The sequence below is a fragment of the Enhydra lutris genome, unplaced genomic scaffold, assembly GCF_002288905.1.
Source record: "Enhydra lutris kenyoni isolate GAN:26980312 unplaced genomic scaffold, ASM228890v2 scaffoldscaffold3, whole genome shotgun sequence".
NCBI lineage: Eukaryota > Metazoa > Chordata > Mammalia > Carnivora > Mustelidae > Enhydra > Enhydra lutris.
Window position 1 is genome coordinate 82,503,482 of NW_019154087.1, and position 72,089 is coordinate 82,575,570.

Below are 72,089 nucleotides of genomic sequence, written 5' to 3' on the forward strand. Positions count from 1 at the left end.
GGCCCCGGCCGCCGCGCCGCGCTCCCGCGCGCCCCGGGCTCCTCCGCCATGTTCCGGCAAACTTCGCCGACCCCGCGAGCAGTCTCCCCGTCGCGCCGCCCGCACGGGATTTGCTCCGGCTCGGCCCCGGCCCGCGGTCACCTGCTGGGCCGGGCGGCCGCGCCGCCGTGCGCGCCCCTCCCGGCGCCGCCCCGGCCCCTCCCGCCGGCCGCGCCCTCCGCCCGCCGGGGCCGCCTCCGCGCCCCGACCCGCGGGCGCCCGGCCTCTCCCGCCCGCCCCGGGGCTCTGCGCTCTGCCGGATCCGCCTCGCGCACTTCCCGGGAGCCGCTTCGGCTCAGGTTTTTTCCATTTAGTGTTTGGCGTTCCTCTCCCCCGCCGCCCCGCACCGTCTTCCTCACCCGGATTAAACCCTCGAGGTTGGATCCCCGGGGGCGTCGGGAGGGCCGCGCTGGAGGCGCGGGGCACACCCAGGCGGGCTGCGGGCCGCGGGTGGGCGAGGAGTGCGGGGTCGCGCCCACTGCGCGCCGCGCCTCTGGGGGAACGAGTATAAATTCTTAAGTTGCTTCTCGGCCCTGGACACCCCCAGTGTCTGGCACTCAGCGGGCGCTCAATAAATATTTGTTGAATGAATGAGCAGTTGACTACTGCGTTTACCCCCTAGAGCTTTAACTGACACGGAGAGAGCCGGAAGCCGGACTCCGGGGCAGACATGATCTCCCCGGGCCACCCTTTATAGCTTTCAAAGCGGGCTCTTCTGTATTCGGGTAAATAGAGACCCGATGCGAGGGAGACGTGCTCTTCAGAAGTGTCAGTTTCCTAGGGGAGCTCAGTTGGGAAAAATTCTTTAGAGAGCCTTAACTTGGAAATTCTGTACCCCCCAAACACCGGCACTCCTCCCCAGCTGGAGAAATGCAGACCCTTATGCTCGGGGGGGGGAAAAGTCCCCCCCCCCCCAGGACCCCGCATTTCCAAAAGACCTGCAGCCTGAAGACCATCCCTGCGGAGTCGGGGACGGGGCACACCCGAGTCCTCGCTCCTTCGCTGCCTGTGTAGTTTTGACCAACAGCCAACCGCAGGGACTGCTTTTTTGAACTGAAGAAGGCTTCTGCTGGAGCCCTCTGAAAACCGTCCCGGATCTCACTTCCTCCTGGAGAGACCTCGGGAATGACGGTGGGATTAGAGACACCTGAGCTGGGGGGCGGGAAAGGGGGAGGGACGTTTTGCTACCTAATTACCCACAGAAGTAAAATCTCAGAGTAAATGACCAGCCCATTTATGTTGAGGGTTTGAGAAAACACCTTTTGAAACAACTTTTCTCCTTGCGGCCTATGACATTTTCCTTGCCTATTTGGAACATGAAAGAAAGATAAAATATACACGTAGTAAAAGAGAATGAAACTTGATTGGAGAATCAGTGCATTGTAAGTTTGGTAACTTTTGCAAAACCAGATCTGAAATTTAAATCAAACAAAACAAAACAAAACAAAAAAGTCCTGCTCTAGGTGGGTAACTCCTAGCGCTTACTTTCTTCTCCATCAAAAATAGGCATTTATTCACAGAGTGTAGTGATAATTTAAGAATCTGTCACTTTAGACTTAACATCAGGAAGGCATGAAGGCATTCCACCATCTCCCTGAAAATAATTTTTCTTTCTCTGCCAATGATATCATGATTAACCTAGTTTCCAGGCTAGATAATCTCTTCTTCTTCCCACAAACATTAGCTATGTGCCTATTAGGTTTCAGGCACTGTCCTAAGAATGGTTCACAGCAATGAATACAGTAAAACCCCTACCCTCATAGAGCCTACAGTCCGGAAGAGGAGAGTAAAACAAAACAAGGATACTGCCACATGAGGCTAAGCATGTAGAGAAAAATCCCAAGCAAGGAGGATAGAATTGGGGGTTGGGGGGTAGATTCTGCTGCTTTATATTGAATGAAGGTGACATTGAAGTATAGACTAGAAGGAAGTTTGGATTCCAGGGGAAAGTATTCTGGACATCAGGAACGACAAATGCAGAGGCCTGGAGGCATGTTTAACATGTTCTTAAAACAACAAGAAATCCTGATTGGTAAGAGGTCAGTAAGGACCAAGTTTGGTCCAAGAGGCACAGGGTGGCCAGATAGAGCAGGACCCTGAAAGGAGTAATAAGGACTTATATGTTACAATAAAAGGTTGAAGGGTTTTGAGCCAACCTAGGACACAATCTAATTTGCTTGCCTGTGGGAAGAACAGATTATAAAGGCCCAAGGGAAGACACAGGAATATTTTAGTAGTTCAAGCAAGAAATGAAAATAGTTGGGTCCAGGATGGTAGGGGAGAGATTGAAAAGAGGTTGGATTCTTAGCATACACTGAAGGCAGAGCCAACAGGAGTGCTGTGTGCACAGAGGGGAATTTACTGTGAGGCTTCGGGACATTTTCATTAGCTTATGTTTCCGGAAAATTTGCAAAGAAAAAAAATGTGTTGTGTTAGTGTATGTGTTTTCTTAAGATCTTTACCCTATATGCTTCAGGCCCCAGAGAACTTGGATCTTGTCCCTGGGTGTGATAGATGGGTCAAAGATGACTCTAAGGCTGAGGGCTTGAGCAACTGGTAAATACATACAAATTGTTCCGTATTGAAGTTTTGCCGTCTTCCTTTATGGCTTACCTTGTCATACCTTCCTCAGTCAGTGATGCCTCCAGGTGGACCATTAGGAGCTGAAGCATTTGCATTATAGAATGGGACCTTCACAAAGTTATTTTAATCACCTCTGTTCAAGGAAATTGTTTCACCAATGTTCTCTAACCACTGTTATATTCTGAATTTAATACATCAGAGTGTTTGTGCTCATTAAGTGGATATGGATTTCTACCAAAATCATTTCAGCTGCCTTTTCTGGAATGTTTTCAGCTGCCACCCCCTACCACATTTTGCAACACTTGAGGTTTGAATTTGGGCATTGGATATCTCAGGTTTGACAATGGTTGCATTAAGAGGGCTGGAGGCAAACGGAAAATTTTAATTACAGCTTTCAGTATGTTTATTCTTTTTCCTCTGAAGCCTGAAGCCCACCCACTTTGTTATATCAGATGGTTAAATCCAAATTTGAAAGTTCATTTAAATCATAAAAGCAGAGCTATTCAATGTCTTTTATTAAAATTAGGCTTTAAAATTAGAGAGTCAGCCAGATGGGTAGGTGAAATAAGAGCGTGATTCCCAGAAATATCATTTCACTTTCGTCTGATTTCTTTTCAGAAGAAACAGTAAGCATATTCCACAACCAGAGATATTCAGACTTCAAAACCTACACCAATACAAACACATTTATGCACCCGCCGGCATTAGCATACTCTGCTTGAGAGTATGCCTTGGAAAAAGTGTGCTTCGGAGAAAGAAATGAGGATAAATTAATTTGGAGGCCAGTTTGACATGAAAATTGTGGCTATCCCTTACAATGCCTAAGAGAAAGACAAATGTGGGGATAACTGGCAAGAGCCTTCACTTCCTCCTTTGATTACCAGGTTTATTTTGCCAAATCTGGCTGACTTGATTGCTTCTCTGAAAGAAGCTATGGGTTCTGCTTAAAAAGTGTCTCTTTTTTTGTCTTCCCTAGATAGAAGAGGCTCATTCTTTGAGCCTATGTATGAATGAGTGTATTTGCTAGAATTCCCACCCCGCCGAAAAAAAGGAAAAGCATAATCGGCTCTAACCACCACCACTTTACAGTCTTCCAAAGGCAAATGCTTTAGGACAAGGTGGTTGTATGTAGGTGGAGCACAGGGCGATGCATTGTCATTTGGGACCCGTGAGCTAAAGGGAACAAAGAAATTGACCTCCACACCCCTAGAAGCACTTTTTTTTTAACGTACCCTACAAACTCACATCACTATCCACTCTCTGCCCCACCCCCCAAATGATTTGTCTGGTGAGCATTTTTGGGTCTGTTTGTGCTTCTGCCATGTGATATTGTAGGTCCTGCTTCTCTGATGAGTGGGGGATGATGGTCAGTGCTCTAATGCAAGTCATAGCCTCATCCCCATTGCTGCGTGATTTATGCTTGGGTAGCACTTTCATCCCATTCATGAACACAGCAGAAAGCTTTTAGTTTTGTTTCTAGAATGATCATTGCTGCAAAGACCGAAATGTGCCTTCAAGATCACCTTTGGGAGAAGCTGATGACGTGAGCAATTCAAAGTCATTAGTTTGATGAAAATTGGATATTCATGTGAGAAACAATGAAAACCACTGGAGTTTTCAAAACTTTGCTCATACATGTATCTTGAAAAGTTCCTATATGTGTTGAAAATTTGTCTTCCTTAAATCCTTTTTTTTTAATGATTTTATTTATTTATTTGACAGACAGAGGTCACAAGCAGGCAGAGAGGCGGGCAGAAAGAGAAGGGGAACAGGTTCCCTGCTGAGCAGAGAGCCCGATGTGGGGTTCGATCCCAGGACTCTGGGATCATGACCTGAGCCAAAGGCAGAGGCTTTAACCCAATGAGCCACCCAGGTGCCCCTTCCTTAAATTCTTTAAAACAAGAGGAGATAGGAACTAAGAAGCAATGTGGAAAAATTATGGTTGTAAGCATAAGTCAAAATAATTAATTTGTATATGCCAAAATAATTAATTTGTACATGCCAATATATAAAATTATATTTTACATGGAAAAATGACATCAAACATTAAAAAAGGGAAAGTTTTGGGATACCTGGGTGACTCAGACGGTTAAGCATATGCCTTTGGCTCAGGTCTTGATCCCAGGGTCCTGGGTTGGAATCCCACACTAGGCGCCTTGTGCCTGCCACTCCCCCTGCTTGTGCTGTCTCTGTGTCTCTCTCTGACAAATTAAAAAAAAAAAAAAAATTTTTTAATGAAAAATTTTATTCAACCTTCTTCAAAATAAAATAAACAAAAGAAAACTTCTTGGTCGCTGAGATTCCTGGATGATAGAGGAAAACAAGAAGTTAAATGCACAAATTTAACCTTTACTTGTGACAAGAGTGAAGCTTCATTCTGCAATCTTTGGTAACAGTGACACTGTGACTATATTGTTTAGGTGACGGTCATAGTCAGCACATTTGTCTTCCCATTACTTCATGGTCAGTTAAGAAACACATATTGGATCCAGAATTTTTATTTAACACCAGATAGATTTTCCGTGGTCGCCAGCTGTAGTGTAGCAATAATAATATTCATGGCCTGTGCCTGGCACTATTCTAAATCAACTTGTTTAATCCCCACACAACCTAATGAGGTAAATCAAACTATTGCCCCCCACCCTTACAAATGTGGAAAGCATGGCCCAGAACAATCTAAGATATTGCCCGCATGATGAGTTAGAGGCAGAACTAAATTCAAATCCTGAGCAGACCGGCTCCAGGGCCCATGTTCTAAACCATGAGTCAATGAACTGTTGCTGTAGCGGCCCATACATATATTTTAGATTTTGCAGGCCATCTGGTCTCTCTTGCATCCCCTCCACTCTGTAACTGTAGCAGGAAAATAGCCATAGACAATATGTGAACAAATAAGTGTGACTATGTTCCAATAAAACTTTATTTGTAGATGCAAAATTTGAATCTCATATAATTTTCATATATTACGAAATATTCTATTTTTGACTTTTTCAATCATTTAAAAATGTAGAAAACATTCTCAACGTGAAGCCTGTACAAAAACAGGTTGTGTGTTGTTGTTGGCCCAAGGGCCATAGTTGGCCAATCCCTACTCAAAACTATGACCACCACCTTTTGAAGTGAGTGGAAAGGCTGGGGGTGCCGCCAGGAGAAGGGTCAGGGTAACAAGGGAGACATCAGTGTAGACCTTTCCACCAGAAGTCTGCTACATTAAGAGTTTGAGAGAAGCTCCTGGAAAACAAGTCATTGGAAGAGAACGACTCCAGGTAATAAAAATTGCTTTAGAGATTTGGGCACTCCTGAAAACAGTATCTGTTTGGGGGAATTATCTCTTGGCCTACCTCCTCTGAACTCTATTCTGAATGATAGGAGCTATAAATAAAAAACATAACTAAGCCTTTGTAAGACAGCAGACGAGCAACTGCTCTGGTATCCATGGAACAAGTAGACTTCCTCAGGTGGACGGGGGAGGCACATTTCTCACACTGTTATTCATAACAGCCAAGATATGGAAACATTGAAGTGTCCATCCAAGATGAATGGATAAAGAAGATGTGGTGTGTCCATACAATAGATCATTGTTCCACCATGAGAAAGACAGACATTTGTGATAGCATGTGGATGGACCTTGAGGGCATTATGCTATGTGAAATAAGTCCGAGAAAAATACTGTATAATCTCACTTGAAGGTGGAATCTTAAAAAAGGCCAGATTCATAGAAAGTATCATGGTGGTTGGCAGGGTCTGGGGGTTGGGAGAAGTGAGGAGATGTTGGTCAAAGGATGCAAACTCCCCCAGTTAGAAGGCGAATAAGTTGTGAGGATCTTTTTTTTTTTTTTAATTTTATTTATTTATTTGACAGAGAGAGATCACAAGTAGGCAGAGAGGCACGCAGAGAGAGAGGAAGGGAAGCCGACCCCATGCCGAGCAGAGAGCCCGATGTGGGGCTCGATCCCAGGACCCTGAGATCATGACCCGAGCCGAAGGCAGCGGCTCAACCCACTGAGCCACCCAGGTGCCCCGGTTGTGAGGATCTTGCATGGTGATTATAGCTGACAATACTGTATTATATCCTTGAAAGCTGCTAAGGGAGTAGATCTTCAATTTTCTCACCTGAACTATATAGGACAGCATATGGTAATTACGTGATGTGATCAAGGTGTTAGCTATAGCTGTGGGATTAATTATTTTGCAATAGATGAATGTATCAAATCAACATGTTGTACACCTTAGACTTACAAGGTGTTATATGTTAATTATATCTCAGTAAAGCTGAGCGGGAAAAGAGTGGAGGGAGGCACTCTCATGAGTATCCTAGTGGAAATGACAATGGGTTTTCTCAGATCATGGTGCTAGGAGAGGTGACAACCTCCATGAAAAAGTTTGCACAGACAGGTAGATACTGATGAGACCATCTGGCAAAGGTCAGAGCAGAAGAAAAGAAAAAGTGGGCAGATTGCTGTGAATTCTGAGTTACACCCTCTGGGCTTTTCCAGAAATACTGGAAGGGAGACTTGGCAGGTAAATAAATGAGGGTGTTGAAGCTGTAAAACCAGTGATTGATAGGAACTTTTTAAAAATTTTGCTAAAATATAATGACATATCAAATTGCATGCATTTTTTTAAAAAGATTTTATTTATTTATTTGACAGACAGAGATCACAAGTAGGCAGAGAGGCAGGCAGAGAGAGAGAGGAGGAAGCAGTCTCCCCACGGAGCAGAGAGCCCAATGTGGGGCCCGATCCCAGGATCCTGGGATCATGACCTGAGCCGAAGGCAGAGGTTTTACCCACTGGGCCACCCAGGCACCCCAAATTGCATGCATTTAAAGTGTGTAGTGTGATGATGATTTGATACACTTCTATATTGTGAGGTAAGGACAACAATAAGGACCGCCTCTGTCACTTATACCACCTTGTGTGTGTGGTAAAAACATTTAAGATTTACTACTCTTAGGAAGTTTTCAAATACATAATATAGTATTGTTAACTATAATCACATGTGCGTTAGACTTCCAGAACCTATGCACCTTATAACTGGAAGTTTGTGCCCTTTGACCAACATATTCCCCTCCCCTTAGGCCCTGGTAACCACCAATCTCCTCTCTATTTTGATAAGTTTGACTTTTTTTTTAGATTCCACATATACATGAGACCATATAGTATTGGTCTTTCTCTGACTTACTGCACTTAGCATAATGCCCTCAAGATCATCCATGTTCTTGCAAATGGCAGGATCCCCTTCTATTTCCATGATGAATAATATTCCACTGTGCATAAATAAATCCAGCACATTTTCTTTTCCCATTCATCCATTGATAGGTTATTTCCATATCTTGGCTATTGTGAATAATGCTGCAGTGAACGTGGGGGTGCAGATACCTTTTCAATATCCTGTTCTCATCACCTTTGGATATATAGATGAGTAATATTCTGAAATGCTTTCACATTCATTAGCGCACTAAGATTGAGACCACCATTTGCTGTCTTTAACTGTTCTTGGCCTCAGAACTTCCATGTTTTTGAATATCAGTCTTGGGCATGGCATTCTAAAGTCTACAGGGTCCGGCTTCATCCCAAGATTGTTTCGCCTCCTATTTGGGCAATATTCCCGAGCTCACTTCTTTCAAGATAACAAGGTATGTCTACATACTTTTCCGAGATCACCTGGCTCAGCCACCTCAGGGGAGGGTGCCTGGGGCTTTCTACTTACCTAGTTTCTTAGTCACGTTACCGTGGCATAATGTTCTTATTTAAACAAGCCCTTCCCTTCCATAAAATCATGCCTCAGGCTTCATTTCTCAGAACCACTCATACCACAGAGGCAAAAGGTCTTTTAGGAGAAGTAAACTCACTTATGTTCTTTGTGGAGGCAAACTCCACTTAGAAATGATCAGACTGCTAATGTCCGTCCTTGTTAACCGGGCTTGGCCCACGCTTCAAGTGCTAAGCCGGCCCTGGCTCTGGGACTTCTGTTTTGATTTCTCCTGTAATTTGCCAAAAGGGCCTCTCTTGACTTCAGTCTTCCTATTTGAAAACCTGTTGTTGTAATTCATTGCCTGGGTTCGAATGTTAGAATTCTTCAGATTAAGTAGTTCTTTGAAGACAGGAAACTACTATTCATCTAAAATGTGAACAACAGGAAAATTCCAGCGGCCATGTATTTTACTTAATGTTCTGTGAGCCATTTTAAGTAGAAGCATACCAATAAAATAAATAGACCTGTAGTGAATCCAGCCAAGTATAAGAGAAAAACAGGAGTGCCTGGGTGGCTCAGTCCGGTTAAGTGTGTGATTCTTGATTTCAAGATCAGGTTTTGATCTCAGGGTCCTGAGATCAAGCCCTGTGTTGGGCTCCACGCTTGGCCTGGAGCCTACTTAAACAAAACAAAACAAAAAACAAAACAAAACAAAACATAAATATGCAAACTAGGAATACAAAAGAACATAGGACTACAGAGTTAGAGGAGCAAATTTATGTAAGATTATACATATAGTTCTTAATAAATTGTAAAAAATCACAAACAGAATTCACTGGGAAAATGTAAATGACCAAAATTGAGCCAAGAAATACACAACCTCAGGCAGCCAAACAGCATAGAAGACACAGAAAATGTGGTCAAAATATTACATCTAAAAAATGTGGCAGGCCTAGCCACAAAGACAAATACTTTTGTGTATTCCAAGAAAAGATCAGTTGAGGATGTAGTATGAACTCTTCCATAGGAAAAGCCGGAATGAATGCGTCCTGGTTTACCATATGAAACAACATCACCCTGGCAGAAAAACCTGTCAAAATGTGGGAGGAAAAAAAAAAATACAGATTGATATTTATGCAAATATAATACAAATACAGCGATTAATAGAGATTCAGGATGAAATATTAGTGCATCGCATCAAGCATTCAGTGTGGATAGCAATCACGTGGGTAGATATATAAAAGGCATTTGATTAAAACTAACATTTGCTTGCAATCCAAACTCTTAGTAAACTAAGAATAAGACATGCATCCTCAACTTGATGAAGAACGTATGTTGGAAACAAGTACTTAAGAAACAACACTTAAGTGCTGACTGTCATGCATTCCCATTCACCAGAAATCAGAAGTGAGGTCCTGCAACACAGTGGTTAGAGCACTATTCAGGATTGCTCTCTGTATCCAATGCAAGGAAATGCGAAACATGGAGACCAAATTGTTATTGTTTGACAATTATATAACTGGATAACAGAATCAGCAATGAATATTTTCAAATAAATCAGAATATTATCATATATTTAACTCTTTTCTCCTGTTTTGTTGTACATGTAAGGGGACTTCAACAGACCAAAAAACCCAAAAACAAAAACAAAAGCAAAAAACAAACAAACAAAAAACCCCCCCAAACAAAAACCAAAGCAAAAAAAAAAAAAAAAACAAAAAACCAAACAATGGGATTCTTTCCCCAAATTTACTACTGTATGGTAATGTGTGATATTTCAGTTTCTACAAGGTTCAGATTCACCTTTAAACTTAACCCATCTTTAAACACAGAAGAGAATTTAGCTTCAAAATTGTTTCGCTTGTCACAGAGAAGTTTAACTGGGTCAGCCCGATTGCTATTATTTTGTCAGTAGTGTGCTCTCTTAGGTAGAATGGGCCTTTCAGTGGGTGGTAGGATGTCATTCTGAATTCTGCAAGGCTGGTGCTCCTGCACCCCTAAGAAGCATTGGCAGGACCCTCAGAGTTCACCTCCCACCCCAGGGTGAGCTGACAGCCCTGCCCCTGTTGTCGATCTCTGCTAACACCACCCTTTGTGCTCAGACCACAGAACTACAGCAGCAAACAAGACTTTGGGGTGTGGTTGCACAAATACATTTTGCGCTGAGCCTGTGTTTGCCTACAGTTGGCTCAGAGGGAGCCTCCTACCCTTAGGGACTGAGTTAACTCTAAAATCTCTAAACTCTGTGATGCAAAGGAGCCCTGAAGCATCCAAATAAGGCCCAACCTGTAGCTACAGGCTGAGCCGAACTTGGTTGCAGTGGCAACAGCATAGGAAATAAAATTCACGAAAGTGTTTGTGAGAGCAACACAAACTGAACTGGAAAATATAATTGTAGGGGAGCCTGGGTGGCTCAGTCAGTTAAGTGTCCCACTCTTGGTATGGGCTCAGATCATGATCTTGTGGGATGGAACCCTGAGTCAGCTCATGCTCAGTGGGGAGTCTGTTCGCGATTCTTTTCCTCTGCACCACCCCACCACTAAAATAAGTAAATAAATCTTTACAAAAATTTAAAAAATTTAAAAATTAAACAAAAAAACACACAATTATAATCACTGCTGAATTAACCAACAAACAATTGAGGTATGATTTCAGAACCATTGGTAGTTTTCTTGCCATGCTCAAAATCGTCTCTTCCAACACTCCTTCTAAATAAACACACCCTATGGTATCCTAGGAAAAGGGGCTTGAAATTTTCTTGGGATTAACGATGTCCACAGAGGTGACATGTTTGTTTCAATGCCCGTAGTAGAACAATACAGTCAAGTTTAGGGAATGAATTAGAAAGAGCTCAAGACTTCAAAATAAATTTTAAAATTTCATGAAATCAGCCCATGGTAATTTTTGTCTGCGTTTTAAAATAGAAATAATTTACTATGCTACTGCAAATAGCCTATGAAACTCTAAGGGGATAACAAAAATTAAAAGATCACGGTGGGGTGGTGATGGTGGTGGTGGTGTGTGTGTGTGTGTGTGTGTGTGGTGGGGGAATGCTGCTATTCCTGGAAAAGAAAGCTAAGAAGGAATGCAGTTTAAAAAAAAAAAAAGAAAAGAAAAAAAAAAAAAATCCGGGACAATGTCATGCTCCATAGATATGATACTACTGCCACCCACTGTTGTAAGTGTAAATTGCAGCTATGCAATAGCTCGTTCTGATTTTTCAAAATTCTTTTAAAACCGCCCTCTCAAAACAACAACAACAACAACAACAATCCCCTGCCCTCTCAAGGCAGGAGCAGGTGTTTTGTGTTGCTTTCACTATTTCCACTTCCTTAAATCTTATGAAGAATTACTGTGCTAAGAGCTTTACATAGATCGGAGCTTGCGAGTCACTAAACTGCTTAGCCCAGGTCCCATAGGCGGGGACGGATAGAGCCAGGGGTAGAACTTTCTAATCAAAAATCGACCTCCAGGCTGCTCTTCTGCCTTTGTCTGGTTTTTGGCTATGTCTTGGGATACCCCTTGGGGGAGATCTTCCAGAATATATGTTTCCATCCCTTCAGCCTCAGCTTATCACCTTCAGAAGAACTCGCGCAGGGGAGTGAATTATTATAAAACACTATTAGGGCAAAAAAAGAGGTTCTGCAGGTTATTTTGGGTGGTCCTTCCTATTTTAATAAAAAAATAAAAATTTAAAAAAAAGTTTCAAGCCTTCATATGCCTTTGTGCTAATTTGCGTGTCTGACAGTGATAACTTGTTTTTGGATATTTTCAGATTACCGTTAGTGATAGGAAGATGGGCCAGATTTTCCCTGAAAGGCTCCCCCTCTGAGACTAAGGCTTCCACCACCATTGTTTTTCTATCGGGGGGTAAGAATGACTTATTGGTCCTTATTTTGTATAGAAGCCTAGTTATCAAAACTTTTTTTGGGGGGGCGCCTGGGTGGCTCTCTGCCTGCCTCTGCCTACTTGTGATCTCTCTCTCTCTGTCAAATAAATAAATAAAATATTAAAAGAAAAAACAAACTTTTTTTTTTTTAATTTGACAGAGATCACACGCAGACAGAGAGAGAGGAGGAAGCAGACTCCCCACTGAGCAGAGAGCCCGATGGAGGGCTCGATCCCAGGACCCTGGGATCATGACCTGAGCCGAAGGCAGAGGCTTTAACTCACTGAGCCACCCAGGCGCCCCTAGTTATCCAAACTTTTTATTGGCCATTGTATGGAGATGCTAAAAACTGGTAGTACTATGTTCCCGTGAATCCCTGGATTTGTGCTAAATAAAATGGGTTTTTGTGTCCAAGGTTTGAAAACACCAAACAAAGAGGGGATGAAGCAGATGGAAAAGTATAGAATAGACGGAGTTTAGGAGGGCAGAGGGGAAAGGGAGAGGGAGACACCGGCAGGGTAGCAAATCCAATTGGAGGAGAGAAGCAAAATCAGAAATATGTACCCAGGATGCACTTCCTAGGAAAAGCAGAAGTTGGAGATGTAGTCTCAGCATGCATCCATGGGGAGTGATGTGGAGTTGAGACCAGTGGGAAGCCCATGGCTGGGAACTCCATGCCAGTGTGTGTTGTTTCTTAAGAGGACACCTTTCAAATAAAGAGAGTCAACACCAGATACTATTAAAGTCCAATCAATTCAACTATATAAATATTTATCCAGTGCCTTTGGTATAAAGAGCACTGTGGTAGTTGTACACTGTGAGTAGTCAAAAATCTGTCTCAACAGACCTCCTTTCCCTGTCCTTGCTGCACATTTGAACTGGCAGTATTTAATGCCATCTAGCTGTAAAGGCTGGAAAAGCTCAGTGGCTGAGTTCCAATCTGATTAAGCATGGTGTGCCCAAAAGATACGGCTTAGTTACCCAGTTACAGACTCGATTGGCATCTCCAGGCGGTGTAATGATTGCCAGGTCAGGATCCTGCTTCTGGCCTGCGGAACCCTACCTCTTACAAGCGTGTGTACTAGTTGTAAATTGTTTTCTCTTTTTTAAAAATTGTGGTTAAAAAAAAATAAAAACCCACATGACATTAAATGTATTATCTGAATCATTTTTAAGTGTACAGCTCAGTTGCGTTAAGTATATTTTACCTTGTTGCACAACAGATCTCTAGAACTTTCTCATCTTGCAAAACTGAAACTCTATACCCATTAAAACTAATTCCTCCTCCCTCCTCTCTCCAGCGCTTGGTCACTGCCTTTCTATTTCCTGTTTCTATGATTTTGATTACTTGAGATACTTCCTATGAGTTGAATCACACAGTATTATCTCCCTTTGTGACTGGCTTAGCATAGGGTTCTTGAGGTTCCGCCATGTCTTAGCATGTGACAGATTTTTTTTTTAAAGATTTATTTATTTATTTATTTGACAGAGATCACCAGTAGGCAGAGAGGCAGGCAGAGAGAGAGAGAGAGAGAAGAGGAAGCAGGCTCCCTACTAAGCAGAGAGCCCTATTCGGGGCTCCATCCCAGGGTCCTGAGATCATGACCTAAGCCGAAGGCAGAGGCTTTAACCCACTGAGTCACCCAGGCTCCCCTTTTATTTTCTTTTTTAAAGCCTGTGTAATATGTTATTGTATGTATATGCCACATTTTCTTTATCCATTCATACATCAATCACACCTCTTGGCTGTTGTGAATGCTCCAGTGAACATGGGTGTGGTGTTTGTTTGTTTTTTTTTAATTTGGGTTTTTTAAAAACCCAATCTACCCAACCTACAAGTCTAGCAGTCTAGGGAGTGTTGATGGAAACTGAGGCAGAATGATGAACAGTAGCGGCTAAGTGTTTCAGGAAGCCGAGCATGTGGACAGAATTCTTGGCCGCCATGCTTCACTGCATGTACATTTCACTTAGAACAAAATGTAGCTCTTGGCATGACCCCCTTGGGTTTACAGAAAGACAAATTTGCAACAAAGGGCTGGAACTTTTCTTCAGTGACTCATGCAGGTCACATAGCTCAGATCTCTAGTGTCCTTGTATGTCATCCAGAGATTTTATGGGAGTCATCGTCATCTGCTTCCAAGATGGATATGTGTGCTCTGTCAAATTCCACAAAAGGAGGCATGCTGGAGGGAAGAAAGAAGACAGATCCTGAACTCTGGACTGGGAAGACATTAATTGTAGTCCATTGTTTTTAAACCTAGGAAAATCATTTAAGTTCTTTAAATTTCAACCTTCTCATTTATCAAATGAGGATGATAAAGCAGACTACAAATTTTGGGTGAGGATTTAATGAGAGTAATTGTAAATTCTAAAAAAAAAGTGTGATATAAACATTGACTACATGAGTTTTAGTGAATATCAGTATAATAGCATTTGTAGCAAATTTCTGTTTCAACTTGTCATTTAGCTGCTTTCTTTCTTTTTATAACTCGGAGGATAGCAAGCTTTCTTAATCACATATCTTTCAGGGTTCTGAAAAGTAAGTTCTTTCCTCTCAAATTCAAATGGAAGAATAGCTATCTTCCCTGGGGTTTATGGCTTCTATGAATACAGAAATAGTTACTCAAAATTTACCAATTCATGAAAATGTTTGTGGGGAGTGCCAGAAATTGCTGGTTTTTCCTGGATGTCTAGTCCCTCTACTCCTTCTTTAATAACAGAACTACTGTCTTGTTTTTTGTTGGTTTTTGTTTGTTTGTTTGTTTTAGCTGGACACATAGCTGCCTAGAATAAAGATTAGTGTTTCTTTGCTTCTTTTGTGGCTAGCTGTGGTTAGGTATGGAGTTTTGGCCAATTGAAATTGGGTCTGTCTACATGTTTTTTAAGCCAAAAAGAAAAAATAAAGTTAATATAGGCAGTTAGCCCCTTTCAAAATAATTGGAAGATGAGGTGGCAGGAGGCTGCCATCTGAACTACTAAGTTCCAGAACATTCCATCATTGCTTCATTCTATCTTGGAGCATGAAGTGGGATCATCCTGGGTCCCCAATAAATCCAGAGTTACCAAATCAGACACTTGGGTCACTTATTTCTAGGCATGGTTTATGTGCAAGAAAAAGTTCTTTCTTGTTCACGCACACCACTGTTGGCTGGGATCTTCTGTCACTCAGAATGGAACCAAACTATAACTGATACGAGTTTGATCACAATTGTGATTATTACTCACATGGTATTTTTAGATATACTACTTTAAAAAAAATCCCCACCACACATTGTTACCTGTGCCCAGGATATCCTCAAATGCAGAAAGCTTTCAAATGTGGATGTGGCAGACACTGTTGGCCTAACTAAGAAGCGGGAAACTTCTTGAATATTTACACAGAGAGGTGCCAGTGGAGGGGATTGGGGACCCAAGGGGTGGAAGAGCCCAGTGTAGGGCAGTAAAGGTAATTTAGGGATTAGCAACAGCTGCTACCACTGCTGGTCTGAAAGGACAGAAGGAAATAGTATCGATTGTATCATCCTTCCCGTTTATTCACTACGCTTCCAGGTTTATACATCCTGCCTCATGGATATGTGGCTTGCTTGGCTAAGAAAGTATGAGCAGAAGTGATAGAGGCTTACAAACAGCTAGCGTCACAAAGTCTTTCTGACAGCCGCATAGCTTGTTAAGTAGGCAGCCCTGGGCTTGGAGTCAGGACATCTGCTTTCAATTCCTGGCTCGGCCACTTACCACCTAATAGATCTTGGGCCAATCACGGAGCTTCACCTGAAGGCAATTTCTTCACTGGGGGAATGTGCTCCGTAATGGATTTACACTGATCTGTCAGTATCCTTTTATCCTGCTACCATGTATGTTGGTTCAACCATACAATAGCCGTCCCTGAAAGGAGAAATTCTTGTCCCTAGATTGGGTACTTTATTTTCCCTGTTCTTTGACTAAACATTGTCTTTGTCCTCGTACTTATTCACCAAGTGGGTTTCTTTTCTTTTCTTTTCTTTTCTGCCAAGAATGACTATTTCTTCCATGAACCAGAGCACTGCAAAGTCGACTCATTCCTATTTTTTTTTTTTTTAAGATTTATTTATTTATTTATTTATTTGATAGACAGAGATCACAAGCAGGCAGAGAGGGAGGAGGAAGCAGGCTTCCCGCTAAGCAGAGAGCCCGATGCGGGGCTCGATCCCAGGACCCCGGGATCATGACCTGAGCTGAAGGAAGAGGCTTTAACCCACCGAGCCACCCAGGCGCCCCCTCATTCCCATTTTTAATAGAATGATTCCATTGGCTGGGAAAAAGAGTGTAAGTTTCAGGAATGACTTGGCAGGTGCAGGAGAAACATTAACACTCTAGAGCCTCAGATAAATGAAGACCCTTTCAAGTGGCGTTGAGTGCTGTGATAAAGAAATTTTCAAAAAGGAGCTGTAATGCAATCTTTTAGTCCCCCTCCTCCCCCCAACTACACTTCCAAACTCCCAACTGCGCTTGTCACCTGCGCTGTCACCACCTTCTTTTCCTCCTTTTCAGTGGGAGAAAGATTATATTTCACTTGATTTATACCAACCAGACTTCCTGGACTGACTACCAAGGACTCTCTGGTGGTTTTAAATCCTGCACACAGTTGTGCTAAAAATGAGGGGATAGGGGTGAAGTGTGTCTTCTTAGCTTGTCACCAGTTAGTCTGAGAGTTGTGGTCCGTCATCCTGCTAGGTGCTTCTGAAGTGTACGGTCCCAGCACTGGGGATAAAAGTCACCCTGCGGAATGGTCGAGGGGAGATGGGATGAAGAAGGGAGGTCTCTTGCCTACCTGGCTGAAACTGAGCTATGCCCATCTCTCATAGGCACTAGTCCTGGGATCTCTCACCAATCCTTCTAACTGATGGCCGCACTGATTTCTAAATAAAAGGGCATGAGTGGGGCCATCCCACTTTCATAGGGCCAAGATTCCTCAGAGATATGCCTAGGCATAGACATCAGCTTGGTCCCTGGGCCACCCTCCCTGGGCAGCCATGGTGGGTAGGGCGGCAGAAAGTTCTTCGGGTTGGAAGCCATTCAAAACAGAACCGTGTCTGATAATCCAGTGTTTGTGTTTTCATGACGTGGATCTTCCTGCAGTTTTTCCAGCCCGATTGAAACTCTTAAGACGAATACATGAAAAATCAGACCATGGCCTTCCCTGCCTTCACCAAGGAAAGAGGGTGGGATTTCATCCCATTTCCCACCTTTCCTCCACCAACAGGCTTACATCTGTTTATTTCTTTTACTTTTTTTTAACAAGTAGCATAAGTAATACACACAGAGTGTGTTAGTTTCCTGTTACTGCTGTACAAATGACTACAAACTGAGCGGCTTAAGACAACACAAACTTACTATCTTCCAGTTCTACAGGTCAGAAGTGCAAAATGAATCTTAGGGGCTAAATCAAGGTGTCAGCAAACCTGTATTTCTTTTGGGAGAATCTTTTTTGCTATGTTTTCCAGCTTCTAGAAGCCTCCTTGGCTCCCGGCCCCTTCCGCCACCTGCAGAGTGCGTCACTCCAGTGTCTGCTGCCTCTGTCACATCTCCTCTCTGAGTCTTGCCCTCGGCCTCCCTCTTATAAGGACCTTTGAGGTTGCATGGAGCTCACCCAAATTATCAAGTATGATCTCCCCATCTCAAGATCTGTCGCTTAATCACATCTTCAAAGTCCCTTTGCCATGTATGGTATCATAGCCCCAGGTTCCAAGGATGAGGAAATAGACATCCTTGGGGATCACTGTTCTGTCTGCCACACTTAATAAAAGGATAATAAGTAGCATAGAGGGCATAAAATAAAAAATCAAATCACCCCCCAAATAATTTTTGATTGTGTCTATCATAAGTTCTGCTAGTTTGCTACCAAACTCTAAATAGCTTGCTTATATATTTCTAGTTGTTGATTGATAAACTTCAAAAGTATCTGTTGATATTTTTACTTGTTGATAAATGATGAATTTAACACACACACCCTCCCTTCTCTTGCCCCTCAACATTCCCTTACTCCTCTAATTAACTGACTTGACATTGACTTTTGACACTGTTTATTGATGGCCTATAAGTAGGATGCAAGAGTTGCTGTATTTATACTTTTTCCCCAGGTTTCCTCCTACTCCTCTGTGCTTGACTTGTCAGTGATACCATTAGTTTCTTATTGTCAAGGATTAATTTTCTATAATTAAGCCTTCCATGTGCTTTGTCTATACGTCTATAGATTAGTTCTCAAATTAAACATAGTGATTCTGATATGATGATTCTGAAGGTATTAATCACTGAAGGAAAAACAGGGTGAGCAGACCTATAGAAAAGAAAATGCAATCCTACATCCCTAAAACTGTGCCTCTTGGAAGAAAAAAATTCCAAGTATCAAGGTCAATGGAATTTCCCTGCCCAGCAACTACTAAAAATTGGTTCACATTTTAATTTGCCCTCTGCAGACCTGTGATCTCCTTGGACAGCTTTTGTTTTACTGGGGACTGTATTGTTTTTATTATTTTCATGTTCACAGGAAAGAAGAGCGAAATTTTACTTTCATATTCAGCATATATATTGAATGAACTCAAAGGTTTTTTTGTTTGTTTCAAAGAGCCTTCTAACTTCCTGGTTTAATTTGAACGACTTTTTTTGTTTTAAAGATATTTATTTATTTGGCAGACAGAGATCAGAAGTAGGCAGAGAGGTGGGCAGAGAGAGAGGAGGAAGCAGGCTCCCGGCTTCCTGAGCAGAGAGCCTGATGCGGGAGGTGATCCCAGGACTCTGGGATCATGACCTGAGCCGAAGGCAGAGGCTTTAACCCCCTGAGCCACCCAGGCACCCCTGAACTACTTTCTTTCAAGGCAAGCTGCATACAATTATTCCAAGAATCTCTTCTTTGCACTTTTGAATGCATCACACTATTTTTTAGATTATATATGTTCTTGCTTGGAATCCTTTTTCATTTTGCTAAAATAACACCTCAAATTAATTTTTCCAAGAAATGGTGCAATGGAGGTTACCTTTCTGGGTCCTTACCTGTTTGAAAGTGTTGATAATCATTTCTTATGTTCAGTTGTGAGTTTGGCCAGAGATAGAACACTCAGTGCCAAACTTTCTCTCAAAATCTTGAAGTTACCATTTCACTTTTCTGTAGCATTCATTGCTGCTGATCAGTAATCTGACACCAATAGGATGTTTTTTCTTCATAGGAGCCTTTTCATTTTCTTTATTTTTTAGTTTTCTTTTGAATTTTTTTTTTTTTTTAATTTTTGGGGTAGAGAGGGGCATAGAGTGAGGGACAAAGAAAATCTTTTCTTTTTTTAAATTTTATTTTTAGGGGCGCCTGGGTGGCTCAGTGGGTTAAGCCGCTGCCTTCGGCTCAGGTCATGGTCTCAGGGTCCTGGGATCGAGTCCCACATCGGGCTCTCTGCTCAGCATGAAGCCTGCTTCCCTCTCTCTCTCTCTGCCTGCCTCTCCGTCTACTTGTGATCTCTCTCTGTCAAATAAATAAATAAAATCTTTAAAAAAAATTTTATTTTTATTTATTTATTTATTTATTTGACAGACAGAGATCTCAAGTAGGCAGAGACGCAGGCAGAGAGGGAGAGGAGGAAGCAGGCTCCCCGCTTCCTGAGCAGAGAGCCCAATGAGGGAGGTGATCCCAGGACCCTGCGATCATGACCTGAGCCGAAGGCAGAGGCTTTAACCCACTGAACCACCCAGGTGCCCCAGGACAGAGAGAATCTTAAGCGGGTTCCATTCTGAGGCAGGGCTCCATCTCATGACCTGAGATCATGCTGATGCTCCTTTTAAACTGGAAGACCCACATCTCTTCAGTTTTCCCCAACTCAGGGCATTTTTCTTCTCTTATTTCTTTGATGATGTCCTCCATTCATTTTCTGTTCTCTGTTCTGGAATATCTACCATGTGGTAATAGGACCATCTGGATTCATCTTATATGTCTCGTATTTTTCTTAGAACTTTTGCTTTAATTGCTGTAATTTTGTTTTTAAGATTTTATTTATTTATTTGACAGAGAGAGTGAGAGAACACAAGCAGGGGGAGTAGCAGAGGGAGAGGGAGAAGTAGGCAAATACAATCTTAAAAACAAAACAAAACAAAACAAAACAAAACAACGGTCACAAGCATTAAGTAGTGATAACTGCCAGCAATGGTTATAAATGTTCCATACATTCACTCATTTAATTCTCACGACAATCCTAGGAGGGAGAAAGTGCTCTCTATCAAACAGTATTGGCTAGGTAGGGTTGTGGTAGCAAGCAAACCCAAATTTCAGCGGTTTCAACAACAAAGTTTCATTTCTTACTTGTATTTCAGGTTGGCTGTGGGTCAGCGGTAGCTCGGCAGCTCTTCCTCACTTTGGTGTCAAGGTCAAGGTCAGCCCCTGTTTTGGTCTCATGGCAGGGGAAAAGAGTTGGCTGAACTTGGCAACAGTTCTGAAAACTTCTGCTCAGACTCGTTGCCCATCACTTCCTCTTTCATTCTATTGGCCAGCTGGCATGGCCGCACCTGATGTGAAGTGAGCAGGTGTACTCACCTATAGGAAGAGGACAAAAAAGGAGATTGGAGGGGATCTTTGCTTTGTAGTTGAGGAAACTGAGATGCAGAGATGGCAAGCAACTTGCCCAAGGTGACACAGCTTGTAAGTGGTACGACTGAACCCCAGGGGTCTCATAAACAGTACGAACGAACATTTCTCTCTTGTAGGCCCTGTTCCCCCTTCAAAATCCTGTCACACTATTTCCAGAAGTTTTTAGGGAGTATCTTGTGTATGTTCACAAACAGATCCTCCCAGCCTGACCAGCTGGTGAGATCTCTGCCATTTAAAGAGCCACATAAACGTACCTCCCAGGGGTCGTCTCTTCTTGATATTGAATCGCTACCTACTTCAGACTCTCCTGTTACAGATTCACTGGTACCAAAGCTGCTGGGGCCCATCAGAACTAGGGGGCTTTCAGCGTGGGGTTCAGGGTGTGGCTGCTGGTGTCTATTCCATGGGCCTGCTTTGGCCCCGTGCCTCTGAGGTGTGTGCTTGGGCATGACAATTGACATCCCTGAAGTCATGCTCTGCCATCCTCCTTGACCCTGGACCCAAAGTACCATTGGCTTTAGCTCTCAGTATATCATAGAGATTTTTTATTTTTTAAGATTTATTGGTTTATTTTAGAGAGAGAGGGAGAGAGCATGTCTTCAGGGGGATGTGGATGGGGGGGAGCAGAGGGAGAGAGAATCTCAAGCGGAATCCCTGCTGTGAGCAGAACCCAATTCAGGGCTCGATCTCATGATCCCAAGCTTACGACCCGAACTGAAATCAAGAGCTGGACACTCAACCAACTAAGACACCCAGGCGCCCCCACAGTGATTTTTTTGAATTATGGTTTTATTTTTTGGAGAGGTAAAATGTTCATGTTGTAACAAATAACATATAATAACAATATAAGAAAACATACAATCTGGCTTCCATTCTCGCTGTGTGTGCCCTATTCTCCCTTTAGAGGATACAGATTTATATTAGTTTCTGATATTATTATTATTGTATTATATATAATTTAAATTCTTCTAGAATTTCTGAAAAATACTAGCAATGTATTTTTATCTCCTTTTCTTATGCAAAAGGCAGCATACTGTGTATAATTCTGGACAATTATAGGTAAAAGTGGGTCCCTCCAAAACGTGTTTTTAAAATCCTAAGCTCCAGTGCCCATGAATATAGTCTTATTTGGAAATAAGGTGTCTGTGGATGTGATCAAGTTAAGATGAGGTCTTTAGGGTGGACCCTAATCTAATATGATTGGTGACCTTCTATGAAGGGGGAAATTGGGCCACAGAGAGGGAGAATTCTGCTGGTGACAGAAGCAGAGACTGGGGTAGTGCACCTGCCAGCCAAGGAAGGCCAGGGACGGCCAGCCAAGAATAGAAGCTGAAAGAGGCAAGAAAGGACCCTTCTTTTGAGGCTTTAGAGAGAGGGTAGCCCTGCCAACCCCTTGATTTTGGACTTCCAGCCTTCAGAAACATAAGACAATACATTTCTGTTGTTCTAAACCATCTAGTTTGTGGCAACTTGAAAGCATAGACCTAGTGAACTAGAACTTGCACTTTGCTTTTCTTTCACTTAACATAGCAGAAATTTTCTGAAGCAGTACAAGAAAGCTTTCCTGTGCTGAAAAATGCAATGCAATATTCTGTTTGGATTACCATAATTTATTTACCTTGCTCTACTGATGAATACTTGAATTATTTTTGGGTTTTTACTGCTACAGACCATCTTGCAATGAATACTTTTTTTTTTTTAAGAGAGAGAGAAAGAGAGTGTGTGCTCATATGTGAGTGGGGCGGGGGTGGCGGGGTGGGGTGAGAGTGTGGATGGGGAAGGGCAGAGGGAGAATAAATTCCCACATATATTTTGATTAATGCCTGGACATCTTTTTTTAAAGATTTTATTTATTTATTTGACAAAGAGAGAGAGAGAGAAATCACAAATAGGCAGAGAGGCAAGCAGAGAGAGAGAGGGGGTAGCAGGCTCCCCTCTGAGCAGAGATCCCGATGTGGGGCTTGATTGCAGAACCCTGGGATCATGACCTGAGCCAAAGGCAGAGGCTTATCCCACTGAGCCACCCAGGCACCCCTAATGTCTGGACTTTTTATTCTGTTCTATTTATCTGTTTATTCATGTCTTAATACCAAAATATTTAAAATTTTGTGTTTTAAAACATATAATATTTAGCAGGGCAATTCTTCATTCACTGCTTTGTTGGTTTTTTTCCCCCCAAAAGTGTTCTGGCTCTTGCTTTCTTATTTACGTATATAAGCTGTAGAATCAGCTTCTCCCAGTAGTCTATATAAACAGAGTTTCCATTTTCACTCACAACATTCTCTTTCTTTAGGTTTTACGCAGTTTCATGTGCTCTTTCCCTCTGATGTTTGGGTTTGTATCATCACAAACCCCAACTTTACAGGCTTCTCATTCATCCCTACAATGAGTACATCCTGACAGCCTCTTGGACTATAATGTGCCCTACGTCTGCCACGACCCTGCATCCAACATTCTGAATCCTACCACGGTCAGTGTTTGGGCTGGAGCAGGACCTTGATAAAGACATACTCATTCATGCTGCTGGTATCTATTAGCACCTTCTTAAATATCCAGGAATAATACAAATCTAATAAGAAATGAATAGCCCTATGAGAAGAAAATTCTGAAATTTTTCTTTTTCTTTTTTTTTTTTTTAAAGGTTTATTTGAGAGAGAAAGAGGGTGTAAGTAGCGGGAGGGGCCAAGGGAAAGGGAGAGAGTCTTCAAACAGGTTTCTTACTGAGTGGGGCGCCCCCTGGTGGGGCTGTATCCCAGGACCCCGAGATCAAGACCTGAACCAAAACTGTAAGTTGGATGCTTAATTGACAGAGCCATCCAGGCGCCCCATGAGCCACCCAGACACTCTGAAAATTATGAAACTTTTCTGAAGGAAATATACAAATATACAAAGACATATAAATAAAAAGACACATTCTCTTCCTGGAAGGGACCATTTAATGATATTCTTCTCTAAATCAATTAATTATTTGATGCATTCTAATAAATATACAAGTGTGATTCTTTTTTTTTTTTTTTTTAAAGATTTTACTTATTTATTTGACAGAGAGAGATCACAAGTAGGCAGAGAGGCAGGCAGAGAGAGAGGGAGAAGCAGGCTCCCCGCCAAGCAGAGCCTGATACGGGGCTTGATCCCAGGACCTCTAGACCATGACCTGAACCGAAGGCAGAGGCCTTAACCCACTGAGCCACCCAGGCGCCCCTACAAGTATGATTCTTTCCTAACTTGAAATGGTACTTTAAAGTTCTCTCCATTATTCTTTGAGAAAATAATGGGAGAGAAAGCTTTATAAAAATTTGTAATGAAGAGTACTGAGTAAAATATCTTTTAAAGTTATAGTAATTTTAAAAAAGTGGTAGTAGTGAAGATTGCTGGATAAAATATAGGACCTAGAAAAGGGCTAATTGTATGAGAACTTGGTTTATGATGAAATGACACTTCAAATTGGATGAGGAAATACAGTGTGTTCAAAAAATGGTAATAATGGGATATAGCTAAGCCACTTCAACAAAAACACCAGAAATACAACTCAGGGTGTTGCTGCTCCATGTGCAGTCCACATACTATGTGTTTATGGTCTATGAAGATGTAGGTCCTAAAACTGAGTGTGAACGTTTAGAAACTCTTATGGCCATTTGACCTTGCTGTGACCTTCAAGTGCATGATCTTCTGTCCGGAAATGGTATATTGCATTCTGGAGGCTGAGAATGCATGGTGGGTGGTGGAGGTCATGGGCGGTAGGAATTTATTATAACATGTGATATTTAAAGTTCAGTATGAGAAAATGTAATGATTTAAAACATTTTTGAAATTTTAGTAATTAATAATTAATACTTATTACACTATTAAGTATTAATTACTGTTTTGTTTCCTAACCAAGCCTTCTTAAATTCATTGTTGAACATGATTAGCTTAATGGAATATATTTTTATTATTTATTTTCTAGTTTTAAAACAACAGTAACTTCAGAAAAGGTACAAGACTAATACAAAGTACTCCTGTATTCACCTAGATTTCCCAGTGGTTAACATTCTACCACATTTGTCTTACCATTCTCTCTTTCCCTCTCTCACTATAGAGACATGGCAGGTAATACTTTCTGAAATAGCCAGAGCAATATGTCACTGTTCCATACGCTCTTCTAGAACCTTGCCACTCCTCAGCAAGAAGTGTGGTCTGTGCCCTCTGTTCTTGCCCTGCATGGGAGTGTGACTGCTGTAGAGAATGGAGTTCAGCATAAGTGATGTTATGTGACTTCTCAGATTACGTCATAGAAAAGATACACCTTCGGCCTGGTTATCTCTACCTTTGGCCTGGTTATGTCTACCCTAGGACCCAACTGTCATTTTTGAGAAAGCCCAGAACATATAGTTAGGCCACATAGAGATTTTCCAGTCAATAGCATCAGCATCAGCTTGGCTGTCAGCCAACATCAACCACCAGACAAGGGAGTGATGATTTAGCCCCCAGCCCTCAAATCTTCCAGCTGAGGTCACAGACATCATGGGGCAGAGACAAGCCTCCTAATGCTCTGTGCTGTCTGAATTCCTGACTCACAGAATCCATGAGCATAATAATTGGTTGTTCTATGCCATTAAGTTTTGGGATAATTACTCAGCTATCATAAGTAGAACAATACATTAACAATCTTTTTTTTTCTGAGTCATTAGGGAACAAATTACAGGTATGAAGCCATTACTTGTTAATGTTTCCTAAAAGCAAGGACAGCCTTCTGCATAACCACAGAGCAGCCATCAAAGTCAGGAAATTAATGCTGAGACACTAGGCCCTTCTAACCCCCAGATCCCATTCGTATTTCACTGGCTGTCCCCAAAATGTCTCATACAGATTTAGGATCTACTCCACAATCACATGTTGCATTTGGTTGTTTTACTTAATCTGGAACTATTCCTCAATCTTCGTTTGGCTTTTCTGACCTTGGCAATTTTGGAAAAGTGCAGGCAACTTACTTTGTAGAATGTTCCTCAGTTTGGGTTTGTCTGATATTTCCTCATGATTACATTCAGGCTGTATAATATTTTCAGGAATGTCACAGAAGTGATTCTGTGTTCTTAGTGCATTGTATTAGGAGACACACAACTTTTAACATTTTTCACTTGGTTAAAATTTTGTCTGCCATGATCCTCTATTGTAGAGTAAATAAATATTTTGTACTCAGTATTTTGTGTAAATTTCCTGTTCTTCAGCAAAATTTACTCCCCTAGTTTTGATGTCTGTTGCTGATTCTTTGCTTTAATCAGTTACTACTATCATGGCTGCTAAATGTTGATTTCCTAATTCCATTATTTCTTCTACATGTATTAACTAACTTTCTATTAAAATGAGAGTTTTCCTTTCTTGTGGATCTACATATGACACATGATTCTTGCTTTATTCAAAGCGCTAATCTGTTAATCATTATTTTATGCTCAGATTATCCCAGGTTGGGTCATCGAGATATGCTTTCTTCATTCTATAGGCACTTCCTTTCTCTCTGGCACAAGAAGATGTTCTAAACCAGAAAACCAGAGTCCATGGGCCAACTCCAGCTTACCAGCTGCTTTTGTAAACACAGCTTTTTTTTTTTTTTTTTAAGGATTTTATGTATTTATTTGACGGACAGAGATCACAAGTAGGCAGAGAGGCAGGCAGAGAGAGAGAGGGAAGCAGGCTCCCCGCTGAGCAGAGACCCCCCCCCTCCCGCCCCCGACTCCGGGCTCGATCCCCAGACCCTGAGATCATGACCTGAGCCGAAGGCAGAGGCTTTAACCCACTGAGCCACCCAGGCGCCCCTGTAAACACAGTTTGAGCATTGTCTACAGCTACCTTCACACTTCTGCAACTGAGTTGTATGGGAGGTGTGTATTTGCCAAAGTTGTACCATTTCACATTCTCACCAGCAGTGTGCTGGAGTTCCAGTTGCTGCACATCATTGCCATCACTTGGCGTTGTTAATCTTTCTACTTTTTAACCATTCTAATGAGCCTATAGATGTATTTCATTGTGGTTTCAGTTTTCATTTCTCTGATGACTGGTTATGTTGAGTGTGTTTCATGTATTTATCAGCCGTTTGGAGATCTATTCCAGCCTTTTTTTGAAAAATAAGTTTCTTTGTCTTTTTTTAATTAAAGATTATATTTATTTATTTGAGAGAGAGAGAGAGAAAGCACAAGCAGGGGGAGTGGAAGAGGGAGAAGAACACTTCTCACTGAGCAGGGAGCCCGATGCGGGGCTCCATCCCAGGACCCTGAGATCATGACCTGAGCTGAGGGCAGAGGCTTAACTCACTGAGCCACCCAGGCGCCCCTCATCTTTCTATTACTGCGTTGTAGGAGTTCTTTCTTTTTATTGTACTTGACATTGAATGTTATATTAGTATTAGTTTTAGGTGTACAACAGTGATTTGACAATTCTATATATTGTGCAATGCTTATTAAAATAAGTGTAATTACCATCTATCACCATATAAAATTATTACAACATTATTGACTCTCCTATGCAATATTTTTCATCCCCATGATTTATTTATTTTATAACTGGAAGCTTGCACATTTGAGAGTCCTTTATGTATTCTGATACAAGTTTTTTGTCAGGTATGTATTGTAAATGTTTTCTCCCATTCTGCAGCTTGTTTTCCTATTGTCTTAATGATGCCTGTTGTAAAGAAAACCATTTTTTATTTAATTTTTTTGGTCTATGTTTTTATGTCCTATCTAAGATTTTCACCTCTGCCCCTCTTCTACAAGCATGGTAATTTTTGCTTTTTTATTTATGTTTATGATACACTTCTAATTTTTATAATAGTGTGAAGTGTGAATAATGGCCAGCTTTTAAAAATACAGATATCCAGTAGTTCTAGCAGCATTTATAGAAAAGACTTTCCTTTTACGCGTTGAATTGCTTTGACATGTTTGGGGAAAATGAATTTACCAAATATTAGTGGATCTAAATTTAGAGTCACCATACTATTTCAGTGATGTTTACGTCTATTCTTTTACCAAAAGCTTAATTTTTGAATTTTTGTCCTAATTACTATAGCTCTGTTGTAGTAAACCATGAAATCAGATAGCTTTATCCAACTTTATTCTTTTTAAAAATGGCTTTTGCTCTTCTAGGTCTGTAGAAATTTTCATTATACATTTTAGAATTAACCTGTCAATAGCAACCAAATTGCCTGCAGGAATAGAGATCAGGATTACACTGACTCTATAAATCAGTCTGGGGAGAATTAAGAATACTGAGTTTTCCATTCCATTTTTCCCAATAAAGAAGTCTTGCATGTCTTTTATCAACTTTAATGTGCCAAATTTTAATAATTTTTCTATGTCGTTATTACTATAGTTTTTGAAATAAAATTTTATTATTATGGAATCTAACAATAAAATATTTGAGGCCTCTTGGGGCGCCTGGGTGGCTCAGTGGGTTGAGGCCTCTGCCTTCAGCTCGGGTCATGATCCCGGGGTCCTGAGATCGAGCCCTACATCAGGCTCTCTGCTTAGCCTGCTTCCCTCCTCTCTCTCTGCCTGCCTCTCTGCCTACTTGTGATCTCTGTCTGTCAAATAAATAAATAAATAAAATCTTTGAAAAAAAATATTTGAGGCCTGTCTTTTTTTTTTATTCATTTCATGTTTCCTAGAGATTTAATTTTAGAAAAATTTTCCAAAGAACCAGTCTATGAAAGATTGTCCTTCACCACAGATAGTGAGAAAAGTACTTGTCTAGAGATAAAAAGCTGAGATTTGGTCAGTGCTTTCAGTTTTCATCATCTTCCAAGCATTTCTGGAAAGGGGGGCATAAAGAGCCAGGGCAGTGCATGCCCAACTGTTTTGGAAAAATGCTGCGGAAGTGACACATATCAACCTGCTCCTACACCATGACCATAACTTGCTGCAAGGGAGGCTGGGAAATGTAGCTTTAGCTGGCTTACATGAGTTAGTTATAGCTACTACTACAGAATAAGGGGAACATGGCTATCGATATAGTGGGGGAACAACTGGCATTCTGTCACTGTTGATGCTTCTGGATACCTTAATGCACTCCTGTCTTCCAATGTTGTGGACATTCTCACACCTCCCCAGATGAGACATCTCAAAAGGCTTTTCTGGGTGAATGGCTAGGATCTCAAGCTGTTGTGCGTTCTCGTCCATCAAGTTTGGATGTGGCTTCTCATGATCTGATGACCTACTGTGGAGCAGAGTACCATGTACCAGTTACCAGTCCCCAAAGGACTCTGAGTATATGGAGGATAGCAAAGATCATCACCATGTCAAACACCAGGAATAGAAGATCCAAACACTTCTGTCCATTGCATCTTGGTATCCAAATGGCCAAAGAAGACAGTACTAAATGAGACAATGTTTTACTTACATAGAAGGGGACAGAGCAAGATTAGCTTCAGTAGTGTACCAGAGGGTCTCTCCCAGCAGGGACACAGGGCAGTTGGCCTCTGCTGACCCTCTCGTGCCACAGTTGAGGGAACCCTGTTCCCTTCTCATGGAGGACGGATATTACAATGGGCTTGGCCAGGTGCCATTTGACACTAGTGCTTTAAGCTGAGACAAAAGAGTACTTATTGAATCTGAAACAAGAAAAGATACTCTCACACAGGGCGATAAGCCTGCACAGATCATGTGGGCTCTTTATCTCTTGGTAGGAAGTGTTCCAGGCCCAAGGCCAGTTCCTATGCAACAGAATGGAGGGTAGGGGATGGGAGGTCGGGGATGGTGAAAAGACTGAATGCATGAGGCGGCCTTCTCCAACACTCATAAAACAAAGAACACAGGTGTGTATCCCTCCTAAAGATGCACATTAAAATGGTAGACTAGGTCAAGGACAACTGCAATAAAATTCTTATTTGGAAAAGGAGAAGAATTGTAAACACTAGCCGATGACGCTCCATAGCACTGATTAATTCTCGCAGAACCAGTTGTGAAGGTTCCTTGCTTTAACAGTAGAGTGACTTTTAGGGCAGAATCTGGCTCTGTTCTCTGGGCAGAACTCTGATCTATTGTTCTCTCTCTCCCCTCCTTCTGTGATGAAGCAGACACCTAAAGAGTCTGGCCCACTTAAAGTCTGTGTCACTTGGACAACTTGTTTTTGCTGGCGCAGGACTTACTGGGCCCCTCCTCAAGGGAAACAGCCCAAAGTCTAACTGATCTGTTCCAACTGGGTCAAAGCCCAGGGTCTTGGGTGAATACACAGGCTTTTCCCTGGTGTGTTGGAGGCTTTATCATCTGGCTAGGATGTAGCGCCCACCATTCCTCTCTCATCTCACAGGTTAGAACTTTTCACATGGGCACAACTGGTTGCAAGAGAATAGGAAATGTAGACCTGAGCTGAGTAGCTCTGTCCTGATCTGAAACTTAGGAGTCCTGTTATTAAAGATGCAGATGAAGGATACTTGTGAGCAATTAGTCAGTCCTGGCCACACTCAGGCATGATGTCTCTCTTCTACACCACACTGGTCCAGTCATGGAACTTCGTTCTCGTGACTCACAGACACACATAAACATATGCATATTTACACAAGTCTTTTGTTGGTGTTAATAGATTACTTATTCAGTTTGGGAAAGACAGATGCTATTTATATCATAAATGATGGAAATTACACTACCACACTCTCTTGTTCTTTAAAGACCCTCATCCTTTTCACTGTTTCTCAGCCTCGCTTCTGCTTTTCCCTTTCCTTTGTCTGCTCTGTATTTCAAATTTACTAGTCAGTCCTACTTCTCAGTGCTTTAGCTTCCTTTCTGTGTCCTTGACAATTCTAAAGCCCTTACTGTCTCACTTTCCACCCAAGTGATACTACTAAGGGATTTTGCTAATGGAAGACAGTTTTCCTTTAAAAGGAATTTAAGGGTCCAGTGTTAAAATTACGATTTTTGTATTGCATGGAACACCGGGTGTGGTACATAAACAATGAATTCTGGTACACTGAAAAGAAATTTTAAAAAAATCTTTAAAAAAAATTATGATTTTCTTGTACCCTGCTCAAGTTTTATATGGTAGAGAAGGGAGTAGAATGAAAAAAAAATATATGTATATAATATATGTACAATACCTATAATTGCATAGTGAGATTATGGAAATTTCATTTTTTCTATTATTTTACAAGTGTATTATTATAGAAATAGATTTCCTTTATAATATGAAACATAGTTTATGTTAAATAGATTGTGTTAAAGAATCAATTATAATTTTCTCCTGAAAATTGTGGCATAACTACATTCAGCCCAGTTTCCTAGCTGCATTCCTACAGGTAAGAGAAGAGAAAATATCACATACTCATAACTAACATTCATTGAATATTTACTATGTTGTAGACAATTTACTACATACCGTATATGAATTAACTAACTGAATACTTTCTACAACCCTAAAATTGAGTATTATTTTTATTATTTTCATTTTATAGATAAAGATGAGAGGTCACAAGAGAGGTCAAGTTTCTTGTTCAAGCTCACACAGCTAATAATAATAATCAAAGAATTTGGAGTGCTTATTAAATGCTTTGTTTTATGAGATATATGCATATTTTAAATTTTTTTTTTAAATTTCTTTATTTGACAGGGAGAGAGACACAAGCAGGGGGAGTGTGAGAGGGAGAAACAGGCTTCCCTCTGAGTGGAGAGCCCAATGTGAGGCTCCATTCCAGGACCCCGGGACCACAACCCGAGCTGAAGGCAGACACCTAACGACTGAGCCAACCAGACGCCCCAAGATAGATGCATATTAATACTATTTAATTCTCATCTGAACGCTATGTGACAGATATCATGCTGCACATTCATAAATGAGTAAACAGAGGGCCAGAAAGTTTTAGTAACTTCCCCAAGTTTACGCAGTTAGTAAGTGGCAAGGGATTTGAATCTGGACAATCTGGGTCCAGGTGCATGCTCCTAAACTTCGCACTCTTAAACGTTAATATTAACTACATGAGCTTGTACTGTGAAACAAACGAGTTTACTCTCTCAAACAAAGGGGTCCTTGTAGAGATTGCTTTTGAATACCAACATCAGGGACATAAAGCCTGGTGAAGAGTCTGACTGCTGGGTCGTTGTGTGTGTTAGTGAGGTCTATGCAATTGAGTTCCATGATGGAATCTAGTTGGGTGCATCCATTCACAGCAGGGAGGGAAGACTCCTAGGAGGGCAAGGTTTGAATTACAGCAACCTGAAGACGAAGTGAGACCCTTGCCTGGAAAGTAAACATCGGAATGCTTACTCAAAAAGCAAAGCCTGGATTTGTTAGGCTCTCTTGAGAGATGCCATCATTATTAAAGGCCTTATACCAGCTGGCTTCCCGTGCACAGGAAAACTTAATGATGCTGACAGGTCACATAAGCTTGCACTAATGGGCTCGTGTTTTATTTATTCAGGTGCCGATTTGACATTTCCCAGCCCCGATGAATCTATGGATTTGGAAATAACTGGGTCCTCTCTATATATACCGTGATGTTATCTCCCCAAATGAAGGAAATGGGAAACAGGAAAGGTCTCGATTCCCTGCAGATAGCTCTCATGGTTTACAATGAGAATTCAAATACTACAAAAAGCATTAGGCAAAATTTAAAACAAATCATTGGTGTTTAACATGATATATTGCAAAGAAATTTCTGGCACTAAAAGTCTCTCTTTAAGCAACACTTCCACACAGCGCCAACTAAATAATGTAACAGCATCTGGACGCCTTCTAAATCGAGTATGAAATTATGTATTTCTCCCATGACACAGATGAGACCAAAAGGCAACATTTCCTAAAATAAAAAATGAAGGCTAAATTAAGTAGTGGCTAAGGAAGACTCTTGTGCTTTCTTCCTTTTATTTTTTAAAATAACTTTTATTATTGAAGTGAAACATACATCTAGAAGAGTGAACAAATCATGGATGTTTATTTTGGCACATTTTTACACACACCCATGTAACTACTACTTGGATCCAAAAGAGAGTGCCACCATGTTCTCGGAATCTTTGTGCCCTCTTTAAACCCTGCCTTCAAAATTAATCACTGTCCTGACTTGTTTTTTTAAATTTTCATTTTAAAATATGGCACAGGTACATAAGCCACATAAAATATATATAAAATAAAAAAAATTATAAAGTAAACACTTGTAACTACCACACAGGTCAAGGGATAAAAGTTGACCAGCCACCTACTATCCTACCACATGCCCCGTCCCTCTGGCAGGAAGACAGAGATTTATTCAAGCAATATAAAAATCAGTTCCTTGCTTCACTTCACAGTTTTCCCACCCCATGTGTATCCTTAAACAAAAAAAGTTTAGTTCTGTCTTTTTTTTTTTTTTTTTAATATGTTACTGAGCCTGATGGTAAAGCATGTGAATCTTGATCTTGGGGTTGTAAGTTCAAGCTCCACATTAGGTGTAGAGATTATTTAAAAGTAAAATCTTTTAAAAAAATGTTATTTAAGCCTCTTTTAATCTAAAGATCCCCCTCTATCATCATCTTTTACTTGTGGATTGTATTTGTTGAAGAAATTGGATCTCTATCCTGATAGTGTTCCCCAATATCAGATAATATGACCCAAAATTTCAAACCTGACCATTTCAAATATGACCAAGCTCATAGATCTTAATCTCAATTCATAGGCAACACAAAGGACAGAATTCTTAAAATAGTTATGTAGATGCACTCGGCAATATCCAGTATATCATCTATTATAGGAGAGTCAGGAGAAATGCTTGATTTTTTTCTTTAAGGAAAAAAAAAAACAGTTTAAAAAATAATGAGTTAATTCCCCATCATCCTTCAAAGGTAACCAAATTCTTAAAGCATTATTAGGATCTCACATATTTAACTTGCAATTTATTTATTTGTTTGTTTGTTTGTTTTTTTAAGTAGGGCTTCACACTGGGTGTGAAGTCAGGGCTTGAATTCACGACCCTGAGATCAAGACCTGAGCTGAGACCAAGAGTCAGACACTTAACTGGCTGAGTCACCCAAGCACCCCTTAACTTGTACTTTAGATTAGTTAAAAGTAATTACTTTAGAATCCCTGAAACCATGTCAACCTATTTAAGAATATAAAATATGGTTTTCATCATCCTTCCTAAATTAGTGTATTTTTTCCAGAGAGATAAATTTTCTTATTCTTGGACCATTAAAATATTTTACTCTTTTTATCCTTACTGGTGTTCATCCTGTCCACCTGTGTTTGGTGGAAGTTTCTTCAAGTTGCTCTTGTGTCTTTCTGATAATACTCCTATACTCTTTGATAGCTTACTTGCTATGACAAGATACACTAGGCTTGTTCTGTATATTTCTTGCCCAAGTCCTGGAATTAATAATTTCTTCAAGAAGTTTTGACTTCTTTTATTAAGAGAAAATGATATTTTAAGATCACATGTTGGGGGCTAAGTGTGCTCATTGCTACTGGGTGATCACTAGGTAGAAAAAATATAAAATAGAGGAGAAAACATTGCCAATTACACATATCAGATAAGGGATTAAAGTCCAAAATATAGAACAAACTCTACAATTAAAATACAACAACAACAAAAACAAATAACCACATTAAAAATGGACAAAGAACTTGAATAGACATTTCTCCAAAGAAGACTTACAAATGGTCAATAATCACATGAAAAGATGCTCAGTGTCATTAATTGTTAGAAAAATGCAACTCAAGATCACACTGAGATATCATCTCATATCCATCAGGATGCCACTATTACAATAATGGAAACAAAAAATGTTGGTAAGGATGTGAAGAAATTAGAAACCTGTGCACTGTTGATAGAAATATAATGTTGCCACAGTATGGGAAACCCTCAGAAAATTAAAAATAGAATTACCGTAACATTTAGTCATCCAACTTCTGACTATATATGCAAAAGAATTTAAAGTAGACTTTCAGCAAGGTATTTGCATACTAATGCTCATTGTAGCATTATTCACAATAGTCAAGAGGTAGAAACAACCATCAAGGGACGAATAAAGGAAATATTCGTAAAGGAAATGTGGCCTAAACAATGGAATATTAGGCAGCTTTAAAAAAGATGGAAATCCTGTTTGTATGCTATAATACACATGAACCTTCAGAACATTAAGCTAAGTGAAATGATCCAGTTGCAAAAGGACAGATACTGTGTGATTCCACTCATCTGAAGTATCTAAAATAGTCAAAATCACAGAAATAGAAAGTATAAAGGTGATTACCAAGGCCTGGGGAATGGTATTTATTAGTGTTTAGCGGGTACATGTTTTTAGTATTGAAAGACGTGAAAGTTCCAGAGATCTGTCGCACAACATTTTAAATATACTTAACGTTACTGAACTGTAGGCTTAAAGATGGTTAAAAGGGTAAATTTAAGGTGTTTTTTTTATCACAATAAAAGTTTTTTTTTTAAGATTAATTATTTATTTGAGAGAGAGAGAGAGAATGAGACAGAGTATGAAAGGGGGAAGGGTCAAAGGGAGAAGCAGACTCTCCACTGAGCAAGGATCTTGATGCCGGCTCCATCCCAGAACTCCAGGATCATGACCTGACCTGAAGGCAGTTGCTTAATCAACTGAGCCACCCAGGCGCCGCATTTTTTGAAAAAAGATTTATTTATTTATTTGAGAGAGAGAAAGAAAGAATGAGAGAGAGAGAGTTATGGGGGGAGGGTCAAAGGGACCCACTTAAAAGTATTTTTAAAAGATCTTAAATCAATAAGCTAATGTTCTATTTTAAGAAACATGAAAATAAGAGCAAACTAAATTCAAAGTAGGCACATGGAAGGAAATAATAAAAATTTGAGTGGAAATAAATGAAATAGAGAATAGAAACACAATGAAGAAAGTCAATGAAAGAAAAGCTGTTTTTGCTTTTTAAAAGAACGATAAAATTAAAAATCTCTTAGGTACTGAATAAGAAAAAAGAGTAAAGACTCAAATATTAATTTCAGAAATCAAAGAAACATTATTACTATTGATTTTATAGAAATGAAAAGGAGTATAGAGGAATTCTATGAACAGTATGACAATGACTTAGATTGCCTAAATGAAGGGAGAATTCCTAGAAAGACATATACTACTAAAACTGACCTAAGAGACAATACAAAATCTGAACAGAACAAGTAAATCGATTGAATTAGTAAAAGCCAGGTCAAGATGGTTTCACTAGTAAAACCTAACAGACATAGAAAGAATAACTAACACCAATGTTTTCACAAATTTTCTCCCAAAAAAGAAGAGGAGACTCTCAACTCATTCTGTGACTTCTGTATGACTTGATGCCGAAAGACGTTATAAGAAAACTCCACAGGGTCTGAGATGGGGCCCAGTGTTGGGCTCCCTGCTCAGCTGGGAGCCTACTTCTCCCTCTCCCTCTGCCCTTCCTGGTCATTCTGTCTCTCTAAATAAATAAATACAATCTTTGAAAAATTTTTAGGATGGCAATACTGCTCAAACTTACCTGCAGATTCAATGCAGTGACTATTCAAATGCCAATTGCTATGCATGCAGAAATTTAAAAATTGATCCTAAAATTCATATAGAATTACAACAGGCCCAGCATAGATCTTGAAAAAGAAGAAAAAGTTGGAAGACTTATATTTCCGGGCTTGAAAACTTATTACAAAGCTACAGTAAATAGGACAGTGTGATCCTGGCATAAGGATAGACTTATAGTTCAGTGGGACAGAATTAAGAATCCAGAAATAAACCCTAACATTTATGGTCCATTGATTTTCAGTAAGAGTGTCAAGACATGGGGCAGTTGGGTGGCTCAGTTGGTGAAGCGTCTGACTCCATCTTAGCTAAGGTCTTGATCTCAAGGTCATGACTTCAATCCCCACATTGGGCTCTGCCCTGGGCGTGGAATCTGCATTAAAAAAAAAAAAAAAAAGTGCCAGGGCACTACAATGGGGGAAAGAATAGTCTTTACAACAAATGGCACTGGGGCAGTCAGAAAGCCACATGAAAAAGAATGATGTTAGACTCCTACCTCATGCCATACATAAAATTAATTCAAAACGGATCATAAACCCAAATGTGAAAGTTAAAATATAAAACTCTTAAGAGAAAACATAGGAGTAAATATTCGTGACTTCATGTTAAACAAAGTTTTCTTAGAAATGACTCCAAAACCACAAGTGATAGCATCAAAATTAGATAAATTGGACTTTTTCAAAATTTAAAATTTTGTGCTTCACAGGATACCAACAAAGTGGAAAGGCAACTCAGTGCTTTGAGGTGATCTCCAATGCTTAGAACCTCAAAAGATACAGAACTTAGGGGGACAATGCCTGAGAAGCCCCCTTGCTACCCTTTCCTGTTGCTCAAATGTAGCCTCAACAATTTCCATTCTGTGCACTTTCTCTGCAACACGGGATATGACAAACAGGACATGTCCTTTCTGTCACCGAGGGACAAAAATCCCTAAATGTGAAAAACCCAACTTTTGATCAGTGAAACTTTTAAGGACAGATCTTGGTCAAAAGGGGGAAATGTGAAAATAAGTAAAGGAATCTATTATGAAACTGGGAAACCCCCAAGGGGCACTTTCACGCATACACACTTTCTACCGCCTACATAACCAGCAGGAAGAAGGAAGATCCCTCCTTGACTCAGCAACAACGCACTAACTCCCCTTACAGTCAATGGGAAATCGCCAGGACCTCAAACTCAGGTTCTTCTCAATGAACTTTTGTTCAAAACAATTCTCCTCAATTTCCTCCTAAAAGCCAATATGTTGACTTTCCCTTTATCTCTTCAGACTTTATGTTTTCTCCTGTAGTGTGCTGGTCTCAAATGGCAGTTCTTCAGCTATTTCCAAATAAACTCATTTTGCTAATAAAATAACTGGCTAATTCGTTTTTCTAGGTTGACATTTCAATTTCTTGAGTCTGTAGGCTAATTTTTCCCCCCAAATCTGATAATTTTCACCTCATTTCTCTGAATGCCTTTCTACGTTTGTCTTCTTTCTCCTCTCATTCAGGATTCTAATGACATAAATGTTCAATTTTTGTTTTATTTCCACAGGTCCGTTAAGCTCTGTTCTTCTTTTCCATTCTGTTTCTCTCTGCTGTTATAGATTGGTTAATTTCTATTGCTCTAAGCTCTAGTTCACTATTTCCTCTATCTCCTCCATTCTGCTATTAAGTCCTTCCAGTGAATTCTTTATTTTGGTTATTCCGAAATTTCCATTTGATTCTTTATTTCTTTACCGTGACTTTCCATTTTCTTCAGTTGTTTTGAGTCTGTTCATAATTGCTCATTTAAGTTTTCATCGTGTGTACTTTAAAATCTTCACCAGATAATTCTTATTACTTCTGTCATCTCGGTATCGGCATCTGTTGATTGTGTTTTTTCATTCAGTTTGAGATCTTCCTGGCCTAGATATGAAAATGGTTTTTCAGTTAAAACAAAGATATTTTAGGTATTATGTTATGAGACATAAAGACCTTCTGCTCTAATTGGCTTCTTCTGGCACTGGTCTGACTAGGGAAGGAAGGAGAAGTCAACCTGTTACGACCAGGGTAGAAGCCAAGATTCCTTACTCAGCCTCTGTAGGCACATAGTGGGAGGCTCCTAATTTCTGATGGGTGGGAATGGCAGTCTGGCTCTTTCTCTTCCCTTATTGCACTGACTATATCTTCTAGTACAATGTTGAATAGACATTGAATAGTGGACATCCTTGCCTTGTTCCTCATCTTAGAGGGAAAGGATTTAATCTTTATCATTAAGTAAATGTTAGCTATAGGTTTTCATAGATATCTTTTATATGAGTCTTTTCTCAAGGACCAATACATGTTGTTGTTGTTGTTGTTTTAAAATAATTCATTGATTTGGGTTAGTGGTGGTCTTATAGGATGATTTGGGATGTAGTTGCTCGGCTTCAATATTTGAGAAATATTTTTGTAGAATTAATATTATTTTTTCTTCAAATGTTTGGTAGAATTTATCCAGAAAGCCATCTGATTTTGAAGTTTTCCTTATACTTACATTTTTTTTAAAAGATTTTATTTATTTATTTGACAGACAGAGATCACAAGGAGGCAGAGAGGCAGGCAGAGAGACGGGGGAAGCAGGCTCCCCTCTGAGCAGAGAGCCCGATGCGGGGCTCGATCCCAGGACCCTGAGATCATGACCTGAGCCAAAGGCAGCGGCTTAACCCACTGAGCCACGCAGGCGCCCCTATACTTACATTTTTTAATGTACAAATTCATTTCCTCTAATAGATATATGGTGATTTAGTAATCTATTTCTTCTTTTTTTTAAAAGATTTTATTTATTTGTTTATTTATTTGACAGAGAGAATAATCACAAGTAGGCAGAGAGGCAGGCAGAGAGAGAGGGAAGCAGACTCCCTGCTGAGCAGAGAGTCGGATGTTGGGCTTGATCCCAGGACCCTGAGATCATGACCTGAGCTGAAGGCAGAGGCTTAACCCACTGAGCCTCCCAGGTGCCCAGTAATCTATTTGTACTTGAGTGAGCTTTGGTAATTTATGTTTTTCAATAAATCTATCAAGTTTGCATGAATTTTCTTTTTTTTTTTTTTTGGTAAAATTTTATTTATTTGAAAGAGACACAGAGATAGCAAGAGAGAACATGAGTGGGGAGGAGAAGGAGAAGCAGTCTCTCTGCTGAGCAGAGACCCCTACGTGGGGCCTAATCCCAGGACCCTGAGATCATGACCCAAGTCGAAGGCAGATGCTCAACTAACTGAGCCACCCAGGTGCCCCTGAATTTTCATACTTATTTGCATACAGTTATCTGTAACATTAGCTTATTGTATTTTTGTTTTGTTTTGTTTTGTTTTGTTTAGTGGGGGGAGAGGCAATAGGAGAGTGTAAGAGAGAATCTTGAGCAGGCTCCATGCCCAGGATGGAGCCCAATGTGGGGCTCAATCTCTTGACCCTGAGATCATGACTTGAGCCGAAATCAAGAGTCAGACACTTAATCCGACTGAGCCACTCAGATGCCCCTTATTGTACTTTTAATATATGTAAAACTCATAATGGGGTCATCTCTCTCATATCTGATACTGTTCATTTGTTGGTTTTCTCTCTCTCTCTGTTTTTCTGCTCTGCCTCAACCTGAGCATTATTGACATTTTGAGCTGGATAATTTTGTTGTGGGGGCTTTCCGATAGGATGTTTGGCCACATTCCTGGACTTTCTTCACCTGCTAGATACCAGCAATTCTGAATTGTGGCACTCAGTAATGTCTTCAGACATTACCACATGTCCCTGGCAGGCAAAATCACCTCAAATGAGAATCACCAGGTTAGAGGGTTATTGTTTTTTACTGATCTTTGCAAAATACCAGTTTTTTACTTCATTGATTCATATCATTTTTTATCTTCTGCTTCTCTACTTAGGATACTCATTCTCTTCTCTTCCTGAACATACAGAATATGGTTACAATAACTGTTCTCGTACCCTTATCTGCTAACTCTAACATCTGTATAGATTCTGTGTTGACTTTTGTTGATTGATTTCCCTCCTCACCATGGGTCATATTTTCCTGTTTCTTTGCCTACATAGTAAATTTTGATTGAATACCAAACATTGTGAATTTTAGCTTCTTTTATGCTTGAATATATTTGCATTCCTATAAAAATTCTTGAGCATTATTTTAGTATATAGTTAGGTTTCATGGACACTCTTTAATTCTTTCAGTTCTCGCTCATGAGGTAGTACCGGAGCAGTGTTTAATCTGGATCTAGCTATTTTCCACTGTGGAAGCAAGATTCTTATGAATGTCCTGCCTAAAGCCCCATGAATAATGAGATGTTCCTGACTGGCTGTTAGGACTGGGCACTATTCTGAGCCCTGGGGAACTGTTCTTTTTAATAATTTCAGGTCATTTTTTCCTCAGCCTGGGGTAGTTTTCTCGAATGTTTATACTGATTTTCACTCTGCTAGCGGTCCTCAGTGACTGCTCCCTCATCTCTTGTAATCTGTCTGTGAATTGAGCAGCTGTGCCCTCCGCTCTATATTCTAGCTCTGGGAGTCTTCCTGCCCGACTTCAGATTTCCCACCCTGGGCTGCAGCCTGAAAATTCTTCTAGGGGCATAAACTAGTCCATTGCTGTGTCCATTTTGTTTTCTGTCTCTCAGGGATACTGTTTTTGTTGCCTGTTGTCCAATGTGTTCAAAGCTTTGTTTATATTTTCCCAACAATTAACAGTTGTTGTGGTTAAGAGGTAAATCTAAAGGCTATGTAAATATATTTTAAAACTCTGAAAGTGGGGCGCCTGGGTGGCTCAGTCGGTTAAGTGTCTGTGTTTGGCTCAGGGCATGATCTCAGGGTCCTGGGATGGAGCCCCGCATTGGGGTCCCTGCTCTGCTTCTCGTTCTGCCCCTCTCCCTGCTTGTGCTTGAGTGCTCTCTCTTTCTGTCCAATAAATAAAAACAAAAGCTTAAAAAAAAAACTCTGAAAGAAATATGTTCTCAGAAAAATATAACTTACCAAATTCAACTTAGCAACTAGAAAACATGAAGAAATATATAGTTGCTAAATAAATTAAAACATAAATCTGTGCATAAAGTAACATCAGGATCAGATAGCTTTACAGGCAATGTTTATAAATTATTCAAGGAGCAGATAATTCTAGTCTTACACAAAATGTTCCAGAGGATAAAATATGAAGGAATGTTCTCTACCTCATTAAATTATGCTAATATAACTTACACCAAAACCATTCAAGGACAAAATGAGAAAAGAAAGTTTTAGGCCAATCTTGTTATTGTTATGAACTCTAAATTCTAAATCTAGGAAGGTATATGTTTTAAAAATATTTAATCATTTCATTTTCCTGCTTCAGGTTCTTAAATGATTTTTCATTACATTTTGAATAAAATCTAAACTTCTTATCTCAGCAGTCTTCCACTCCTGCTGTTCTGTCCCTCTATCCTCTTTTCTGGCTTTATCTTCTTCATGGTACTTATTACTTTGTGATCACTACGATCATTTATTTGTCTCTCTATCTCTTACTAGTGTATAGATCTAAGAGGAAAGGGTCTTAATTTGTTTATCACTATATTCCTAGCATCTAGAACTATGGCTGATTCATAATAAGGGTTCAATAAACATACATTGAATTAATGAATACCAGATCTTCCAAATATTTGATTTAAGATTAGATTGTTTCCTGCTATATTTTCCCTCTAATTATGTGAATACATATTTTAGGATATTATTGTAACATAATTCAGTTAAGTGGATGATTTAATTGTGACTATTGTGATTCACTATAAACAATCATTCATTAGAATTAAATAAGGGGGCACCTGGGTGGCTCAGTGGGTTAAAGCCTCTGACTTCGGCTCAGGTCATGATCTCAGGGTCCTGGGATCGAGCCCTGCATGGGGTTCTCTGCTCAGCAGGGAGCCTGCTTCCCTCTCTCTCTCTGCCTGCTTCTCTGCCTACTTGTGATCTCTCTCTCTGTCAAATAATAAATAAAATCTTAAAAAAAAAAGAATTAAATAAGATAACCCATTCTTTTTTTTTTTTTTTAAGATTTTATTTTATTTTTTTTTATTTTATTTGACAGATAGAGATCACAAGTAGGCAGAGAGGCAGGCAGAGAGAGAGAGAGGAGGAAGCAGGCTCCCTGCCGAGCAGAGAGCCTGATGCGGGGCTCGATCCCAGGATCCTGGGATCATGACCTGAGCCGAAGGCAGAGGCTTTAATCCACTGAGCCACCCAGGCGCCCCCCATTCTTTTTTTTAATTAAATTTTCCTTCTTTTTTTTAAATATTTTATTTATTTATTTGACAGACAGAGATCACAAGTAGACAGAGAGGCAGGCAGAGAGAGAGAGGAGGAAGCAGGCTCCCTGCGGAGCAGAGAGCCCGATGCGGGGCTCGATCCCAGAACCCTGGGATCATGACCTGAGCCGAAGGCAGAGGCTTTAACCCACTGAGCCACCCAGGCGCCCCTTAATTAAATTTTCCAAACATATGCAAAATGGAGAGAATAATAAAATAAACCACACACATTCATTATGTATATTCAATAATTATTGTGATTTTGCCCCATTGGATTAATCTGTTTTCCTCTTTTCCTAAAGTCATTTAAATGCAATTAAATATGTGTCATTCTTCCATATTTTAATATAAATCTAAAAATATGGATATATTCTTACCTAAATACAATTCTGTGTTCACATCCAGCAACATTAATAATAATATTGACATTAATTAATTATTATTGATATTAATAATTAATATTAATTAATAATGATAATTATTATTCTTTGGTGACTTCTGATAACCAGACAATAATCAGATTTTTTCAATTGTCTCAATAATATTTTATTTTAAGATTTATTTATTTATTTGAGAGGGAGACAGAGCGAGCAGGGGAGAGGGGCAGAGGGACAAAGAGAGAGAGAGAGAGAGCCTCCAGCAGACTGAGTGAGGAGCCCAGTGAAGGGCTTGATCCCATGGGCCTGAGATCACCATTGGAGCCAAAATCAAGAGTCGGACGCCTAACTGATTGAGCCAGGTGCCTTTCGAAAAGTATTTTTGTATTTGGTTCATCTGAATTAGGATCCCGAAAGAAGTCTACACATTATATTTTGTTGACTAATGTTATTAAGTTAAAAAAAATCCAGAACAATCTCCCATCATATTTTTGCATGCTATTTACTTGTTTCAGAAGCCAAGTCAGTTGTCTTGTAGAATGTCTCACCTTTTGGGTTTGTCTGATTTTCCTGGTGGTGTCATCTCACTTGTCCCTATTTCTCTATTTTTCATCTTTCCTGTAATAGAAAGTTAGCTCTAGAGCTTGATTAGATTCAGGTTCTGCTTTCTTGGCCAGAATACTTCACAGGTGGTGCTGTGTGTTTTGTATTGCATTACAATAGCAAGCACAAAAACGTCTGTTCTACCTTTAGTGACGTTACGATTGACTCTTCATTTAGATGGGTGATCCATGATGTGCGCTTTAAGTCTCCTATCAATTCCTTCTGTTACTCTCACTGAGGTTGCTTGATTGAATCAGATATTTCACTATGATGCATTGTATAAATTATTGTATTTCTTCATTCATTAGCTGAATGTTTTCTGAAAAGGAAGATGTTTCCTTATCAACTAAAGCAACTTGGTTGTCCCCAAATTAGGATAAGTGACAAATCTTTGTATTTTAATTGCCAATCTCCACAATAAAAAGTTGGTGCCCTGGTTTTCCTACTTGTGTCCCAAAGGGAAGGTTTTTGTTTTTGATGTTACCCTTGTTTGATTTTTTTCTTTTTATGATTAAGAACTGTGGGTATTTTTTTTTAAGATTTTTATTTATTTATTTGAGAGAGAGAGAGCACAGGGAGGGGGACAGGCAGAGGGAGAAGCAGACTCTCTACTGAGCACAGAGCCTGCTGCGGGGCTCCATCCCAGGACCCCAAGATCATGACCTGAGTTGAAATCAGACACTTAAACTAATGAGCCATCTAAGCGTCCCAGAACTGTGGGTATTTTAAGAAGTTCGATGTGTTTAAATTTTTTTTTTAAGATTTTATTTATTTATTTGACAGACAGAGATTACAAGTAGGCAGAGAGGCAGGCAGAGAGAGAGGAGGAAGCAGGCTCCCTGCTGAGCAGAGCCTGATGTGGGGCTCGATCCCAGGACTCTGAGATCATGACCTGAGCTGAAGGCAGAGGCTTTAACCCACTGAGCCACCCAGGCGCCCCGAAGTTCGATGTGTTTAAATCAATTGTTTTCACTAGCATTTTTGAGACACAAATCATCTCATTCTTGACCCAAAGAAGTCACAAAACTAGTTATAGTATCCTTTGATGATGACTACCTGGTCTCATAATTTTTATTTTTGAAAGCTTCCTTATTTTTTTCTCATGAAAATCATTCTAAATTTGAGAAACGTTTGGATTATAGATTTGTCATGAGGTTTCTTCCTTCCAAGTACACATGGAAATTTGGACTAACTGTGAATTAAATGTTGCCAAGAAGATGTCCTTCTGGATTTCTTGTAATGACTCATTTGCACATTAGCAGTAAATTGATTAATATTTCTCAATCCTTTTTCTTCTCTGTGTTAAATGTTTCATTCAGCAAATATTTATTGAATGTTTAATATTTTCTATGTGTTATTCTACTTGCTGAATAAACAGTAATAACTGAGAAAATCAATGTTCCTGCTAAAATAAAATTTACATTATAGTAGGGGAGCCAGGAAATAAATGAGATAAATAAATGAGTATTGTAGGTTTTATAGTGATAAGTGCTAAGGAAAAAAAAATAAAGTGGAGGAGAGATATAGAAAGTGTATGGGTATGTGTTTGGGGGTTAGTGGAGGGGTGTTAAAATTCTACATAGGGTGACCAGAGCAGGCTTCAATGGGAAAGTGATATTTGATAATCTGAAGTGAGCGAAGGAACAAACCATGTGGATATCTGAGAGAAGAGCATTTAGGAATGGTAACATGGGCAAAGGCTCTGCGGTGGGAATATGCTTAGTGTTCTCAGGGAATAGCAAGGCCAATGTGGCTGGGACACATGATGCAAGGGGTCAAGAGGGGAGTCAAGAGGCCATTGTGGGAGCAGATTGAGGTCTTTGAGATGTCAGTGAGAATATGTCTCACTGACCTCCAGTTACAAAGAGTGTCATTGACCAAAGGCCCCAGCTGCTGCATTCTGAAACCCACTAACACTTTCTAGGGCAGCTCCCTGTCATTGAGCCAATAGTTCAATGACATTAAAACAGACCAATTTCTAGGAGAAAATGGAGACTCCTCTGCTGGGTGACTGTGGCTCATGGACTTGCCAGAACTTTCTTAGATTGAATGGAGGTCTAGGATGCTTCCACTCAGTCTTCCTTTCCTATCTCCTTTCCTGGGAGTCAGACTTGCTTCATGGTCTAATAGTTATCTCAATGTCTCTCAGTTCCCTCCTCTTTTCCCCTCAAAGACATTTCTCCTAATAAAACCTTTGCACTTTGTTTTTCCAAGATAATTTTTTATTGTGAAAAGGGATACAAATCATAAAATTTACCATTTTAGCCAGTTTTAAGCATACAGTCCAGTGGTACTAAGTATATTCACATAGTTGTGCAACTATCACCACTACCTATCATGAGAACTTTTTTCATCTTCCCAAAATGAAATTTTATACATGTTAAAAAATAATGCCTTATTCTTCCCTCACCTCCCCAGCCTTGGACAATCACCATTCTACCTGCTGTCTTCTACTCTAGGTACCTCACATATGTGGAATTATAAAGTATTTGTCCTTTTGTGACTGGCTGATTTCACTTAATGTAATGTCTTCAAGGTTCATCCATGTTGTAGCATGTGTAAGAATTCCATTCTTTTTTAAGGGTTGAATAATACTCCATTGTATGTAAAGGCCACATTTCATTTATCCACTTACCCATTGATAGATATCTAGATTGCTTCCATTTTTTGGCTATTGTGAAAACTGTTGTTATGAATGGGTGAACAATCTGTATGAGTGGATCTCTGTGCAAATTCCTGCTGTCAGTTCTTTTGAGTATATACCCAGAAATAGAATTGTTGGATCACAAGGTAAATCTATTTTATGTTTTGAGAAACAACCAAGCTGTTTTCCACAAGGACTGAACCGCCAGCAATTCATAAGAGTTCTAATTTCTCAACATACTCACCAACATGTGCTATTTTCTAATTAATTAATTAATTAATTAATGATCTTATTTTTAAGCAATCTCAACACTCAGTGTGGGGTTTGAACATCAAAAGTCACATACTCGGGCTGCCTGGGTGGCTCAGTGGGTTAAGCCTCCGCCTTCAGCTCAGGTCATGATCTTAGGGTCCTGGGATCAAGTCCCACATCAGGCTCTCTGCTAGGCAGGGAGCCTGCTTCCTCCTCCCTCTCTCTCTCTCTCTCTCTCTGCTTTCCTCTCTGCCTACTTGTGATCTCTCTCTGTCAAATAAATAAAATCTTTAAAAAAAAAAGTCACATACTCTACCAACTGAGCCAGCCAAGCACCCCCTGTTTAATTTTTTGATAATAGTCTTCTTAATTGCTATAATTAATGTCATTTTTGATTTTGATTTCTATTTCCCTAATGATTAGAGGTGTTGAAAAACTCATTTGGTGCTTTTTGGTAATCTGCATTTTTTTTTTTTTTTTGAGAAATGCTTATTTAAGTCCTTTTCCATCTTTCAATACGTTGAACAGAAATGGTGAGAGTGGGCATCCTTGACTTGTTCATGACCTTAGGAGAAAACCTTTTAGTCTTTCACCATTGCATATGAGTTCTGTGGGTTTTTCCATATATGACCTTTGTTATGTTGAGATAGTTTCCTTTTATTCTTAGTTTGGAAAAGTGTTTTTATAATGAAAAGATGTTAAAATTTTGGTATCAGTTGAGATAATCAGGTGATTTTCCCCTTCATTCTATTGATGTGGTACGTTATATTGATTTTTGTATGTTGAACCATCCTTGCATTCCAGGAATATATCTAACTTGATCACATTAAGCCCTTGGGTGACTTTCACTTTTCTTTCTTTTTTCTTTTATTTATTTTCTTTAATTATTTTTTTAAGATTTATTTAATTGACAGACAGAGATCACAAGTAGACAGAGAGGCAGGTGGGGTGGGGGGAAGCAGGATCCCCGCTGAGCAGAGAGCCCGACGTGGGGCTCAATCCCAGGACCCTGGGATCATGTCCTGAGCTGAAGGCAGAGGCTTTAACCCACTGAGCCACCCAGGCACCCCTCTTTCTTTTTCTTTTAGTTCCTCAGACTCAATAATTTCAAATGACTTATGTTCAAATTCATGGATTCTTTCTTCTGCCTGTTTGAGTCTGTTATTGAACTCCTCTAGCAAATTTTTCAATTCAGCTATTGTATTTTTCAGCTACAGAATGTCTGTTTAGTTCTTTTCTCGTTCATATTTTGTTTTCTGATTTCTTGTAGGTTTTGTTTGTGCTTTCCTTGAGTCCTTTGAGCATATTTAAGATAGTTTTTAAAAGTCTTTTCTAAGTAAGTCTGATGCCTGTTTCTTCAGTGACAGATTCTGAAGATTTGTTCTGTTCTTTTTCATGGGCAATATTTTCTTGTTTCTTTATATGCTTTGTGATCTTTTGTTGAAAATTGGGCTCAGGGGCACCAGGGTAGCTCAGTTGGTTAAGCTTCTGACTCTTGATTTCAGCTCAGAACATGATCTCAGGATTGTGAGATAGAGCCCCACATCAGGCACTGCACTGAGCCTCTTTTTCTCCCTCCACCTCTTCCTGCCCATTAGCATGCTCTCTGTTATAAATAAATAAATAAAAAGGAAGAATAACAAGGAAGGAAGGTTGGGATTTTGAAGAAGGAACAGCTACCTCTCCCAGACTGGCTATTAGGGGAGGACCTTCACTCATTAGCCCAGTGTGAAGGTTTATGGTTGTCAGAAACATAAACTGGTCATGAGTTTTCCTTGGGGTGAGCCTCCCCCTCACTTCCATTCTTCTGTATATACACTTACACTTAAACATTTGCTTCTTCTCAGGGTCTTAGGGTTTTAGCCATTCTATTGTATTCCTCAATCAGTGATCTGTGTTCTAGGGTACTTGTAGGTCCTGCTGCACTCTTGTAATTTTCACAAACCATGTCTGCTGTTTCCTGAAGGTTATTCTAGCCTAAGGTCTAAGCCACATTTTGCTGTCTGGACTTTGAGTTAGACAATACTGAGATCAATCCCACAGGCAGCCCACATACAGGTTAAAATGTTGTAAATTCATTTCATGGACAGGGGCTGGGGACTAAGCCACTGCTTCCCCAAAAGCTGCACTGCACAAGGAAGAGGAAGGTACATACATCATGAGATTTCCTGACATTTTGAATTTGGCTTTTTCTTGATTTGGCATTTGCTTGGTTCCTGTGAATTCTTTGACTGATTTATGTTATTCTGATAAAGCTATTTCACTCAGTTTCTAGTTGTTTATTTAATGTTTCCATGAGGGAATAATGGTCTGGGACTTGCTCATCTGCCATCTTGCTAATATCACTCAGGGTTATCCTTGCACTTTCAATTCCATCTTGAGATCTGCTTCTCAGTGACCACAGACTAATATAGATTTGTAAGTATTGGAAAGAATTTTACTCCTTCCCTGAATGTGATTAAAGGCACTAAGGGTCTGAAGCAGAGGAATGACATGATCTGATTTACATTTAGACAGTATTTTCCTAACTATTCTCTTGAGAGTGGTCTGAACGGTGAAAGGGGAAAAAATAAGTAGACCAGGTAGGAGGCTGTTGCAATAGTCTAAACAAAAGATTACGATAGCTCGGACTAGGGTCACGACTGCAGATGTTCTAAGCTTCTGAATATATTTTGCAGGTAGAGTTGATGGTGTTTATTCATAGATAGGATACCAAGGAAAAAGAAGTAACTGGGAGACTGGAATTGCCAGTAAATGAGAAAGTGGAAAGACAGTGTGCAAATATCAGAAGCTCAGTGCTGACTCAATCTTTATAATTCTGAGATGTTCATGAGACTTATAATTGGGAATGGATATGTGCTTAAAGTCCAAGGAAATGTCTGGGTTCATGAAATACATTCTGAAGAGTAAAATGTGGTAATTTATATTGGATATAATCACCCAGGGGTTGAGTATAGATAGAAAAAATAAAGAAAAAAATAATTGGTCCAAGGACAGAGCATGGGAGACTCTAACATTTAGAATTCAGAGAGATGAAGAAGAAAGAGCAAAGGATGTGAATAAAGATAATCACGTTGAAGACATTCACAAAAATCTTATTTATATAACTGATTTCTTTGAGAAAACTAATCTACAATAGGTCCAATAATTATAGACAAAATTGTGACTTTTTAGTATATTCGTATAGCAAATTTACAATCATTTTAGCAGTTATAGGATTAAAACATGTCAAATGAATATATTATAAAACCACCTCTTTCCTGGACAGATCCAGAAACCAGTATTTAAATCATCATAATGATTTGAAATTTTATACTGATATAAATTCAATATATACTATCAATTGTAATTGATATTATATATATATAAAATACAATATATATATATTTAGGCACCTGGGTGGTTCAGTCATTTAAGTGTCCTACTCGATTTCTGTTCAGGTCATGACCTCAGGGTCATGACACTGAGCCCCATGTCAGGCACTGTGTTCAGTGCGGAGTCTGCTTGTCTCTTTTCCTCTGATCCTCCCCCCACTTGTGCTCTTTCTCTCTCTCTCTCTAAGAAGTAAATAAATAAAATCTTTAAAAACATATATAATAAATGATCTTGTGGTAGGTTGTGGTAGGCAGGACACTAAAATCTTTAACCACAAAGAAAAAGGATTGGTAAATTGCCCTTATTAAAGTTAAAAACTTCTGTTCATTAAAAAGTATCATTTCACAAAAAGAGATGCCCAAAGAGCCAGTAAACATATGAAAGATGGTCAAGATCTTTACTCTCAGATGCCTTTATTTATTGTATAGAATCAGATCACATGATTACGGAGTGCCAAGATCTGTGGTTGGTGTGCTGGAGACCGAAAGGAGATAAAGTTATAGTCCTAATCTGAACCAGGAGGGTCGATGGTATAGTTCCAGTTCAAAAGCTGGCAGGCTTGAGACCCGGAATAAACCAATTTTCAGTTTGAGTCTGAAGGCAGAAAAAAAATTTCATGTCCTAGTTCAAAGGCAGACATGTAGAGGATTACCTGGGTGGCTCAGATGGTTACGTTTCGGACTCTTGATCTCAGCTCAGGTCTTGATCTCAGGGTTGTGAATTCAAGTCCCGTGAGTTCATACTCTACATTGGGCTCTTTGCTCAATGTGGAAGCCTACGTTAAAAAAAAAAAAAAAAAAAAAAAAAAAGGCAGCCAAGTAGAAGGAGTTTCCTATTATTGAGGTTTTTATTCTACTTGGGCCTTCAATTGATTGGATGCGACCACACACATGAGGGAAAGCAATCTGATTTACTCCATCTACTGATCTAAAGTTAATCTCATCTGGAATCACCATTATAGACACACCCCGAATAATGTGTGACCAGGTATCTGGCCTCCTATGACCCAGTCAAATTGATACATAAAGTTAAGCATCACAGTGTGAGTGTGTGTGTGTGTGTGTGTGTGTGTATTTTACAACTAATGTAGGTGCTATCTGGAATAAATTTATAGAACACAGGATTTTCTCTGAAATAAAGGGCTTGCAATTTGAAGCAGATTCACATAGCTGAATGCTTCTATGTGTTGGGACACAGAAAAACAATGGTGATCACACAGCAAGATCTCACCTCTAGGGACGCCTGGGTGGCTCAGTTGGTTAAGCGGCTGCCTTCGGCTCAGGTCATGATCCCAGAGTCCTGGGACCGAGTCCCACATCGGGCTCCTTGCTCAGCAGGGAGCCTGCTTCTCCCTCTGCCTCTGCCTGCCACTCTATCTGCCTGTGCTCACTCTCGCTCTCTCGCTCTCTCTCTGACAAATAAATAAATAAAATCTTTAAAAAAAAAAAAAAGATCTCACCTCTAGAGTTAACGTCTCACTTACTTGTTCTGAATCGACTGATCAGATTAATCACAGATTGTGGATTTTTAAATAATCTAAATTCCATTGCAAACATGTGCTCACATAATGACTTCTCTGTGATGTGGCTTGTAAAGGAGACTAAGCATGAAAGAAGTGATAGTCATTTGGAGCTCTGGGCGCATGCCCCACCGTGGACCTTTTGAAGTAGGAGGAGCACAGTTTAGGTCAGTGATAGCCAAGTGGAAAACTGCAGCGGACCTCTCATCTAGAGATTATTTTCCCCACTTAATAGATGAGAAATCAAATCGTGTGAATTTACCTCAGGATGCCCAGCAAGTTAATGACAGAGGCAAATATGACTTAACAGGCTGGACAAACATTCCACTATAATTTATATACTTTCCTGGCTTTGATTTAATGACTTTGACCTAACGTTCCGCGAAAAATCCTGGCTTGGCAAATAATCCCTGCAGAGACTATTTCATGATGCCAATTAAAAAGTTTTTTCTGGATGACTCTTTGTCCTTCCTCTCTTAATGTAACTTCTACATCAACTGCCTTGAAGAGATTCATTCAGGTTCTATGCAACTGCTCCAGGTGTTACACAGCTGTCAAAACTAATAAGCTGCAAATTCTCAAGCTGCGTACTGAGGTTGTCCCTCGGCTGAGAAACAGCTAGAACCAACATGCCTGCACTAAACGTTTTGTTAATAACACTTCTTCCTGATTATAAAAGGAATATATGCTCATTGTAGAAAATTATAAAAACACAGAGAAGATAATAAAAATTACTCGTAAACCCCCAAACAGAAACCACTTCTACAATTTTCCAGTCTTTTTCCCCTATGTTTATTTTAAACATATATTGACACAAGTGTATACACATACATGGACACACACTTTAATAATATAGTCTATCTATATAGTCATTTGTTTTGTTTTGTTTGCTTGTAGACTTATTCACTGATTAAATAAATTTGAATAGATATGCAATGAGCATGCCAGATACTTGAATGATTACTATAACTTACCAAAATGTTTACTATTTCTTGGTAATGTAACCAGTATTTTGCATAAATTTTGGGTTATGATGGAAACAGACTGATCTTTATTATCTGCAAAAGAATAGACTGTATACAGTGACAGTCGCGCCTTCACTCACTTCTTCAAAAAATCTTTACTGTGATGAGGTGTGTGCAAGGGAAGGTGAGGATGGAGTAGACTGAAATTTTCTTTAGCAATCAAGTAACTTCTCTGACACTCAGTACCAGGGACCTTTTTCCCTCTGGTTTTATTAAATAACAGATTTTAACTTAAAGTAACGTGTTATGCAAGCTGGGACTTTTAATTCAGATCAAATTGACATACGTCATATTAGTTTGAGGTGTACAACATAATGGTAAGATACATGTCTAAATTGCAAAATGATCACCACAGTAAGTCTAGTTAATATCCATCACCACACATAGTTATAATTTAGTGTGTGTGCGATGAGAGCTTTTAAGATCTACTCTTTCAGCATCCTTCAAATATGCAACACAACATCGTTAAGTCTAGTCACCATGCTGTACCTTGCATCCCCAGATCTTGTTAATCTTATGACTGGAAGATTGTACCTTTTGACACCTTCACCCACTTCACCCACCCCCCACCTCTGGCCACCTCCAATCTGTTCTCTGTATCTATGAGTTCAGTTTTTTTTTTTAAAGATTCCACACATAAGTGAAATCATGTATGTACTCATTGTTTAACAAACTTCACACTAGAATGTAAACTGCTTGGGTATAGAGACATTTTCCATTTTATTCACTGTCATTCTCTGTGTCCTAAGACAATGTCTGACATTTAGCAGGTGCCCAATAAATATTTGTTGAATGGACAAATTAATGAATAAAACCTGTTTTTACTTAGTATAATGTTAACCTTCCCCCATACTGTTAAATATTCTTTTACAATGTCTCTTAAAAAGATTTTAAGGTATAGTTTACATACATAAATTGTATGTATTTTAAATGTTCATCTTAATAAATGTCTACTTACATGTCGTCTGTTAGCCCCACCCCATCAGTATATAGAACATTCCATCAACTCACAGGCATTCCTGAGCTCCTTCCTATTCAAGATCTCCCCATAGGTACCTTTATTCTGAGTTTTAATACCATAGATTATTTTTGCCTATTCTTGAACTTTGCATAAATGGGATAGGTTTGGGGTGCCTGGGTGTCAGTTAAGCACCTGACTTCAGCTTGGGTCATGATCCCAGGGTCCTGGGATCCCAGGGTCACTGGGCTCCCTGCTCAGCAGGGAGTCTCCTTCTCCCTCTACACTTTCTCTGCTCATGCTCTCTCTCTCTCTAATAAATAATACACAAATGTTTAAAAAGTGAAGTAAGTTTTTAAAAAGTACTCCTCTGGATCTGCCTTTTCTCATTCAACATAATTTTATCAAAGGCTCATTCATCTTGTTGCATGTATTAATAGCTCTTTCTTTTTCATCATTGTTATATAGTATTCTACTATATAAATATAGTAGAATCTATATATATTCAATATATAATAATAAAATATTATTATATATTATATATAATAATATATAATTTGTTTATTATATCATATAATATATTATATATTTAATTTATTAATATTTATATTATATATAAATAATATAAAATAAAATAATATAACAATTAATTATTATATTATATTAATTATATATGTGTATATCTATAATTTGTTTATTCATTCTCCTGTTGACAAACATTGGGTTATTTCCATTTTGTAACTATTGTGAATAAAGTTGCCATGAACATTCTTATGTAAGTCTTTTCATGTTCATTTTGTCACATAACTTTTTTTTTTAAGATTTTATTTATTTATTTGACAGACAGAGATCACAAGTAGGCAGAGAGGCAGGCAGAGAGAAAGGAGGAAGCAAGCTCCCTGCTGAGCAGAGAGCCTGATGCGGGGCTCGATCTCAGGTCTCAGGACCCTGGGATCATGACCTGAGCTGAAGGCGGAGACTTTAACCCACTGAGCCACCCAGGCGCCCCCATATAAGTCTTTTTGAAGACTACAGTTTCATTTCTCTTGGATGCCTAGGAACACATCAGATGGTAGGTATACGTCTAGTTTTAGTAGCCAGATCAACTTTTCAAAGTGGTCAAAGCAATTCATACTCCCTTCAGGGATATGTGAGAGCTCCAATTCTGCCATATCCTTGCTAACATTTGGCATTTGGGGCATTAATTGTAATCATTATGGTAGGTATTTGCTACAGTCATTGTGGTTTTAGTGTGTACGTATTTGATGAATAATAATGTTGAGTATCTTATGTAGTTTACCACGTGTGTGGCATCCTCTTCTGTAAAACATCATTTTTGTGAAGTGATGCTTATTAATGAGCAGAAGCTTTTACATTAATAAAATCCAACTTATCAATTCTTTTTCTTTTTTAATTAAATCTTTTATTCTCCTGCTTACCAGGACAGTGTCCTCTTTTGCCTACCACAATGTCATGAAGCCATTCGTCTATTTTCTCCTAGAAGCTTGCCTTTTTTTTTTTTTTTACCATTTATATTTATTCTATGATCCACTACAAACTAATTTTTGTCTGCAGTATAAGCTAAAGATTAAAGTTCATTTTTTCATACAAATATTCAATTGCTCTTATACCATTCATTGAAAAGTTCATCCTTTCTCCCACTGAATTTCACTGATACCTTTGCTATTTTACTCAGGAGGCTGTGTATGTATGAGTCTTTTTATGGACACTATTTTCTCTTCTGTTGAACTGTTTGTTTACATCTTTGTGACATTACAGCACCATTTTTAATGGTTGCAAAGCTTTGTTTTTCCCATCGTTGGATATTTAGTTTGCTACCAAACTTTCTGTATTATAAGGATGAATACCACCAGGAATAAGGCTTTATGCAAACCCATGACTTTTCTCATAGGGTAATAAATTTCAGGTCTAGAATTGCTGACTCTGAGGAATGCACATATTTTAAGTGTTTCCTATATATTTTTGAAGTGCTATTCGGAAATATATCTTATTAAGTTCCTGCCAGCACTAGATGAGAGTGTACCTTTATACCAAAGCTTAGATATGTGTTATATTATCTGTTAATTTATGGTTGTGTTGGGAGCAAAATGTTTCTCAGGTTTTTTTGCTGCTGTTGTTTGGAGTTGTTTGGTTACCAGTGAGCCAAGGATGAATTAGAAAAAAAATCCAAGGGCCATTTGTTTTCTACTCCTCTGAATTATATATTCAAATCTTTTCCATTTTCCACTGGGATGTTTACCTATTATCTATTAGAAAGAATTCTTGGAACATTTAATATAGTAACATTTATCTGACATACTTGTCAAAACATTTTCTAGTTTTCTAAAAATTTAAAACATTTTAAAATTATTATTTTAACTTACAGGGTAAGTTTTAGTTTATATTTTTCAGTTTGGTTAATCTCTTTCATTATAAACTTGTTTCTAGTATCATAATGATAAAATCCTTTCTCATATATGTGCACATACTCAGGAGAAGAAAGGATTTTTCTGGCATAACAATTTCATATTTTTTTGTATTTTGGAAAAATGTCTATTTTACCTACACTCCTGCCCTTTCATTTCTGATTGTTTATTTTACCATCTCAACTTCTTCTAAGTCAGGCTTTATGATTTTTTTTCAACTTAGTCTTTCCAAAGAACCAGGTTTTCTTTTATATATTTTGTAGCCTCTTTATTTTTTGTCTTACCTTTATTATTATTTTTCCTTCTATTTCCTTAGGATTTGCACTGATACTCTTTTCAAAATTGGATACTTCACTCGTAATTTCAATGACTTTTCTTTCCTCAAATATGCATTTAAATGTTTTTGCCTCTGATACTTTGTAAGCTTCATCCCACAAGTTTTATATGTATTGTTATTTTCTAATTTCCATTATTTTTTCAATTGCCCATGGATTATGTGGAAAAGTTTTTTTGACTTGCCAATATAAGCATTTTGGGGTCATCTTTTATCTGTTTCTTCTTCATGGTATTGTGGTCAAAGAATGTTGTTGATAGAATATTGGCATCACGCATCATCAAATTTATAAATACTGTACATATCTTTGGAAAGATTTTTTAGCCTCAGGAATTCATTCATATGACTTGGAGAAAATGTGTCCATTGTATTGTCCAACCTTCATTTTTAGTAATCATTTGTCTGCTTAATACAAGCAATTACTGAGAACATTGTATGAAACATCTTACCACAGCAGTGCATGTGTTATTATTTTTGTATAATTCTGAAAAGTTTTATTTCATATACTTGGAACATATATTTTGAAGTACATGTATGTTTAAAATTGATAAATCTTCATCATTCTTTTTATTACTGAGTAGTGATTAACTTTACTACTAGTAATGAATTTTTTTTCCATCAAAGCCTATTTTATTCGTAATTGTAAGAGCGACATCAATTTTCTTTTGGTTGTACTTGTCTGCTGTGCGCAGTGTTGTGCATGTGTGCATAACATATGTGTGAAAACATAGTGTGTTTTCAGTCTATTTTCTTTTAACTATTACACGCCATTATGTATTAATTATGTCTCTTATAAATAGTGTATATCTAGTGTGGATGGAAACATTTACATTATATTCATTTCACAAACATTTCTTCTGTTTTTTTTTTTTTAATTTTATTTGAAATTTTAAACTTCTTGGGCCTGTCCTATTCTCCCATGCTTACTGATGGAGTCAAGCATTTAGCTTTGAAATTATAAATACTTCAAACATTTGTTAAAGGAAATCCCAGATTCTGATAATAAATTATCTGTTAACCTTATATTTGGGTGCTTTTTGTTTCTAGTATCTTCCAAGTTATTTCAGAATGAATGCTGCATTAAGTGATACTAATCATATGGTGTTTGAAACAGAACTCATTTTTCAGACTCTTAAAGAGTGTGTGTAGAGGGGTGCCTGAGTGGTTCAGTCGGTCAGGTGTCTGACTCTTGGTTTCAGCTCAGGTCATGATCTCAGGGTCCTGAGATCAACCCCCGCTCCCCCACATCAGGCTCCATGCTCAGGGTGCATCTGCTTGAGATTCTCTTCCTCTCTCTTCTCCTCCCCACACTCATACATACTCTCTCTCTAAAATAAATAAATCTTGGGGGAAAAAAGAGTGTGTGTAGAAAGTTAAGTGACCTCTTCAACTCCTCAAAATTTGAGATTTTATTATTTTTATTGAAGTATAGTTGACACACAATGTTACATTAGTTTCAGGTCTACAACACAGTAATTCAAGAACTCTATAGATTATATCATGCTCATCGTAAGTGTAGCTACCACCTGTTACCATACAACACAATTATAATACCATTGACTATATTCCCTATGCTGTAGCTTTCATTCCTATGACATTTATTTCATAACTGGAAACCTGTACCTTCTATTCCTTTTCCCCCATTTTGCCTATTCTTCCCCACTTTGGCAACCACCGGTTTGTTCCCTGTATTTTATGGGTCTGTTTCTGTGCTTGTTCATTTGTTTTGTTTTTTAGATTCTACATATAAGTGAAATGATGGTATTTGTCTTTTTCTGGCTGACTAATTTCACTTAGCATAATTTCCTCTAGGTCTAGCCATGTTGTTGTAAATGACAAGATCTCATGCAACTTAATGTTGCATGAATAATATTCCATTGTGTATATATACAGTTATCACATTTTCTTTATCTGTTCATCTATCAATAGACAGTTGGGTTGCTTCCATATCTTAGCTATTGTAAATATGCTATAATAAACAGGGGTTCATACGTCTTTTTGAATTAATGTTTTTGTTTTCTTTGGGTAAATTACCCAGTGCTGGAATTATTGGATTGTATGGGTATTGCTATTTTTAATGTTTTGAGGACCCTCCATGTTGTTTTCCACAGTGGTTACACCAATGTACACTCTCACCAACTGTGCTCCAGAGTTCCTTTTTCTCCACATCCTCGCCAACACTTGTTATTTCTTTTTGATTCTAAACATTCTGACGGGTGTGAGGTGATATCTCATTGGGGTTTTGATTTACATTTTCCTGATGATTAGTGATGTTGAGCCTCTTTTCATGTGTCTGTTGGTCTTCTGTATGTTTTCTTTGGAAAAATGTCTATTCTGATCTTCTGCCCATTTTCTAATTCGATCGTTTGTTTTTCTGGTGTTGAGTTGTATACGTTCTTTATATATTTTGGAAAATAACCCCTTATCAGATACACCATTTGCAAATATCTTCTTCTCCATTCAGTAGGTTGCCTTTTCATTTAATTGATATTTTCCTTCACTGTACAAAAGGTTTTTATTTTGGTATAGTCCTAATAGTTTATTTTTGCTTTTGTTTCCTTGCCCAAGGAGACATATCTAGAAAAATGTTGCTATGTTTGATATTAGAGATTACTACCTATAATTTCTTCTAGGATTTTTATTGAATCAGGCCTCACATATAGGTCCTTAACTCATATTGAGTTTATTTTTGTGTATAGTGTAAGAAAGTGATCTAGTTTCATTCTTTTGCATGTAGCTGTCCGGTTTTCTCAGCATCAAAAAAATGTCCTTTTGCCATTGTATGTTCTTGCCTCTTTTCTTGTAAATTAATTGACCATATAAGCATGAAATTTTTTCCTCAGCTCTGTAATTCTGTTCCATTGATCTATGTGTTATCAAAATTTTGAAATTTGTATACAGTTATAATTCTAAGATAGTTGATCAAGCAATAATATAAGACAAATATTATTCTACTTAGGCTATTTTGCTGATATTTATCAATAATTATTATCTATTTTTATATTTATTAAAGATTATTAGACATATTAGATATATTATTAAATATATTTTAGATACTAGATATTATTAAATATCTATATCTAATAATATCTAATATTATTATCTATATATTATCTATATCTAATAATATCTAAATATTAGATATTGGATATTTATTAAATATTATTATTATATATATTAGGTATATTATTAAATATATCTATTTATTGAAGCACCTTTGCTACATATGTCAGTTTCCTAGGCCTGCTGTAACAAATTACATGACTAAGTGGCTTCAAATAACACATTTATTCTTTCAGTTTTCAAGAGGTTAGAAGTCTGAAATGGAGGTGTGGAGAGGGCTGTGCTCCCTCTGAAGGCTCTAAAGGGAATCTTTTTTTTGTTTCTTCTTCAAAGCAGCCTTGGTGTCTAGTGAGGACTCACTTCCTGGTTCATAAGCAATCTTTTTCTTGCTGAGTCTTCACATGGTGGAAGGGGTGTGGGAGCTCCTTGGAGTCTGTTTCATAAGGACACTAATCCCATTCATGAGAGCTCTACCTTCATGACTTAATCATCTACTGGCAGCCCCAACATCCTGAAATTATCACACTGGGAGTTAAGATTTCAACATAAGAATTTGAGGGTGGGTACAAATATTCAGTTCAGAGTCGTGTGTATGTCTCAAGACTCCCCCTGCCTCTTTCTTATGAACACACATGTGACTGCATTTAGGGCCTACCCAAAGAACCAGGATAAGCTTCTTTTCTCAATATTCTTCATTTAACCACATCTTCTGTCCAATACAGTAATATTCACTCTTTTTCCATCTAAAGTAATAATCACAGGCTCTGGAGATGAGGATGTGGACATATCTTTTGGGAGCCACCATTTAGCTCACTACACACCTGACATGTTACTAGAATGGTTCAAGTTCTGTACACCAAAATCACTAAAATCAATTTTAAAAAATTTCAAATTAAGGATAAAAATACCAAAGCTACCTACTCTCTTCAGATTATTATTATTCTTTAGAGATAATTTAGTGAGATATAGATAGTTCCTATTCTACACACTTCCCACCCAAAACTATTCCTGCTCTTCTCAACTGTTGCTCATGGCAATGAATTATCTTTAATGTTTGTCCTAATCCTCAACTTAAAATAAAAGCACCTGAGGTGCACAATGAGCGCGTCTTAGTATGTTTCAGCACCATTAATGTAGAAAATGTTTAGTGCTTCTTTATTGTGCAAAATAATTGCATATAATTTGCAGGCACTGCTGGGGTGATTTATTTGCTTTGTTTTGCTGTATTCTCATTTTTCACAGGCCAGCCATGCATGGCCATCACAAAGAAAAGAGGCATTTGCCTATAGAGTGTAGACAGTTTGGGGCAGAATGTTAGTGATTGAAGGGATCTTAGCTTTCCTCATTTCTAATCTTTTCAACTTGGACATGAAGCACTACAGTGAGGAGAAGGCAAGTGACCTGGCCAAGGTCTTGGAGCTAGTGGTGGAGATGAACTGTGGATCCACTCTTCTCACCCACAGCACAGTGATTCCTGCTGCTCTTTCCTCCACTCACATTACTATCATATCTCAGCAGGAGGCCATATAGGACAATATGATTTCAGGGGCCTTAAAACTATTTCAGGGGGAACAAAGTCAAAATGTTTGCCTTTAAAATTTTGCTTCAATTGGGCGCCTGGGTGGCTCAAAGGGTTAAGCCTCTGCCTTCAGCTCAGGTCATGATCTCAGGGTCCTGGGATCAAGTCCCGCAACGGGCTCTCTGCTCAGCAGGGAGCCTGCTTCCCTCTCTCTCTGCCTGCTTCTCTGTCTACTTGTGATCTCTCTCTGTCATTAAATAAATAAAATCTTAAAAAAAAATTTTGCCTCAAGACAGTGCTTTTGATGAGTCAGTTCCTGTAATATTGTGATTTGTAATAAAAAATAAATATGTGGTCTTTTTCCCCTTTAGAGGCACAGAGCTTCTAAAACCCTTGAAATTTCCTAAGTGATGAGGGCAATCAATTCTCCTTTGTTATGTTAATAAGGTGACGTTTGGAAAGCACCTGAAGATGGGGGCTGGTTGCCAGGAGGACCAACTGTGTGATTAGAGGGTTACAACTTTCAGTCTCCCTACTTCCCACCTCTATCTCTGGGGAGGGAGGAAGGGCTGGAGATGAAGTTTGATTGCCAATGGGCAATAGTTTCATCAGTCACGGCAATATAATAATACCTCCATGAAAATACAAAAGGATGGGATTTGGAGAACTTCCTCGTTGGCAAAAACATGGAGATTTGGGAAGAATGGCATGCTTGGGGAGGGCATGAAGCTCTGTGCCCCTTCCCCATACCTTGCCCTATTCCTTTCTTCCATCTGGCTGTTCCTGAGGTATATCCTTTTATAATTAACTGGTAATACAGTAAGGAAAATGTTCCTCTGAATCTTGTGGGCTGCTCTAAAAAATTAACCCAAAATGGGGTTTGTGGGAACCTCTGATTTATGGCCAGCCAGTCAGAAGCATAGAAAATAACCTAGATTTGTGATTAGCTCTGAAATGGGGGGCACTCTTGTAGAACTACACCCTTATAGTGCAGAATCTGATGCTATCTCCAGGTAGATAGTATCAGAATTGAGTTGAATTGTAGGACACCCAGCTGGTGTCTGAGAATTGCTTGGTATGGAAAAAGAAAAAAAAAAAAAAACATTATACCTTGGAATTGGTGATGTAGGGGTTCAGAATGGCTTCCCTTCAAATATGCCACTTTGGTTTATTGGTTATTTTGAATTAAAGGTACTTGAGAAACAGCTGGTACACTAAGGACACTCTGAAAGCAGGATATAAATTTCCCATGTGAAAGTTAATCTCCCTGCAGTGGTAGTGCTGAAGGCCTCCTTATCACTAGACGCAGGGAATTTAGGGCCAAGGAAGGCTTTATAAACAAATCTTATTACTTCTTTACCACTTTACTATCTCTAGCTCAAACTCCTTTACCCTGTTAATTCTTCAGAAATTCATTGTTTATTTGTTCAAAAAGTATGAAAGCTTCCTGCTCTGTTCACTTCTTTGAGACTCATATCTTTGTGGGGCTCCTGTACATACATATATAATGAAATTTGGTTTTCTCCTGTTAATCTGTCTTTTTACAACAGTTGTTTCTGTTAGGAACCTAGAAGGGTAGAGGAAAAATTATTTTTCCTCATCCGCAGTGATCAGAATTTGTAGTTTCCAAATGGAAAATGCTCCTGGAATCATCTGGTGGTTACCCTACTTCTTTAGACTGATAATGACCTGTATGGCTATGCCTTTGAAGTGTGAAGTGCATGGGGCTTACTGGCATGAGTTGTTTGCGGTACGGAGAAAAAGAAGGACTGGAACCTAAGTCTGCTGCTATCTGCTCCTCTCATTGGTGATTTGAAATTCTCTGCTCTTGCCATGAGGGCAACTGTGTCTTTCTGCAAAAAAAGAAGTTAGAGTAGGTCTGGAGAAAACCTGGCAATAAAAATAAATTAATATGCTCTCACTCTTTCTCTTTTTGGAGTGGGGAGTCAGGATAAGGATCTTTGCATGTGAAGAGATCTTGATGGCTTCACTCACATATCGTGTTCTCAGAGTTCTAAAAGTGACATCAGCCTTGGCTATAAGTAAGAAGTATGACCTGCTTTGTGCCAACACCATTCCTCCTGTTTTCTTCATCTGTTGGCTAATAGCTGAAAGTGAGCCTGCTACTACCCCGAGTAGTTACCTAACTCAGATATAAATGTGTGCTATAGTCTCCTTTGCTAGAAGCATGCTGTGATATAAAGGACACCAGGAAGAATTGACAGTCCTAGTGAGGAACTGAGTTTAGAGGAAACAAACATACACTTTCTTGGGTTCTCATTTGGCACTAACACTGGGAAGAAGGGGAAGATTTCCAAGAGCAAAGGAAGAGAAACTGGGCCCATGCCAATCTTTTAGGCCAAATGGAATTCAGAGAGCATGATGTGTTTTTGAAAATGTTTGGCAAGGTAGTTATTTAAGATCCCCTGGGCATTCTCAGCTCTGAAGCCTGTTTAGATCTGACTAGTCAACGAAGATGTTTAATGACTATTTGCACTTCCACAAGTGACTGTCTGAAAAGTGTTACTATTCCCTGACAGATTTGTGAGGTCTTTTCTGCTGATGATGTAGGACCTGAATAAACTTAGACTGTTGATACCAGGCCAAGATTGCACACATAGACAAATCTTAAAAAGTATCTTCCTGCCTATAAGAAAAATGATTTTTGATATGTTTCCCAGAAACTAAAGTTTGTTTGTTTGCTTTTCTAGGACTTAAAATTCAAGTTTTTTTTTCCCCCCAGTGCAGTTGATTAATGGCACTAATGAAGTTGAATCATAGGTTAGCATAGTTCAGCTAAGTCAAGAGAAATATGGGGGCGCCTGGGTGGCTCAGTGGGTTAAAGCCTCTGCCTTCGGCTCAGGTCATGATCTCAGGGTCCTGGGATCGAGCCCCGCATCGGGCTCTCTGCTCAGCAGGGAGCCTGCTTCCTCCTCTCTCTCTGCCTGCCTCTCTGCCTGCTTGTGATCTCTCTCTGTCAAATAAATAAATAAAATCTTTAAAAAAAAAGAGAGAGAGAAATATGACTTCATGTCCTCGGAAAGGACAGCACCAGGGACTTTTGGGGATCTCAATAGCAGAAAGAATCCAACTCTCCTTTTTGGGTGAATAGTGGAAAAGCCTGTAATCTCAGTTTCCATATGGATGTCACCTATTCAGGATACATTATGTGGGAGGAGTTGTAGAGACTCTGAACCCACCTCTTGATGACTGTGGTATCAGCACAACCCAAAATAGGGAAGGGGTAATTCCCTAAGGGAAGAAGAACTGCTAAGTGGATTTAAATAGCCCATGGCTCCTCAAAAAAATAAGCGAGGAAAACCCTTTTCTGGACCCCTTGGAGGAGAGAGCATGCTTTACTTGAAACAAAGGAGGCATGTGGGGACCAGCAGCAAAGTAGGACTTAGTGGGTCTAGAGCCCCTACTATGGACTCTGAGACAGCCTGTGCCTGCGCTCTCAGCTCCTATCACTTTCTATCTTCTGCTTACATGCCGAGATGCCCTGAGATTCAGAGGGAAGAATGGATGGGAGGGTGTTTTGCAAGACACTTTTGGATGTTGTGAACCAGGCGGCTTTTTAAATCCCAGAGTGGCAGTGGCCCCAGAGCAGCAGAGATAGCAACATCTAAAGCCAAACACACAGGAGGCAGACTCCCAAGTCCAGGTTCACAGTGAAGGGTTTCATTGCAGCCAGGGTAGATGAAGAAGACTGCTACATAAAATTCCTTTAGAGATTTTTATCTGCTGTGGCCGGGGTCAACTATCTCCCTGTTGGGTTCACTTCATGTTTTTTCCTTTTCAGGAATCTGACTCCCTTGCTCAGCTCGAGGACTCTCAGAATGGAGCACTGCTGCATTTTAGGGCTGACATCCTGTTTGATTTTTGATGGAAAGAACATGATTTGTCCTAATGCAATTCTTCTTCTATCTATCTGCCTTCGGATGGTGTCGAGCTTTCAGATGACTACTCAACATTTTATTTGGCAAAAAATGTTTCTCAAACATACTTGAGTGATCTCTTTGAACAGTGTTATAAAGTGTGTTATTAGGATTTTTAGAGGACCTCACAGTTGAAGGTATTTAGCCACAGGGCAGATGAGGCTGTGCCCGCAGACATGTAAATAAGGAGCCGTACCAGGGAAACCAGGGCTTCACTGCAGAGCTGCTGATGCGGCTACTTCCTCCTCCCTCCTGCTTCTTGTCAGATTTATGGCAATTATTGTAAAAGAGCACTCAAGAGACAGGTTTTTCAAAGTAATATTTTAACTTACTTATTGAAAATTCAGACACACTCTAGGGGGATGATTGGTTGGGGAACCTATTATTAAAAGTCAGCAAAAATGTCATTTCAGTGCTACAGTACAGCTAGCTTAACACAATCCATGGCACTAGAAGGTTTGGCACGAATCACATAGATCACAGCTCCATCCACAGGGATTCAATTATGTAGAGGGTCTTATCATCATGTGACTTTGTAGACCTCTGACCCTAAGATACAGCAGGATGCTTTATCACTGAGGACACATACGTACAGTTCAGAAGGGGTGTCAGAATCATTTACCGTGGCAGGACCATCGGAACCACACTAAAGGCCAGACTCGGAGAAGAATAAATATGCTGAACCACCAGGAAAGCAAGCCATGGCCAGATTTCAGAGGTCAGGGACTGTTGGCAGATGAGAACAAGGAGGACATGGACACTGAGAAGCCCCAGGAGGCATTCAGCCCGGAGGGGTGGCCATGAAACCATAGACATGAGGCAGAGTGAGAGGTGAGAGGCACAGCACAGTCACCCATCAACCAGGTCTAGCTCATTCCAGCTTGTTTATGTCTGCTCTGGTTGCTGTAACAGAACAGCTTGGACTGGGTGGTTTAAATGACAGACATTTATTTGCCGCAGTTCTGGATGCCTGGGAAGCCCAAGATCATGTGCTGGCAGTTTTGGTGTCTAGTTAGGGCTCCTCTTCTGACTTATACACAGCTTCCTTCTTGCTGTGTCCTCACATGGCGGAGAGACGGAGAGGCGGGTGGGGAGAGGGGGAAAGGGGGAGGATGAGAGAGAGAGAGAGAGAGAGAGATCAACTCTTGTGTCTCTTCTTATAAGGGCACTAAATCCGTCACAATGGCACCACCCTCATGATCTAATCACCACCCAAAGGTCTCACCTCCTAATACTCTTACATTACAGGGTTAGGGCTTCCACACATGAATTTGGGGTGGTGTGGGGGACACAAACATTAAATCCATAGCATACTGTTTTAGAGGTACCAGAGGACTGTAACCGCTTCTGTCATTCTCTTTGGTTGCCCGTCTCTTGAGTCCCATGCCAATGTCTCCAGTGTGAAGACTTCTCTACTGTATGAATCACTGTGGGAGTCAGATCTCACCCACCATTATGGAAGCTAGAACTTGCCTTTCTTGCCATGAAGCCATGACCGCAAGACCTGGGCTTTGCCAACCTCACACACCACCCTTGGATTTGAAGGGACCCAGAAGCAAGGACTACAAATTCCCTGCAGTATGACTGTGTCCCCACAAAAAAGATATTTTCAATAAATAAGAGCCACTGTTACAAACTGACATGTCTTTTTTCCTGCTGTTCTAAGCTGTAAGGCAACTTTCTCTGTAAGGCTGTCATATTTCAGATCCTCCTTTCCCTCCCAGAGCAAATGCTGTTGAGAACAGACCATCAGTAAGCCCCATAGGGCAGGGTAACCTAATTGGTGAGTCTTCCCAAGATCCTGGGCTGTTCTGACTCAAAAGTGGAGTCCTGAAGCACCTGGGTGGCTCAGTCAGTTAATCATCAGACTCTTAGTTTCAGCACAGGTTGTAATCTCAGGGTCCTGAGATCAAGTCCTGTGTTGGGCTCTGCTCTCAGCATGGAGTCTGCTTGAGATCCTCTTCATCTGCCCCTCCCCCTGCTCGCGCTCTCTCTCTCCCTCTAAAATAAATTAAAAAAAAAAAAAAAAAAAAAAGAATGGAACCCTGCCTTGTGCTGCCCAAGGGTAGCAGCTAACACTTCTTGGTCTCTTCTAGAGTCACTTCCAGGACTAAGCTTTGCTTCTTTTCTCCTGACTTGCAAGAATTCTTTTTTTTTTTTTTTAAATATTTTATTTATTTATTTGAGAGAGAGGCAGTGAGAGAGAGCATGAGCGAGGAGAAGGTCAGAGGAAGAAGCAGACTCCCCGCAGAGCGGGGAGCCCGATGTGGGACTCGATCCCGGGACTCCGGGATCATGACCCGAGCCGAAAGCAGTCGTCCAACCAACTGAGCCACCCAGGCGTCCCCTGACTTGCAAGAATTCTTACAAGGACCTGCACTATGCCTGATGTTCTCCCAATTTCTGCTTTTGACTTCCAAAGCGGAGACCTTCCTCCTGACCCTCCCCATTCCACTGGGGTGGTCAGCTCTGCTCTTGGTGCTGGCCAGGAACCAGGGCCTGCTCATTGGTTTTCTACCCCTCCTGCTTCCACCCCTGTTCCCCTCCCCTCATTAGTGTCCCCTGAGAACTCTCCTCCCTGGAGTCCCTGTGATGCCATACCCACCAGTCGGCCCTAACTTCCAGCAGGGGTGGAGGGGGTGTGTTTTAACAGGCACCAAGGAGGCCTTGCATCTGAGGCATAGTCCTGTCCTGGCCAGAATCCCTTTGTGGGCTTCCTGCTGTGACATATGCTAACCTCAGAGTCAGAAAAGAGAACAAAGTCAAAACCCAGAGCAGAGGCTGACAACTATAGTTTCCTCAGATTACCTAGAAGGAGCATGAATGAGAAATTCCATTTCAGGCATTAGGAAAAAAGGATGAGAGAAATAGAGCCTTAAGGCAGAGAGAGAGGGAAAAGAAAAACATCAAACCAAAATCTGATGGCTCAGATACTGAATGTTAGGTCCCAAGATCAAATACCCACAAAGTTATTGGCATCTAGAAATCCCTGTGAGGAGCTTGGTAATTTTTAATTATTATTATACAAAATAAATGAAAAGGAAAACCTTAATTGGAAACAGAACTCTGATGTAATCACTTATGCTTGTAATCAAAGTAGTCAGCCTCAATGTATCCACTGTGATCAACTCATTACCGGCATTGCAATTCTTTTTATATTTACCTTTGGGTCTAAGTCCTTAATCTCATCAGTGGTCAAATTAGGTAGGAGACACATCTTTGCTAGACCCAGGGAGGCCCATCTACGAAGCTGGAAATCACACTAGCCTCACAGCCTGAATTATTGTAATCCTGTTGGCTGTAGGAGTCTCTACATGTTTAATTCCAATGAAATTGGTCTAATGAAGTAAGGCTCAAGTAGTTTTAATTAGTTTTTGTGAAAATGTAGACGTTTCATGCTGTTTTTGTGTGGGCTCATCTCTGAGAAAAAGGGCAATCCATCTTTTCTCCCCCGTATTTCCTGATCATCCAGCTCTCAGTAAAACATCATCTTATACCTACTTACCAGCTCAGTAAGAGAAAGTTGGATGGCTTTACCAGCAGGTGTTGTAAAAACCCTAAAATTAGGATCACTGAAATTCAATATTGCAGCAAATTAGACCCTGAAGTGCCGGAAAGTTTTGAATGTTCCCTAAAATTGTTCCCCAAGTGTCTTTGTGTTCTGGAATGCACCAAAGCCCATTTGTTCCTGACACACTGGATATGAAAGAGGCCCCTGGGCTTCTACGTGATGGAGCACATCAGGTTATGAATAAATTACTCCTGCAAATGTGGCTAAGTTTTGTGCTCCAGAAGCAATCTGTAATAGTTTTACAGTTGCTTGGCCTTCGTGAGACACTGCAGAGAGCTGGCTTCAGGAACTATCCAAGCAAATAAAAAAGGTACACCTTTCCTAACCGCAAATCAGACTCAGGGTGTTTTAAGCCTGACGCCCAAAAACTGTTGAAAAGTCTGCATGACCTTCACAAAGCCTCAGGGACAAAAGAAAAAAAAATGCTTGAGGATTATTTTGTACTTATATTTTTTAAGATTTTATTTATTTATTTGACAGAGAGAGAGAGATCACAAGTAGGCAGAGAAGCAGGCAGAGAGAGGGGGGGAAGCAGGCACCTTGCTGAGCAGGGAGCCCGATGCGGGGCTCTATCCGAGGACCCTGAGATCATGACCTGAGCTGAAGGCAGAGGCTTAACCCACTGAGCCACTCAGGAGCCCCATACTTATATTTTAATTGGTTCCCCCATCAAGTTCATGTCCCGCTTTCTTATTCAATGTTATGTGAGATTTTTGATGATTCTTCTGGCTTAGAAATTCATTTCCATTACAACGATCAGAACCCATTTTAGTGCACTATTTGGGCTTCTTAGTTGCAAAGAGAGTCCACCTCTGGTTAGTTTAAGTAGAATTGAAATTTATTAAATGGGTATCAGAGAGCTCACAGAAGGGACAGGGAGGCTGGAGAAATGTAGAAACAAGGCGATAGGAAAAAGAGAACAGGGGTTCGGAGTCCCAGAGCATGCCCCCTGGGGAGGCTGATAGGGCCCCTCTACCGCACTGCTATAGCCAGGGGAAGTGGAACGCCCTTTGCAGGCCACTGCTGACACCACCATCAGAGAGACTCCTTTGGGGGTCCCCTGATTCCTTGTGTTACTTCCTCCAGAGTAAAATTCTGGGGGATCATCCAGTCGGCTGAGGTCTTGTCCCATACCCAAGCTACAGCTGCCAGGGTCTGGGGAAACAACGATCCACATTTGAATCTGAAGCTTCCACGGTGAGATGGAATTTTACCAATGACCAAGAGTCACATAATGGCAATTCCTGAACCAGAGGATCATGGGAAGGGGGTTCTGATGATGAGAAGTAAAAAAAAAAAAAAAGTAAAAAGAAAAGCAAGAAACAAGCAGAGCAAATGTCTCTATGGCCAATGGGGAAGGTAGAATGACACAAGGTTTTATCCAGATCTTTCATTCTGACTAAGGACTGGAAGAGCTGGGTGGTGCAGAATATTAACCCTTAAATTATTTCCAAAATAGGCTTGTGTTTTGAGATATAACAGAAAGAGCACCAGAGAGCCATGAAGTTGGGACTAGGTTGGGGTGAGGGGTGTGGACGCCCAGTCTGGCGGCCATGGGGACGGCGGCCAAGAGATGGAGGCACGGGACTCTACAGTTGTGGCCAGGGCCTGCCAGGCCTGCCAGGGAGCAGTGGTGGTCGGTGGCGGTGGACATTCCAGCATTAGTCCTCACTGCCAGGGGTTTTTTTCTTTCTCATTATTAGTTTTCAAACAGGTGAGAGGCTTGAACTTCTGTACTCCCTAATTTCTTCAGCTCGACGTCTGTGTGCTTCTTCCAAATCTTTTTTAGATTCTAATTTTTGTTTGGACCTTCCTTTGCTAACTTGGACCTCACTTTTAGAAGATCCCATTGTTTAACACTTTGGCCTCACTATTTAACGTATGCCAGAACCTCAGCAAAAATGACTTTAGTGTTCAGAAGGAAAGTGTTTAGGACGCTCCAATTCATATATTGAAGCCTTAACCCCCACCATGACTGTATTTGGAGATGGGGCTTGTGAGGTTAGATGATAAAGGTTAAATGAGGTCGTAAAGATGGAGCTCTAACCTGATGGGGCCGGTGTCCTCGTAAGAGTCTGTCCACATGCACGTAGAAGAAAGGCCATGTGAGGACAAAATGGAGAAGAGAGCTCTCACCAGAAACCAAAGCCTGCCAGAATCCCAATATTAGGACTTCACAGCCTGTAGAACTGTCAAAAAGTGAATTTCTGGTATTTAAGTCACAAAGTCAGTGGCTTTCTATTATGATCACCCAAACAGACTACTAATATAGAAGAAAAGAACATATGTCATCACCACCAAATATTTACTTTTAGGAAGTTACCCTCTGTTGGCCTGTTGGTTTCTTTGTGGTCGCTTGACTTGTTGAGAAAGTACTCTACCACCATCTTTGATTACTTTCCAGGATTCTTTTAATAATAATAAGACACTTTCTAAGTTTGCAAACATTTACTCATTTATGAATCTTCTGGAGTGTAACTGGATGCGATTCCATCATTGAGAAACTCATCTTGGAGCGAAACATCTCATTTAAATGAATTATTAAGTACGTGATAAAAACAAAAAGCTGAGGAACATTGTTGAGATTTTTCCCACCCTTAAAGGCACAGCTAAAGTACATGGTCTATAAAAATGCTGTGACCAATTCTTTAACAAAATACCAGAATCTGAACATTCCAGTGACTTTTTTCTTTCAGGATAGGAACTTTGGAAACCAACCCTTAGATAATAGCCAAGATGCAAAATACTTTGGGACTTTGGTTTTGGAATTGTTTTAGGAAAAAAGCCCATTTTGGGGAGCATTCTCAATAGATGTATGATGCTGTCTCTTAAGATAGCTGTTAAAAATGAGAACCCCAATCTGATAACCCATTGAGCTATGTAAGTGCTCTTCGGTCACAAAAAAACAGGGACTGGGAAGAAAGTGATTAAATTGACTTCTCGTAGGTCTCTTAAAATGGCTCAGAAAGATTCAAAACGGTCATCCGAACACTTGCAAATGACAGTGTCACTGAAAGGCGCACATTCTCTCCCATTGTGACCATTTTGAAGGACAGCATACATTTGCAATGTCATTTTGCTGTCACTCCTCTTAAGCTGTCTCTAGCCATTCTGCAGTTTTCTTCCTTTTATATACTCTTTTCCCTGAGTGAGTAACAGCAGTCAAGAAGGCTTTTATTTATTTATTTATTTTTTTAAAAGATTTTATTTATTTATTTGTCAGAAAGAGAGAGAGCGAGCGAGCACAGGCACACAGAGTGGCAGGCAGAGGCAGAGGGAGAAGCAGGCTCCCCACAGAACAAGGAGCCCGATGCGGGACTCGATCCCAGGACGCTGGGATCATGACCTGAGCCGAAGGCAGCGGCTTAACCCACTGAGCCACCCAGGCGTCCCAAGAAGGCTTTTAAAATGCATAGTCAGGATGGCTGTTAATACTGGTTTCCAAAAAAAGATGCCATGATTTATATAAGGCCTTTCTGCTGAGCAAAATGTATGAGCGTTTCTTTATACCATGACCTCTCAGTGCGTAGGAACTAACTGCGAATTTTTGAACTACTGCATTTAAACACATCACGGTGCTGTAGAAGTAAAGTACAAAGAACAGCTGGATGAACTTGGGCCCAGAGACATCTCATTTCTCATCAAATTCAAGGAATCCTGGAGCCTTAAGATTTGAAATTTTAAGAATGAATTACCTTCCTTTTCTCATGGAACCCGAGGCATGGATAATAGTTTTGAGAGGCACCATTTGGTGAATCAAAACAAAAAGAGCTGGGCTTAGGGCTCTAGGACCCAGGCTCTTTTTTTTTTTCCAACTCCGGCAAATATTTACCATCTGCTTTTCATTTTTTAGTCACAGAAATGAGCTCTTTTGGAAGAATCAATGTGGATTTATTATGGGCTTTTATGTGCTTGAATCTTTGCATCAGAGTGGTCTTTGAAACAAAGGGTTGCT